Source organism: Rhinopithecus roxellana, chromosome 14, assembly GCF_007565055.1.
Source record: "Rhinopithecus roxellana isolate Shanxi Qingling chromosome 14, ASM756505v1, whole genome shotgun sequence".
NCBI classification, from domain to species: domain Eukaryota; kingdom Metazoa; phylum Chordata; class Mammalia; order Primates; family Cercopithecidae; genus Rhinopithecus; species Rhinopithecus roxellana.
The window spans coordinates 60,225,012-60,286,482 of NC_044562.1; the positions used below are offsets into that span (position 1 = coordinate 60,225,012).

The following is a 61,471-nucleotide window of genomic DNA, read 5'->3' on the forward strand; positions in this document are numbered from 1 at the left end:
TTTTGTCCTTAAGACACATTCCTCGATATGCACCAAATTTGGCAGCATGTCTTTGCATATAATGTCTTTTCAAATTATAGTCTTTGAAAACTGGCACAAATTCCTTACAAATTGAGCAGAGTGCCTTACTATTTGCCTTGACAAAAAAGTCATCATCTGTCCACTTTTCGTTGAACAATCTTCCTTCATTTGTATTTTTTATTGGGGGGGGGTTGTTTTCTTTTGAGATATTGTAGAAGCCATGCTGGAATTTTAAAAAATAATAATAGATAAGCAATTCTACTTACTTTTATTATGAAAATTAATAGACAGGAAAATAGAAAGCAAGGTTTAATAACCAAATAAAATACTAATACTTACAGGTCTTCTAACTAATATGAAACACCTACCATTTACAAAGGTAGGTTGAAATATTATCAAAAATCATTGCTCAAGTCGCCAGAAGCACATACAACGCCTGATGGTGTCAATTCAACTGTCCGCGCTTGGAAGATAACACACTGGAAGCCACACATCGCCGTAAAACTGAAGCCACACTTGCATACAGATCGTGAGAGCGTACGGGACACGTGGCCTATGCCTAGTACAGAATACACACTTGAGTTCTCAGTCACAATTCATTTTACACGACATCGCAACAGAGTCCACTTGTTCTTTATTAGTTAATTTTAATGTTGTTTTTTGTTTGTTTTTTCTGACCAAAGTGTTTGCAATTATCATGTGCATTAGGGATAACACTCCAATATTTGTGGACGTGACCTACTCTGATTATTCCATTCTGTTCCGTTGTCATCTACAAAGTTCATGCTTGAGAACTGTGCAATAGGGTTAAAAAAAATCGCAAAAAAATCTCATCATGCTTTAAGGAAGTTTACAAATTTGTGTTGGGACGCATTCAAAGCCATCCTGAGCCACGTGCGGCCCATGTGCAGCAGGTTGGCCATGCTTGCTGTAAAGGAATACCTGAGGCTGGGTAATGTATAAAGAAAAGAGGTTTAATTGGCTCACAGTTCTGCAGGCTGCACAGGCATGGCCCCAGCATCTGCCTGGCTTCTGGGGAGGCCTCAGGAAGCTTTCACTCACAGTGGAAGATGAAGTGGGAGCAGGCAGGTGGCATGGTGAGAGCAGGAGCAAGAGAAAGAGGGAGACATGCCATGCCTTTTAAACAGCCAGATCTCACAAGAACTCACTCACTATCTCAAGAACGCACCAAGGGGATGGTGCGAACCCATTCATGGAAAATCCACCCCATGATGCAATCACGTCCCGCCGCGCGCCACCTCCGACACTGAGGATTACAATTCAGCGTGAGATTAGAGGGTACAACAGCCCCACTGCATCACTGCCCGATGCGCTAGACGCCAATACTATGACATGGGATTTTGAGAAAAGAAAAGCTTTTGATTGCAAGTCAACTAACAAGGAGATAGGAGTCGAGCTCAAATCTGTCCCTCTGTGCTAGCTTTAAGACAGTACTTTTCTTAGAAAAAATTTCTAATCAACCTTTACTGGTTTATTGAATTCTAGGATTATCAGAGACTGACAGAGGAAAGGGGAGTGCTGGACAGTCCCCGGGCACGCACAGTCATCTCTTCGTGCCTCCTCGTGGGTCTCATGTGCAAACTCTGCGGCGGATGCCAGCAAGCTGCTTCTGTTCAACCCTAGCTGTCATATTGCTTCCAGGTGATTTCGGCCAGTTTTGTTATCTTACAAGCAGAGAGAGTTTCCGCGTTTCAGCAAGTTGTCTCTTCTTATCTGCCATTCTGCAAACTCAAGAATTTCTGTTAGTCATTAGTTTAACTCTTTGGGGCACGGTCTCAACAAGAAGTAATTTATGGAAATATATATTAAGGCAGACACTACTTTTTTTTTCCTTTTTTTTTTTTTTGAGACAGAGTCTTGCTCTGTTGCCCAGGCTGGAGTGCAGTGGCATGATCTTGGCTCACTGCAACCTCTACCTCCTGGGTTCAAATGATTCTTGTGCCTCAGCCTCCCACGTAGCTGGTATTACAGGTGCCCACCACCATGCCCAGCTAATTTTTATATTTTTAGTAGAGACGGGGTTTCATCATGTTGGCCAGGCTGGTCTCGAACTCCTGACCTCAGGTGATCCACCCGCCTTGGCCTACCAAAGTACTGGAATTACAGGCGTGAGCCACCGCGCCCGGCCAGACATTACTATTTAAAAGGACATAAAGCACTGAGGAGAAAGAGACCTGAGGAGCTTGGAAAGAATTCAGAACATGGCACACCCTAACTCCAGGATGCTGAGGCGGGAGGAGGTATGACCGGCTTCTCAATAGCGCTGGGAACAGCCTGGAAGTGTGGCTCCTGGGTGTGCACCTGCAAGAAATACCAAGGAGCTTCCTGGCTCCCTGCCAGGGCCCCAAGTTATCACATGAGGACTGTGAAGAGAGAGTGTCTGAGAAACAACACTGGCCTGGTCCCTCTCACAGTTTCCCTCTCAGGGCATCCTTCATGGCCTCGGCACCACATGCTGAGGGGCTGAAGGAGGTCTCCCAGGAGTTAACACACAGACTCTAGGAAGCCCAGAGCTGAGGGGACCCAAGGCAAGGAATGGCAACCAGGGGACCCAGTGCCGCCTGTCCTGAGTGTCCCATACTCAGCGAATGCACTAATGCAGCAAATGTGAAAGATGGTGGAGGGAGACTGGGTTCCATCAGGCGGTCACCGGGTGCCAGCCATCCACCTACACTGGGAGCCAGCTGTCCACCCATTCAACTTCCTTCCCTGTCAGTTAGCATTTCTCCCGGGAAAAGTGGAGCAAATGGTATTCTGCTGGTGAAATTGGTCTGTAAATTGTCAACGCCAGCCAAGGAAAGTCCACAATTCACCCCTATGTTGCCCCTGGCATTTGAAGAGCGTTCCTGACACAACAAACCAGTGCAGGGCACCTCCATGGCCCCTGAACCTCTGGTCAATGCAGGCGGGCTGGCATCTGCAGCTCGGCTTCTCAGCACCGCTGCTTGAAGGAGGTGGTGATGGTCCAGTTTGCTGAACATGGAGTAGGTTTATTTGCTGCTGGAATTTCCCAGGCACTTAGAGTTAAAAGAATTGCATTCACATGGTATTTGTTTACAGAGAATTCCACTCATGTTTCATTGAGTGCCTTCCTTTTAACCCAGTGGCTGAACCACCACCCACCAGGCTCCTCTTCTTCAGTTAATGTTGTTTCCTCTTCCCTGAGTACAGTTTGGGTCCCATAAGATGGCATCAGGTACAGTGCAAGGGAATTTCAGTGTAGGGTAAGGGTCAAGAAGGTAGTCTACCATGTATTAGCTATGCAAACTCTGCCAACCACTTAACCCATCTGAACCTCAGGGTCCCCATCTGTAAAGTGGGGATAATAACTCTGCTAACTACCTCACAGGCTATTATGATAGTCACACTTTAAAATCATTGACAATACTCTAAGGCAAACCACTACTAAAACAAGTGGTCTGGAATTATTTCATCAATCTGCTTCTGGTATGACAGAGTCACTTTTATCAGATCAAACTCCCTGCCCAAAATAAGAAGAAACACTGGATAAAAGGCAAAGGTCCCCAGAAGAAGGAAACTGCCCTGAAGTGAGCCTGACATTATGTGCTGCTTTCACCTTCCAGGTACTTGAAAATTCCTAAACAGCATGGAGTTGAGAGGATTAGAACCCAAGCAGAAACCGGCTACTATAAGTGAGAGAAGTTAGGCAGTTGCATTAGTCTCACAGGACTGAGGAATAAGAATGGAGTTCAAGGTTATCAAGTCAGCGAAGAGCTGAGAAACTTAAGCAACAAGGGAGGGAAATGCAGGAAAGTAAGCCCAACCCTCTGCATCACTTATCTCCTCAAAATCATTGCTGATTTGCAAACAGTAGCCCAAAGGCTGAGAGAAAGTAAAAGTCAAGTGCCTGAAAAGCCAAGCAGAGCTTTGAGCACTCTCACTACGCTGTGGCAAAATTGGAGTTGGAGCATCGCATGTGAATAACAATGATCCAGAAATAGACTTGGCCTTACAAAGACTGAAAATCACCTCAAGGCAGCCCACTACCTGCCCCTAATCCAACTGCCTGTCATAAGCAAAAGTAAACCTTCTCTAGAGGAACACAACATCATTCAGGACTGCACAATTCATGATCACAGTGTCCAGCATTCAGTTGAAAGTTACCAGACACACTGGACACAGCACCAAGATAAAAAATCCACAAGAGAAAACGATTGTAGAAACAATTCAAATGTCCATCAACAACAGAATGAATAAATAAAATGTGGTATATTCATATAATGGGTTGATAGATAGCAATAAAAAACTGCTGCAGAGAACAGCATGGATAAATCTCAGGCATGATGCTGAGTTAACAAAGTCAGACACAAAGAGTTAATAGTATGGGATATATTTATAGAAAATCCAAATACACACAAAACTAATCCATGGTGACAGAGGTAAAAAAAATTGCTTATCTTTGAAGGAAATATCAGATACAATGGACATGATGCAGACTTTGGGGTGCTAGAAACTTAAAACATCTTCATCTGTGTGATAATTATTTGGATATGGAGATACAATAGATATGGATACAGATATGCATGTGTGTGTGTGTAACAATTCATCAGGCTAAATACTTAGGATTACTGTATACGTTATACCTCATTTTAAAAAAGTGAGAACTAGTCATTCTAAATAAATAAATAGGTCCAATACATGACTTTCAAAGCAGATTTGACATAATTGAAGAGAGAATTAGAGAACTAGAAGATAAGTCCATAGAAAATTAAATACAGAAAGAGAAATACAAATAAAAATACAGAAAATCATGTTAAGAGAAATTTGGAGCAAGAAATATTTAACATGTGAGCAAAGAAAAAATAAAGTAACTACAATAAATATAAATTTATCAAATATATCAATTAAAAGAGATGGATAAAAAGACAAAGTCCAACTCTATTATATTTATAAGAGACAGATCTTAAATATAAGGATACAGAGAATGTGAAAGTAAAAGGATTAAAAAAAGAAAAGATATACTATGCAATCACTAACCAATGGAAACACAGCAGAGCTACAATAATATCAAATTAGACTTAAGAGAAAGAAACATCATGACCAGCCTGGCCAACATAGGAAACCATGTCTCTACTAAAAGTACAAAACAATTAGCTGGGCATGGTGGTGGGTGCCTGTAATCCCAGCTACTCAGGAGGCTGAGGCACAAGAATCACTTGAACCCAGGAGGCAGAGGTTGCAGTAAGCCGGGATCACGCCACTGCACTCCAGCCTGGGAAACTGAACAAGACTCTGTCAAAAAAAAAAAAACAAAAGAAAGAAAGAAACATGAATAGAGATAACGAGGGATATTTCATAATAATAAAAGAGTCAACCCACCAGAAAGCTATGGCAATTTCTAATTTATATGCACCTAATAATATAGGCCTAAAATATGCAAATCAAATATTTACACAAAAAGATGAATATACAACTAAAATGGGACATTTTAACAAATATCTCCCCAAAATGGACCGAATAAGCAGACAAAAATATCAGTAAACACATAGAAGATCTGAGCAACATGTTGAAATCTCAACAATTTCAAAGAATCTTCAATTTCAAAGAACAGAGATTATGTTCTCTATTTTCTGACTACAGTGGAATTAAGCTACAATTGTGGGAAAATTAAAATTCCCAAATACTCTTTTAAACAACCTGTGATTCAAAAAAGAAACGATAATGGAAATCAGAAATATTTTGAAATGAATGGACATGAAAATACATCAAAACATATAAACATATGAAATTAAAGCTGAAGCCATGCTTAGAGGGAAATTTTTATCAATTTAAATACACCTAAGAGAAAAGAAGAAAGGCTTAAAACCAATTATCAAAGTCTCCATTTTAAGAAAATAGACAAAAACAGCAAACTAGACACAAAGAAAAAAAAACAAAGCTTAAGGGCTTATCCAGAAGACATTTGTGAATGTAACTTCTGTCTATTTTTTTGTATTACCTTTCCTATGGTGCTTAAGCTTCTGTCTAATGGGGTACACCTGCAATGAAATTCACTGCAACCCACAATGTTTTGGAGAGATTTATTTCAGTAAAAAATACTGCCAGCTTAAACTGAAAAGGATAGAGATAGAACTAAATGAAAGAGGCAATTTGACCCCAAAACATACACTGACAAGAAGGCTGTGAAAACTACTCCGCTCCAAACACACACTACATTTCACCAAAAAAAGAAAAGAAAAGTTGACTCGGGGTAGAACCAAGAGCTCAGAGAGCAGAATGAAGTGCTAGGAAGAGTCATTTCTGGGCCTCGAGACCTAATCAAGGAACTTCTAACATTTCCCCAGCTGGATTTCAGAATTGTTATGGACCAATGACTACTTTTTATCTCTCGTGTTTCCCTTTTACAAAAGGAACATCTATAATGGCAATATTATGCCTGTCCCACTGTGGTATATTAGGCAGTGGGCAGACAATTTGTCTCTTTAGTTTCACAGGCCTGAAGATGGAGAAGCACTGTACAGCAGAACTGTACTCGAAGAGCTTCATCCCAAAGACAGCAAACTTGGAGGCGTTTGAACCATGCATGGGAGGAGAGAGAAGGTGAATATAGCTACAGGGGTGTTTTAGACTGTTAGGGCTTCTATAACAAAATACCATAAACTGGATAGCTTAAAAACAGAAATTTACTTCTTGCAGTTCTGGAGGCTAGGAAGTCTGAGATCAAGGTACCAGCAGATTTAGTGTCTGATGAGCGCTCACTTTCTGGTTCATAGACAGTACCTTCTTTCTGTGTCCTCACATGATGGAAGCAGTGAGCTAGCTATCTGGGGCCTCTTTTATAAGGGCGCTAGTCTTCATGACCTAATCTCCTCCCAAAAGCCTGCCTTCTAATACCATCGCCTTGTGGGTTATGATTTCAACATATGAATTTTGGAGTGACACAAACATTCAGACCATAGCAAAAGGGATTTGGGGTCAGGAAGATTTGGGGTTCTTTTTATGGAAGATAGTTGAACCTACAGTCAAAGAAGAAGAAAGTTCACTCTGCCTCTCAAGGGAGGAACTGAAAAGCTATTATGGCCGGGCACAGTGGCTCGAGCCTGTAATCCCAGCAGTTTGGGAGGCTAAAGCAGGCAGATTACTTGAGGCCAGCAGTTTGAGACCTGCCTGGCCAACATGGTGAAATCCCATCTCTACTAAAAATACAAAAATTAGCCAGGCGTGGTGGTGCATGCCTGTAATCCCAGCTACTTGGGAGGCTGAGACAGGAGAATCGCTTGAACCCAGGAGGCAGAGGTTGCAGTGAGCCAAGATCACACCACTGCACTCCAGCCTGGGCAACAGAGTGAGACTCTGTCTCAAAAAGAAAAAAGAAAAGAAAAGCTATTATGGCAGCTGGTATGGATACAGGAAAGATGAAAAAATGAGGCCAGACCTCATCTCTGAACTCCAAAATGGTACATCCTACTAACGTAGTCCATATTTTTCACTGAATGCCTCAAAGGTACCTCAAATTCAGCATGTCCAAGACCAGGCCTCCAATGGTAACTTGCATCTCAGTGAACAACGAAACTCTATCCGGCGTATGAGGCAGAAATCTAGACCTCATCCCGACAGCTTCCTTTTCCCCACTACACATTATCCATCCAGTCAGTCACCAAATTCAGGGGCTCTTTTTTTTTTTTTGAGACAGAGTCTTGCTCTGTCGCCCAGACTGGAGTGCAGTGGCGCCATCTCTCCTTACTGCAAGCTCCGCCTTCCGGGTTCACGCCATTCTCCCGCCTCAACCTCCTGAGTAGCTGGGACTACAGGCGCCCGCCATCATGTCTGGCTAATATTTTTGTATTTTTAGTAGATACGGGGTTTCACCGTGTTAGCCAGGATGGTCTCGATCTCCAGACCTTGTGATCTGCCCACCTCGGCCTCCCAAAGTGCTGGATTACAGGCGGGAGCCACTGCACCCGGCCCACAGGCTCTTAATTCTTAATTTCTTCTACTCCTTCCCCTCTACCATTCACCACCACCACAGTCCAAGCTGCCAGTATCAAGGCTGAACTCCAGCAATGGCCAGATTTTTAGCCTCCCTCAGACATCAAGGCCAGTTCCTGCAGTCAGAAGGCTCTTTCCAAAATGCAAGTCCCATGTGACTTTCCCTGCTTAAACCTGACCCAGCAATGCTGCATGGTCTCTATCTTCTAGCCTCTCCAGCCTCATTTTGCTCCTCTCTCCAGCCCTCTGCCCTCTAGCCTCGCTGGCCTGTCTCCTCTCAGCCCCTGGAGTGGGTTGGGTGACTTCCCACCACAGGTCTCTGTACAAGCTACCCCTCTTTCTCCACTCTCCAACTTGCCCCTCTCCTATAGCAAACTCTCCCTGACATCAGATTTTGGCTAAATGCAGCTTCCCACAAGGAGCCCTCCCACTCTCACTTTGATGCTTGCCTTATTAAACAGCATCCTTTGCTTGGGGTGCCCCTTCATAAGCCTCAGGAAAGCAGGAGCCAGCTCCTAGCACAGGGGCAGGTACACAGAAACAATAAATGCTTGTTGAATGACAATGAATCTCACTTAACCCTTGAAATAAACTTAAGCAGTGGACATTCTTGATCTCCCTCTGTAGATAAAGAGACAGGCCCAAAAGAGTAAAGAGAAATGGCCAAAATCACAGAGCTGGGGACAGGTTCCTCTCACTGAAAAGGAACAGAAAGTCCAATTCACTTCTGATTAACAAAGAGAAAAAAAAACTATTGGGAAAGTACATCTTACTTCAAAACTTATGATACAAAGAACAAATGGAGAAATAAAATGCTGTGACTGGGTTCCTTCTTGTTTAATTCCTTTCCCCTTATATTTTCTCTTTCTCTCTTCTACCTAATTTTTCCCCTCTCCCTGCATTCAGTAGCTGACTTGTATCCCTTTAAATACTTCCCAAGGAAGCAGCCTGAACAGCCTTTCCCACAGATTTGGAAATGCTCTGCAATAAAAATGTCAAGGGTGAAATAAGACAATGCATTTTCTCAGCCCTACATCAGGCCAAATTACATAATAAAGGACCAACATCTGAACAATAAAACTCAGGATGAGAGTCACCTCTAACTTGCTGGAACCCTGGTTAAGGTCTGGATTAAATGGAGTGGGGGCTGGAGCTTAAAGTTGTGATTCTCCAAGGACTTTCATACATGGGGCAAAAATCTGCTGGGCCCCTTCCCAATCTCCTCACTTACCCAGTCCCCACTCCGGCCAGAATGATACAAACCTTGCAGAGGCTCTAATGAACTTCCATCAGTTCTCAGTTGATTATTGAGAAATTGGCCTCTTGTGCTAGAATTAAAAGCCTACATTGTTCCTGCTCAGAGTTCCTCCATCAGAAGACAGATGCCCTTAGGCCCCAATATCCCTAGGGCTGTAGAAGCAATCCCCTTCCTGGCTTTCCTGTAGGTACCATGTACCTGCTAGACTAAACAGAGGTTTGTAACCACACACACCCCAAACAGGCCAGCTCAGGCCAGCAGCACAGCCAAATCCTGGGAGGCCAGGCAGCACTGGGCCAGTCCCCATTTGACAGTGTCAGGCCAGGCAGAGCCTGCAGGTCTAGATATCTCACACCCAGGGACAAAGTTGGTGTCCAGGGCTTTTCTCATCGCTGTGTCCCTCATCAGAGCAGGACCGACTTATGCTTCTGGTTGGTAGCTTTTTAAAGAATTTTCTTACTTAGGTGAAAGGACTCAAAGACTTCTCTCCCAAAATACCTGAAAATCTCCCTTCTCTTCAAACACCAATTTGCACTTTGTTGCTCCCTCAATGACCAGCACACTTTTTCCCCTGGACTTTTATGATGTTAGAAGATAGTGCAAGTATCAGACATCAGCAGGATGGCCAGCTAGTGTTTCCTGGCACTTTCCCGCACGCTCCTAGAAAGGGAACAAAACAACAGATACCTATATTTCCATTCCAGTGACTGAGGAGGTACACTAGAGAGCACCAGGGGAGTGGTGAAATCCCTGTGGGGCACAGAACCCCAGGATAGCACCATAGAGAGGTGAGTGAGGTATCCTGCCTCTGCCATACTGTCTCCCCCACCAGGATCTGCTCAGAACCAAAGCCAATGTGCCATTCCCAACCAACACCCTAGAACCCATCTACAAGGATGGGTTCCTACAAAAGCTGCCTTATAAAATTCAAAAAAGCAACTGTTCCATTAGATGTGCAGGTACGAATGAAGGGACGTGAGAAACATGAAACATGAAAAAACAAGGAAACATGATATCCCCAAAGAAACACAGTAAGTATACAGTAACAGACCGCAAAGAAAAAGATATTTACAACGCACCTAAAAATAAATTCAAAATAATGGCCTTAAGGAAACTCAGTAACATACAAGAGAGTACAGACAAACAATTCAGTAAGATGAGGAAAACAATTCACAATCTGAAAAAAAAATTCAACTAACAAATAGATGTCATAAAAAATAACCAAAAAAAATCTTGGAACTCAAAAATTCAATTAATGTAATACAAAATACAGTTGAGAGCTTCGACAACAGACTAGATCAAGCAGAAAAGAATTTCTGAACTTAAAGACAGGTCTTTCGAAATAATCCAACCAGAGGGGAAAAAAGAAACAATATTAAAAGATGAAGAAACTTACAAGACTTATGAGACACCATTAAATAAACAAATATTCACATGATAGGAATGCTACGGGGAGAAGAAATGGAGAAAAAAAGCACAGAACACCTATTTAACAAAATTACAGCTGAAAACCTTCCAAGTCTTGGGAGAGACATAGATATCCAGATCTGAGAAGCTCAAAGATGCCCAATAAAACTCAACTAAAAATTATCCTCTTTGAGGCATATTACAGTCAAAGACAAAGAGGGAATTCTAAAAGCTGCAAGAGAGAAATATCAATTCACAAATAAGGAAATTTCCATTAGACCGTCAGCAGACTTCTCAGCAGAAATCTCTCAAGCTAGGAGAGAATGGGATAATATATTCAAAGTGTTAAAAGAAAAAAAAAACTGTCAGCCAAGAAGACTATATCTATAAAAGCTGTCTTTCAGTAATGAAGGAGAAATAAAAAACTTCCCAGACAAGCAAAAACTGAGGGAATTCTTCACCACCCGACTGACCTTACAAAGAATGCTTAAGGGAATGCTATACCTAAAAACAAAGAGACAATAATTACTATCATTAAAACACATGAAATTATAAAACTCACCAGTATAGGTAAATCTATCATACTTAGAATACCCCAGTGCTGTAATGGTGCTATGTAAATCTATCAATCCTCTAGTTTGATATTTAAAAATAAAAAAGGTCAAAAATATCAACTACAAAAGATAAAGATGTAGATTAAGGCAACTAAAATACAAATTGTAGGAGTATGGGGGAAAGTCTAGAGTACTTTTATATCACCAAACTTAAGTTGTTAGCAGCTTAAAATAGTGTATTATATCACGAAGCACAGTGGCTCATGCCTGTAATCGCAGCACTTTGGGAGGCTGAGGCAGGAGGATCACTTGGGCCCAGGAGTTCAAGAACAGCCTGGGCAACAAAGTGAGACTATGTCTTTACAAAAAAATGATCCAGGCATGGTGGCATGGGCCCACAGTCCCAGCTACTCAGGAGGCTGAAGCAGGAGGATCTCTTGAGCCCTGGGAGATCAACCTGGGCAAGAGAGCAAGACCTTGTCTCAAAAAAAAAAAAAAAAAAGTGTACTGTAACTACAAGACTCTTTATGTTAGACCCATGATAACTACAAAGAAAAAAATTACAGCAGATACACAGATGAGAAAGAGAAAGAAAACAAACCTTAACACCAAAAAACTCACCAAACTACAGATGTAAACAAAAAGAGAAGAAGAACAAAGGTCTACAAAACAACCAGGAAACAATTAATAAAATGGTGGGAGTAAGTCTTTTCCTACCAATAATAACCTTGAATATAAACAGATTGATTCTACAGTTAAAAGATATAAAGTGGCTGAATTGATTTTTTTAAAACAGACCCATCTATATGCTGCCTACAAGAGACTCCCCTCACTACTAAAGACAAACAGACTAAAAGTGAAGACATGGAAAAAGATATTCCATGCAAACATAAACCAAAAACAAACAGAACAGCCATATTGATATCAGACAAAATAGACTTTAAGTCAAAAACTGTAAAAAGAGCAAAAGAAGGTCACTATAAAATAATAAAGGAAACAATTCATTAAGAGGATATAACAACTATAAATATATATGCACCAAATATCACAGCATCCAAATACATAAGCAACGATTATTAGATCTACAGGGAGAGATAGCCTACCACAAAAAATAGTATGGAACTTCAGGGTTCCACTTTCAGCAGTGAATGCAGATCATCTAGACAGAAAATCAACAACAACAAAAACTTGAACTTATACCACAGACCAAATAACCTAACAGACATTTACAAAACATTCCGTCCGACATCCGACAAAATACACCTTCTTTTCAACTGTACGTGGGATGTTCTTCAGGATAGATCATATGGTAGGCTACAAAACAAATCTTAAACTTAACAAAATAGAGATCATATCAAGTAGTTCTTCAGACAATAATAGAAGTCAATGACAAGGAAAACTAGAAGTCAACAAGAAGAAAAATTTCAGAAGTCTTACAAGTACATGGAAATTTAACAACATGCTCCTAAATAACCAATGGGTTAATAAATAAATGAAAAAGGAAATTTTTAAACTCCCTGAGATCCAAGGTGGGAGGATCACTTAAGGCCAGGAGTTTCAGACCAGCCTAGGCAACATAGTGAGACATTGTCTCTATAAGCAATTTTTAAAAAATAGCTAGGCATGGTAGCACATGGGAGGCTCATGCAGGAGGATCACTTGAGCCCAGGAGTTCAAGGTTACAGAGAGCTATGATTGTGTCACTGTACTCCAGCCTGGGCAACAGAGCAAAACTCTATCTGTAAAAAACAAAAACAAATTATAATAATTAAAATTCCTTAAGACAAATGAGAACAGAAACACACCATTCCAAAACCTATGGCACACAGCAAAGCAGTTCTAAGAGGGAAGTTCATAGCGATAAACCTGTATATCAAAAAAGAAGAAATAGTTCTAATAAATGACCTGCCATGAACATCTAGGAACTAGAGAAGAACAAACTAAACCCAAGGTGGGTAGAAGGAAGGAAATAATAAAGCTTAGAACAGAAATAAAATAGTGTAAAAAAAGGACCAATTCAAAAGATCAATGAAACAAAAAGTTAGTTTCTTTGAAAAGATAAACCACATCAACAAACCTTTAGCTAGGCTAAGAATAAAAGAGGGTAGACACAAATATATAAAATCAGAAATAAAAAAGGAGACATTACAATTAATATCACAGAAATATAAAGGATCATAAGAGACTATTATGAACACACATACAATAAAAAATTTGTAAACAAAAAAGAAATGAATACATTCCTGGATATAACCTATCAAGATTAAATTATGAAGAATAGGAAATTTTAACAGACCAATAACAGGTAAGAAAATTGAATCAGTAATAAAAAGTCTTCCATGAAAAAAATAAGTAAGTTTTTTAAAAAGCCCAGGACCTGATGGCTTCACTGCTGAATTCTACCAAATATTTAAGGAAGAACTAATACCAATTCTGCTCAAAATATTCCAGAAAATTGAATGGGGGGAAAACTTGCAAACTAATTATATGAGGCCAGCATTACTCTGATTCCAAAACCAGATAAGAACACAACAAAAAAGAAAACCATAGGCCAATATCTCTGAGGAACATAAATGCAAAAATTCTCAAAAAGATACTAGCAAACTAAATTGAAAGGCACATTTAAAAGATCATTATGATCAAGTGGGATTCATTCCAGGAACTTGAGGATGGTTCAACATATGCAAATCAATACATGTGATATACTACATTAACCAAAAAAGGCAACAAAATGATCATTTCAATAAACACAGAGCATTTGAAAATCCAACATTCCTTTATGATAAACACTCTTAGCAAATTAGGTATAGAAGATATATATATATACCTTGAAACAGTAAATACCATATATGACAAATCTACAGTTAACATCACACCGAAAGGGGAAAAGATAAAATCTTTGCCTCTAAGATCAGGAAAAATAAGGATGCCCATTTTCACCACTCCTATTCCACACAGGACTGTAAGTCCTAGGCAAAGCAATTAGGCAAGAGAAAGAAATAAAAGACAATCTCTATGGAGTCTAAAAGATACTGCTTGAAATCTAAGGTCCTTTTTAGTATCAGTGACAAGGCAACATTGGATGTAGGGCTTCCCCTGAGATGACCATCTCCCAAACTAAGATCAAGAAAAGCAATGCCTCCAACTCCCCAGAGCGTCAGAGAAGGCCATGTGAGTAGGTCAAATCTTCATCCCCACCTGGCAGTAAAAGGTGGCCCTTCCCCTCCCCACTGGGTTTGTGTCAAAGGAAGCACAGTAAAGCCTAAGTGTCTACCACTCCCCATACCCAGGAGTAGTAAAACATCTTTCTTCATCCTTTTGGGTGTCAACAGAGGCTGATAGGGGAATTTGGACTTCCACTCCTCCTGACACCTTCTTAAGTGACAAAGTGTCAGAGGAAGCTTGTAAAGACAGATTTAAATAAGATCCTGAATACCCAAAATGTCCAGGATACAACTGAAATTCACTTGTCATACCAAGAACCAGGAAAATAATCAACTTGAATGAAAAAAAAAAACAGCAAATAGACACCAATATCAAGATGACACACACACATGGGAACTACAGGATAAAGGTTTTTTAATTTGTTAATTAATTTTATTTATGTATTTATTTATTTTTTGAGACAGAGTCTCACTCTGTCGCCAGGCTGGAGTGCAGTGGCATGACCTCAGCTCACTGCAACCTCTGCCTCCTGGGTTCAAGCGATTCTCCTGCCTCCACCTCCTGAGTAGCTAGGACTACAGGCATCTGCCACCACCACACTCAGCTTTTTTTTTTTTTTTTTGTATTTTTAGAAGAGACAGGGTTTCACCATGTTAGCCAGGATGCTGTTGATCTCCTGACCTCATCATCTGCCTGCCTCAGCCTCCCTAAGTGTTGAGATTACAGGCGTGAGCCACTGCGCCCAGCCAATTAATTTCATTTTTAATTGACAAATAATTACACATAGTCATGGGGTACATAGTGATGTTTCAATACATATAATGTGATCAGATTAGAGTAAATAACATACCCATCAAATGTTTATCTTTTTTTGTGTTAATAATATTCAATATCTTGATGAATATTTTAAAGCAGTCATCATAAAAATGCTTCAACAAGGAACTGGAAACACACTGGACATAATTTTTTTTAAAAAATAGAAAGCCTTGGCAAAGAAATAGAAATACGAAAAAGAAACAAATGGAAATATTAGAACTAAAGAATACAATAACCAAAACAAAGACAAAAACTCGCTGAATAGGTTCCACAACAGAACAGGGAAGACAGAGGAAGGAATCCGTGAACTGAAAGAGAGAACAATACAATCAATCTAAACAACAGAGAAAAAAAAAAACTGACTGAAAAACAAATGAACAGAGCCTCAGGGACCTGTGGGATTATAACAAAAGATGTAACATTTATGTCATGAGAGTCCTGGGAAAAGAAGAGAAAAAGGGAGAGACTGAAAAAGTACTCAAAGAAATAATGGCTGAAATTTCTCAAATTTGGCAAAAAACACAAACTTATAGATACAAGAAGCTGAGCAAATGCTAAATAGGATAACTTCAAAGACATTCACATCAAAGACAATCACAATGAAACTCTTGAGAACTATGAACAAAGAAAAATCTTGAAAGCATTAAGAGATAATTGGCCAGGCGCAGTGGCTCATGCCTGTAATCCCAGCATTTTGGGAGGTGGATCACCTGAGGTCGGGAGTTCGAGACCAGCCTGACCAACATGAAGCAACCCCATCTCTACTAAAAATACAAAATTACCTGGGCATGGTGGCGCATGCCTGTAATCCCAGTTACTTGGGAGGCTAAGGCAGGAGAATCGCTCGAGGTGGAGGCTGCGGTGAGCCGAGATCATGCCGTTGTACTCCAGCCTGGGCAAGAAGAGCAAAACTCTGTCTCAATTAAAAAAAAAAAAAAAAAAAAAAAAGGATAATCAACATCTTACCTGTGTGAAAGCAGCAATTCAAATGACACTAGATTGTTCATGAGAAACCATGGAAGCCAGAAGGAAATGGCACAAAACTTTTCAAATTCTGAAAGAAAAGAGCTGTCAGTGAAGATATCCTTCAGAAATGAAGGGGGTGATCAAGACCTTCTTGGATTCAAAAAAACTAAGAAAATTTAGCACCAGAAGACCTGGCCTAAAAGAACACCTAAGGAGGCTCTTGAAATGGAAAGGAAATGATAAAAGAAGAAACCTTGAAACATCAGGAATGAAAACAGAACAATAAGAAAATTAAAAACAAAATAGGCAAATACAAGAAATCAGGCTTTAGGAAAACATTTTACAAAACATGTATGTTTTTTCAGGCCATTGCAATGGTTACTATCAACAGATGCATGGATAATGAGTACTTGGGAAATCACTAATTCTTTTTAGGTTGTCTGAAAAAGCTAATTTAGAAGGGGTTTATTTACGTTTTGTAAAGAAAAAAAATGTCTTCCTGATTACTTTGTTTGCTTTTCAAAATATCATCATCCTTATTTATGAGTCAGATTTCCCACAGAGAGCATTACATACTCATAAAAACTCGAATTTTATTTCTGAGCTTATTCCAAATACAGTTTCCAGATTTAGCAAATAAAAAATACAGGAGGCCCAGTTAAATTTAAATATTGCATGGGACATAATTATAATAAAACGTATGGTTTATCTGAAAGTCAAATTTAAGTGGGCACCATTTAATCCTACGGATTTCCTATAGGATTTAAATCATCAGCATCTATAGAACAGAAGCTCTTCCTGATTAGACAGAACAACTCTTCTGGAACCTCCTCCTCTCCCAACAAGCCCTGCCAAGGGACCGTCCATCCTACTATCATCAGTGTTGGACAATAAATAAAAGTCTATCTTCAGAAATGCCTCATTGCCATGATCCTGTGGTTTGAATGTATGTGCCTCCCTACCAAGAATTCATATATTGGAACCTAAGACCCAAAGTGATGATATTAAGAGGTGGGGTCTTTAGAAGGTGATTCAGTCATGAGGTCTCCCTCCCTCCCTTATAAAAGGGCTCCAGGGCTGAGCACAGTGGCTCATGCCTGTAATCTCAGCCAAGAGGCTGGGAGGCTGAGACAGGAGGATTGCTTGAGCCCAGGAGTTTGAGACCAGCCTTGGCAACATAGTGAGACCCCATATCCACACACACAAAAAATTATTTTTAATTATCCTGGTGTGGAGGCACATGCCGGTAGTCCCAGCTCCTCAGCAGGGCGGAGGTGGCAGGGATCACTTCAGCCTGGGAAGTCAAGGCTGCAGTGAGCTGTGACTGCACCACTGCACTCCAGCCTGCGTGACAGAGTGAGATTCTGTCTCCAGAAGAAAAAATAGGGGGGGTGGCTCCAGCAAACTAGTTAAACCCTTTGCCCTTCCTCCCCCTCTGCCATGTGAGGACACAGAAACGAGGTGCCACCGCAGCAGCAGAGGCCAGGCCCTCACCAGCCACTGAACCTGTCAGTGCCTTGATCTTGAACTCCCCAGCCTCCAGGACTATGAAAAATAGCTTTCTATGATTTTTAATTACCCAGTCTCAGGGACTGTGTTACAGCAGCAGGAATGGACCAAGACACATAGATGAGGATATTGTGGGGCTTTTTTAAAGTTTTAACTCAGAAAGGAAAAACTTATCTGCTCCTAGTGACCTTCAGAAATAGAAGGCTTCAGGCAGAGCTCAGCTATGGGTCTCTGCACAAGAAGGACCCGCCAACCCCACCCCAGCACACCTCCCTACCCTGGCTGTTGACCTACACTTGTTCACTGATCACCTCTGCTGGCCCCTCCAGGCATGAAGATGACAAACCTGTACTCAGACACTTCCCACAAATGTTTGTTGCTAGGCATGTCTAAGATGACAGGCCTCTGGTGAGTGATTGGGGTGGGATCACCACTCAGCTGGGAGGGGAGGGAAAGGCTTCCCGACAGAAGCGGCATCTTAAGTGGGGCATCCAAGAGAGAGGAAGGGCCCGGCACAGCTGTGCAACGAGCAGGCTGTGTGGTCAGGGGAAGTGCACAGCTCCCTATGGCTGGGGCCAGCTGAGAGGGCACAGGGCTGGGTGGCCACAGCAATGGGTTGGGAAGGTGAGGGCCAGTGGATTGGCAACTCTTCTCAGGAAGCTTCCCTAGTCTCTCCCCAAGTCCTCCATCCTGTTGTTACCTGGTTACTGGGACATCAAATGTGGTTTGCACACCTGGAATTCCGATTGGGTTTTACGAGCCGTGAAATGTGAGCTCTCAGTGCAGCACAACCTCTCCCGCCCAGGCCCCTTGGTCCTCTAGAGCGGCCCTGGAGCCCAGAGCTCACCACAGCTTGGCTCAGAGCCCAACTGCGCCTTCTGACACAGTGTGGATATCCCATTTGGGATTTCAAATCCATAAATGCACATTTTCTAAAAACCCCTTCCCAGGGATGCTGGATGGCCAGACTCCCAGATACAAGACCTGAAGGGAAAGCAGCCTGGGAGAGCCACAGGCAGCCTGGGGCACGCGGATGGCTGGGTCTCTGCAATGGGCTCCTCTCAGCCTGGGGCACGCGGATGGCTGGGTCTCTGCAATGGGCTCCCCAGAGGCTATTTTAGTCTACAACATAAATTCATTTTTGCTGAAAAACATCATTTACTCATTCCTTCACTGACTGGCACTGATAAAACACCCACAATGGGAAGGTTCTGAGAGCGATAAGGATGCACAGCAACAAACAGGCTGCCTCATTCCAAACCCAGGCCACTTGCTTCTGTAGAAAGCATCCGTTACTCTTCTAATCCATCCTATCTTAGTTCCTCAACCAACAGGCTCCTCTTCCGCTCAGAAGGCACAGGGCACGGCATGAGAAAGGCCCTGGGCTTGGTCCTGGCACCGCCAGGGCAGGGGGGCCATCACAGCCAGCTGTGTCTCCTCACCTCCCCGAGCCTCAGTGTCTACAGTGAAAGCCAAGGCTGAGCTAGACTCCACTGGCCGCTCAGGGTCTGAAGGTCAAAGCCGGAATACATTGGAACTCAAGTTTCCAACTGATAATCTAATCTTCAGGGGACCCACCTTGTGTATAAAGTTCTCTTTCCTGTAGGAAACAGTTAAAGAATAGCTTAAATACCCGAGGCCTTGATTCAGTTAGGCCTGAAACATCTCCCGACCTCCATCAACAGAAGTTGGAGTACCTCAAGGTCACAGAGTGCTTCTCTCCTAATTTTTTAAATGTACATGAAAGTGAGTCACATGAAAAAAGCCTGCTGGGACTGTCCAGGCCATGCACTATGTGGAAGAGGCAACTGTGTGATAGAAATCTTGCATTTCTGCAATGCCGAGAGACACACGGGTCCGCATTTTACCACCTCTGATGCCGGGCGCGTCACACCAGCAATGGCGGTGTTAGCTTTGATTGGCATAGTCAGTGATGTCATTTATCAACACTGGTATCCTGGATGCAGTGAAGCGTGGGCCAGACATGATGCTCCGCGTCTGAGCTGCATCGTGTCATTTATCCCTCACAACATCCCACAAAGGACATTGCATTGGCAGCCCCACTTTGCAGATGAGGAAACAAGCTCAGTCAGCTACACTCAGCTACACAACACTCCTAAGGCCCCTCAACTAGGGCATATTAGTGCCATAATCTTAGCCCCGCTGGCTCCAAAGCCTCAAGCTCTAACTAGGGTGCCATAGCACCACCCTCATTCAGGGTCCTTGGTGGGGTGGGGAGCGGGGAGAGAGGAGGAGGAAAAGCCACGACGACCAGTGCTCACTGAGTGTCTCTTAAGACACAGGCATCGTAAGGCGCCTGCCTGCTGGCCCATCCAGCTGTCCTAACAACCCTACCAGGCAGGCACTGTTATGCTCCCCATATTGAAATGAAATTAAGGAAACAATCCCATTTACAATAGCATTAAAAGGAATAAAATACTTAGAAATAAATTTAACAAAAAAGAGCAAGACATGCATCCCCAAAACTATAAAACATTACTGAAAGAAATTAAAGAAGACCTAAATAAACTGGAAGATACCTTGGGATAATGAATTATTAGACTTAATATTGTTAAGATGGAAATATTCCCCCTAACAATCAATGGATTCAACACAATTACTATAAAAACCCAAGAAATTGACAAGCTGATTCTAAAATTCATATGGTAATGTAAGAAACCCAAAATAGCCAAAATGATCTTGAAAAACAACAAACTTGTAGTACTCATGCTTCATGGTTTCAAAACTTACTACAAAACAACAGTAATCAAGACAGTGTTGCATTGCCGTAAGGTTGGAAATATATCAATAGAATTGAGAGTCCAAAATAAACTCTTATATTAATGGTCAATTGATGTTTTTTGTTTTGTTTTGTTTTTAAATGGAGTGTCCCTCTGTCGCCCAGGCTGGAGTGCAGTAGTGCACTCTTGGCTCACTACAACCTCCACCTCCTGGGTTCAAGCAATTCTCCTGCCTCAGTCTCCCAAGTAGCTGGGATTACAGGCACCCATCACCACCCTCGGCTAATTTTTGTATTTTCAGTAGAGACGGGGTTTCACCATGTTGGCCAGGCTGGTCTCAAACTCCTGACCTCAGGTGATCCCCCACTCCCAAAGTGCTGGGATTACAGGCTTGAGCCACCACACCCAGCCATGGTCAACTGATTTTTGACAAGGGTGCCAAGACAACTCAATGGGGGAAAGAATAGACTATTCAACAAAAATAGTTGCTGGGACAAATGGATATCTGCATACAAAAGAATGAAGTTAGGCCCCCCACCTTATACCATATATACACATTAACTCAGAGCGGATCAAAGACATAAAAAGTAACAACTAAGATACTAAAAGACTTGGAAGAAAGCATGGGAGTAAACCTTCATGATCTTGGATCAAGCAGTGGATTCTCAGATCTGACACCAAAAGCACAAGTAAAAGAGAAAAATAGACAAATTGGACTTCTTCAAAATTAAATGCTTTTGTGCTTCAAAGAACATCATGAAGAAAGTTAAAAGAAAACCTACAAAATGGGAGAAAATATTTGCAAATCAAATATCTGATAAGAGAATCGTATCCAAAATATATAAAGACCTCTTCTAAGTCAAGAATAAAAAGACAACTCAATTTTAAAATGTGCAAAGGATCTAAACATACAGTTCTCAAAAAACATATGTAAACAGCCAAAGAGTACATGAAAAGATGTGTGGTAGTATCACTCACTAGGGAAATGCAAATCAAAACCACAGTGAGATACCAATTCATCCCCACTAGGGTGACTAAAATAGAAAAGACAGACAATAACAAGTGTTAGCAAGAATGTAGGGCAATCAAAACCCTTGTGCATTGACAGTGGGAATATAAAACAGTTCAGCCACTAAGAAAACCAGTTCAGCAGTTCCACAAAAATTAAACATTGAGTTAATGTATGACTCAGCAATTCCATTCCCAGGTATATACTGAAGAATGCATCTACAGAAAACTGTACCCATCACAGCAGCCTTATTCACAATAACCAAAAAATAGAAACAACCCAAATGTCCATGGAGGGATAAATGGACAAACAAAATGTAGTGTTTCCACACAGTAGAGCATTATTTGGCCATGAAAAGGAAGGAAATTCTGACACATGCTACAACATAGGCAGACCTTAAAAACATCATGCTAAGTGAAAGAAGCCACTCACAAAAGGCCACGTATTATATGATTCCATTTACATGAGTATAAACGGGATAGGTAAATCCATAAACACTGAAAGCAAATTAGTTGTTGCCAGGGCCTGCCAGGGACAGAACTGGGGAGTGAGTGCAAATAGGTATGAAGTTTTTTGTTGGAGGTGAAGGAAATGTTCTGGAATTAAGACAGTGGTGATCCACGCACAACTTTGTGGATATGCTAAAAATTGTTACACTTTTAAATAGCACACTTTAAAATGGTGAACTTTATGGTATGTGATTAGATCTCCACAAAGGCATGTAATTCTCTGCCACCGATGGCATGGCCTTGCTCAAGAACTCTGGAGGAGGTCCAGGCATGGTGGCTCACACCTGTAATCCCAGCGCTTTGGGAGGCCAAGGCAGGAAGATCACTTGAGGCCAGGAGTTTGAGATGAACCTGAGCAACACAGTAAGATCCTATCTCTGCTAAAGACAAAAAATTTAAAAATTAGCCAGATGTGGTGGTGAGCAACTATAGTCTTAGTTTCCTGGGAAGCTGAAGCAGGAGGATTGCTTAAGCCCAGAAGTTCAAGGCTGCAGTGAGCTATGATCGTGCCACTGCATTCTAGCCTGGGTGGTAGAGTAAGACCCTGACTCAAAAAAAAAAAAAAAACTCTGGGGATGGGAGGTGCTGTACTGTGTGTCTTGTACTGTGGCTTCATCTTGTCCAAAATTCCTCAAAATATTTGTGTATCTCCTTTACCCCAGTGCAGTACTCACTTAGTGGACATTGATCCTTCTGAGGAATGGCTGGCAAAACCAAGACTGTCCCCAACAGCTGTCACTTGTCCACTGACTCAAGTCCCATCACAATCCTCCCTCCCCCACCAGCCCACCCCTGACAGTGTAACTGGAGCAGTATTTCTGAAATACAGATTGGGCCGCATTACTCCCTTTCTTGAAGCCCTCCATTTGTTCCCCATAACCAGTCCTAGTTAAATGGCCTCATATTAGAATCCACTGGGAAGGTTTCTACAACTATTGAGGCTCAAGTTCAACTCCCAGAAATTCTAATTTGATGGCTGTGGTCAGCAGATAAGAGGCTCCCGGGGATGTCCACAGCCTAACTCACAGAAGCTGTGATTATGTTGTGCTAACTGGGGTTGCTGATGGAATTAGTGTGGCTATTCAGCTGCCCTTAAGAGAGGGAGATCATCCTGGATGATCTGGTTGGCCTAGTGTCATCACAGGGTCCTGAAAAGTATAGGAGGGTGGCAGAGTGGAGGTCAGAGTGATGTGCTGTGAGGAGGACCCCCAGCCAGGACTTTGTTGCTGGCTGTGAAGATGCAGGAGGGGGCTACAAGGCAAAACATGTGGGCAGACTCCAGAAGCTGGAGAAGGCAAAGAAATGGAGTCTCCCCTGGCGTTTCCAGAAAACACACAGCTCTGCCCACATCTTGATTTTGGCCCAGTGAGGCTCGTGTGGGGCTTCTGACCTACAGAACTATAAGATAACAAACCTGTGTTGTTTTAAGCCACAAAGCTTGTGTCATCTGTTAGTAACAATAGGAAACTAACACACAGTTGATCCAGACAATGCCCGGACATCAGTAGTTTTTTAATACACCTCAGTCACTGTGCAGCCAGAATTAAGAACCACTGACCAAGGGCAATATTCCTCAGCTTTCAGCATCCACAAACACAGACTTCTCATTTTAAATAGACATTTTTAATGATCACTAATTTTTATAAATAAAGCATTTTTTCATTATTGTCAACCACCTCACTTTCATGTCTGAGAGGGATGAAGGGATGACCTTTTTGCACTCTTCACCAAAGCATCTGTGTCTGGTTCAGTGATGGCTAAGTCCAGCTAAAGCACAGGTCTCACTGCCAGGCAGTTTCTTTCCTTATCCTTTTTTATTCCTTTCTTTAAACTAAATCACAAAATTTTAGCCTACAATTACAGGTTTTCAGAAATAACACCCAACTGTGAGACGTTCTGAACATTTGGATCAAACGTGAATGCTAAACCTTTGGAGCTATCCCTGAGGAAGACTTACAGCGCCATCAGACACCACACCGGCCCCCCTGGCAGCCTGGGAGACTGGGACACAGCGGATCAGGGGAATGGCAGCAGATGGATTCCTTGTTCACTCTTTGTAGCATTTCACTCTAGAAAATATTTTCTTCATGTTCTGCAGCCGCATTTGGACATGATTTTAAAAATATGCCAGTAACATCAATTTCTCCAACAAAAGGCAGGCAGTGAGTTGGAAAAAAACCTTGTAAGAAATCCTGGTACTAGCCAGGCATGGTGGCTCACACCTGTAATCCTACCACTTTGGGAGGCTGAGGCAGGTGGATCACTTGAGGCCAGGAGTTTGCCACCAGCCTGGTCAACGTTGCGAAACCCCATCTCTACTAAAAACACAAAAATTGGCCGGGCGTGGTGGCTCACATCTGTCATCCCAGTTAGGAGGCTAAGTATCACTTGAACCTGGGAGGCAGACGCTGCAGTGAACTGAGACTGCGCCACTGCACTCCAACCTGGGTGACAGAGTGAGACCTGTCTCAAAAAAAAGATCCCGTTACCTGACATCACCACCAACTGTGGTCTCTCGCCTTGTAACAGAAGGTTCAAGCCACTCCAGGTACTGGATCCATCAATGAGGCACACTGGGGAACGGACGTGCAAGCTGGAGGAGGAGGCGTGTCATGTGCTTGAAGCAGTGTTGCAGGCTTCTTCCTCAGGGGACCCAGCCTTCCTTTCAAGAATCTTGGCCTGTGAATTGAGCTAGGTCTGGGAACTGGGACAGAGGCTGTTGCTATCCACAGTTGTGACTCCAGTCAGGTTTTTGGCTCCCAGACCTAAAGTTTTGTTCTTTTCTCCATCAGTCAGTCCTCTTGTATTCCTAGGGACACCATGTTCCATTAGCCACTGGCAAAGAGCCCTGTGGACCAAGGTGTTTTGATCCCCAGCGTGTGTCTGCTCCCTCCCTTGGCAGACGTAGCCTCTGGTCTTTGCTGGTCAAGTACTGGCATTTGGTCTCTGCTCCTCTGGAACCCTATCACTCCCATTGAAATCACAGAGCCCAGCTCAGTGGCAGCGTCCCCACCATTGCACCTGCCTGCCAAGGAGAGCAGTTGCAAAGCTTCTCAGGGATACAGGTGCTCCCAGGCATTGCTCAGTGCCCAAGTGAAAGCAGGAGTGCTTTGGGGCCTTCTTGCAGTGTGTAGTTGAGAGATAGGTGTGCGGGTCACACATGTTAAACCCAGTCCAACATTCCCATCTCCCTACGCCTCTGGAATCCCTCCTCCACACTAGGAAAACTCTAGCTTGTTAAGTTAAAACTCTAGCTTGTTAAGCTTGTTAACTCAACCTTGTTAAGTGTAGATCATTTCTGACTTCAAGTTTCAGTCAAACAATCAAATAAGCAGTAAGAGCCATGTGGCTTGTTCCGGGAGCACACCTTCCTTGCCAGCTGGCACAGGGCTGATGAACCTGTCAGTGGGCGGCTCTGGAGGGACACTGGTAAGAGGAAGGGGTTTCTCTTCTTAGTTCCACTGTGCTTTCCTTCCTTCCGACTCCCTTCGCACTCGCAGGTATGCGGGACACCAGTGGGGCTTACCTCCAGCAAGTTTCAGCAGCACTCAACAGGGAGCATCCTGGCTGAGTTCTGTGGCTGTCCCAGCTGGCTTCCCAAAAAGTTCAGCTGCCCCACAGGCAGCCACCCAGCATTCCCCAGAAGCCCAGCCTCCTCCAGCTTCCCAGCAAGTCCAAAAGCATCCCCTGCAAGCAGCTATCCTGCAAACGTCTTTGGCATCCCAGCAAGTAACTTCCTGCCCACAGCTTTACCCTACCAAACATGAAGCCCTGGCCCAGGGCAACCCAGTGAACTTCTCCACCCTGGACTAGGCTGCTTTTGATTATTCACTCTGCCCTTGAGAGTGGCTGAGGGACACAGGTCTGGAGGTCCTGAGCATTTCTGTGCACTGTCATCCCACAGAGCAGCTACTGAACATGCGTGAATGCCTGGTTAGAAGGGGCACCTCCCCTAGGTTTGCTGCAGTCTCCCCAACTCCCAACGATTCAGACCTAGTATTTCTGCACTATAACTCCTACATGGCCCCAGCAGGTCTTACCATCAATGGCACCGCCCACCAGTTTCCGTGCTTCAGGGCACGTGGTTCCTGGCAGTCCCAGGGAAAAGCTTCCCCACACGGAACTGGAACGTGTGAGACATCCCCGGATACAAGGGACCAAGCTCAGGATGCCCCAAGACATGCTGGGACTGTCCTGCCAACCACTCTCTCCTCAGGGTGGCGTGGGCCCAGAAACAATCCTGACATCCAACCAGGCCACGGCACTGAGCTGCACACAGAGCCCTTCAGTCATTCCAAGGTCTTGCACAGCAAAACTACAGCCAAATGGACTGAGAGCTCTTCCCTGTATCCTATTGCCTCCACACCCCATCCCTACCTCCAACGATGGCCGATCCCATTTCTGTTCTCAGCCACTCCACATAATAAACAAAAACCCCCAAGTTAAAGGTGGCCTAATGAGGCAGGCATTTCCCTTGGAAGTTTGAGTTGGAAGCCAGACAAATCCACCCAGAGTCACATGAGGCCAGTAACATCCATGAAAAAAGGTAAACCTTTCGTGAGCCACAAAAAGGCCCTGGCTAAGTTCCCCTAATGGAAGCTAGGTCATGTCCATGCCCTATCCATCCAATCAGGGAGAAGGGAATGAGGGCTCAGGCTATGTGGGTTTCCCTCAAGGGACTGGAAAGAGCACAGTGGGGTGGCTCAGGAGTCCCTGGCAGCTGGTAGAGGAGGTGGCTTCTACCACAGGCACTGACAGTGACATGACTCTGGCAAGGGCTCTGGGCAGCCTGGAATATGCCACGTAGCTCCTGCAAGCTTCCCAGACCCAGAACCATGCATGAGCAGCACCCAATGTGGACGTCTGAACAGAAGTTCAACTTCTGACTAAGGCCATCTCCACAAAGGCTGCTCTCAGATCTCCTCTCTGGCATGCACTGTTAAGTCAACAAGGACAGTGCACATTCCCTGCACACCTAAGGTCCTCCTCCAGCCAGAACTTTCTAGTGCAGAGTGAGGTGGGGCCCTTGGCTGAAGGTTTCCTCACACTGGCTGCACTTGTAAGGACTGGTTCTCTGGTGCACATTCCGGTGCTGAATGAGGAGGTCTCTGTGGTAGAAGGCCTTCCCCTATATCTGCATTCATGAGGTCTTCCTTGGGTGGGAGTTTGCCGAGGGTGAGAGGCTGGACCTGCAACTTAAAGCTCTTTCAAACAGGCTGTACTGAATGGCTTTTATGCAGCACAAGCCTGGGATTTGGGAACGGAAGGAACGGAGGTTCCTTCCGTTCACTGAACTCCGAGCAACGTTCTGGGTGATGCACATTCCAGGGCTAAATCACCAAGCATTTTGAAAATTCCATTCCATTCCCTCCTGCCAAAACCCCCCAAGTTAAAGGTGGTTAGGGTTAGGGTATGGTTCTCCGTTGAGAATTCTGCTGTGAGATGAAACAGAACTCCATTAATTTATGTTATTTATGTTATTTGCTGCTTTTAGGATCCTCTTTTTGTCCTTGACCTTTGAGAGTTTGAGTAAGTGTATGCCTTGGGGTAGTCTTATTTGGGTGGAATCTGTTTGGTGTTCTAGACCTTCCCGTGCCTGGATGTTTAATTTCTTCTCAAGCTTTGGGAAATTCTCTGTTATTATTTCTTTGAATCTACTTTCTACCCCTTGCCCTTGCTCAGCTCCCTCCTGAACACCCGTGATTCTCAGATTTGGTCTTTTGGGGTAATTTTCTATCTCTTGTAGGCGATCTCCATTCCTTCTCATTCTTTTTTCTCCTCTGTGTATTTTCAGAGACAGTCTTCAGGCTTACTGATTCTTTCCTCTGCTTGGGCCATTCTGCTGTTGAGAGCTTCTGAGTTCCTCAGTTCAGCAAATGCATTTCTCAGTTCCAAGATTTCTGTTTATTTCCATGTTTAGTTAAATTTCTCTGATAAATTTCAGAAGTGATTTTCTGTGTTCTTGGTGATCCCTGAGTCTCCGTAAAACTGCTATTTTGAATTCTTGGTCAGAGCGCTCACAAACTGTCTTCTCGTTAGGATCACTAGATTTTTGCTTCGTCCTTTTTGAAGAGGTCACAGTTCCCTGTTTGCTGTTGTTTCTTGTGGGTACACATCTGTCTTTGCATTGAAGGATTATTTATTCCCGTTTTCTCTGTCTGGCCTGTTTTGGTTTTTATTGGATATTTTTGCTTAGCAAGTCTTTACTACTAGGTCACTGCCTCCTTTTCAACTCCACATGGCACATTAAGCCCAGGCTCACCTCAACTCCAGTACATGATGGAAGCTTTGCCTGTCCTCAACTGGCAAAAAATTATCCCAGCAGTGTGAGAAGGCTGGTGAGGGGTTTGTGCCCAAGGGACCTGGGAAACATACCCCCTCCAGCGTGCTGCTGCTGAACAGCCGCTCTGATTTGGCGTCTCCTGTGGCTGTTACAGAGCAGTCTCTCCAGGGCTGGGGATGGTAGTTCCCCCTCCTCCATTTGTCACTGCGTGTCCTCAGAGATTTCTCTCTTCAGGCAGTCATGCTGCTGCCTGTGGGTTAATGCAAGGACAGGTCTCCCGCCAGGGATTCTAGCATGGTGGGAAAGCTGATTGACCACCTCAGTCTCACTTTTCCCAGTGTAAAAACCGGTGAGTCAGTGATATGGTTTGGCTCTGTGTCCCCAGCCAAATCTCATCTTGAACTGTAATCCCCATAATCCCCGGGAGTCAAGGGAGGGACCAGGTGGGAGGTGATTGGATCATGGGGGTGGTTTCCCCATGCTGTCCTCGTGACAGTGAGTTCTCACGAGATCTGATGGTTTTATAAGTGTGTGTCAGTTCCTCCTTCACACACACTCTCTCTCTCCTGCCACCTTGTGAAGAAGGCACCTGCGCTTCCCCTTCCATCATGGTTGTAAGTCTCCTGAGGCCTCCCCAACCATGCAGAACTGTGAGTCAATCAAAGCTCTTTTCTTTATAAATTACCCAGTCTCAAGCAGTTCTTCATAGCAGTGTACTAGTACAGTCAGGGAAAGATTCTCCACTCAATTGTTGCTAGGCAGAGTCCGGGGAAGGAGCATCATGGATGCAGAAATCTGGTTCTCCTACCACTTGCCTGGAGTTTTTTCACTTCTCTGTGGCCCCAGAATCTGTCTCATTCTCTTATTTGAGTCCTGGGTTGTTGCTGGTGAAAATCTCACACTGTACATTTATTTTGGTTTTCTGTTGGGGGTGTGAAGCCAGCTTGATTCTATACCACCATTTTAAAGCTGAAAATCCTCCAGGGCTAAATCAGAGCAGATCTTTGGCAGAACACTTTCTGTGCATTTGTAAGGACTTTCTACAGTGTGAACTCTCTGATGCTGAATGAACTTAGTGATATGGCTACAGGTTTTCCAACCTTTCCTGCATTAATGAGGCCTTTCTGTTGTGAACCTTCTGGCACCAAAGAAAGGTGAGTCCTTTGCTGAATGCTTTCCCACATCAGCTGCACTCACAAGGCTCAGGACTACAGTGGACTCCCGTGTTCAATGCAGCTGGAGTTGCAGCTAAGAAACTTCCCACACTCACTGCACTCATGAGACCTTTCTCCAGCACTGGGTTGCCCGTCCTCGGGTTCTCTGGTGCTGAACTGTGCATTTGCAGCTCACGGCCCCCTCACCTGCCATACTTTCCAGGTGAAAGGTTCCCCCAGCTTCGGTGCTCCTGCGTGGCTCCGCTCACCGTGATGGCCTCTGCTGCTGCTGAAGAGGCCAGTGCTGGGTCCCATCCTTGCCTCACACTAAGGGCTTCCACAATGTGTGGACTCCACAGCTTTCCACGAGGCCCTGCCCTCGGCCCTACTGCAGTGTTTCTCTCCGCTGTGCTGCTTCTGGGCTGGTTTAAACTGAAGCCAAAGCCTCTCCCACAGGCGTCTCACGGGTATGCTTTCTGCCCGGGCTGTGCTCTCCGGCACTCAATCAGCGGCAAAATGCTTTTCAAGACTGGGTATTTTCTCTTCACCTCTCCCCATGGAAATGACGATTATTCAGCTTTTGCTCGCACACACTTCCCATCAGCCCTCCTCCTGCCCTCCATTCTCCTAATAGGGTACTATCATAATATGGTTACTGTTTAGTGCCTATATTTTAGGACTATATAAATACTATTCATAACTAAATTATATAGTAGTATTACTGTGGTAACTTTTTCCTACCTAACTTGTTTTCCTTGGAGTTATGTCCCTTGGTTTCCTAGGTACTTGTCAATAATTCAATCTTAGCTCCTATGTAAACCCTCAATATGTTCAGAAGCAACAGGTGTTCTAACAGTTAAGCCATCTTCTCTGGAGTCGACACCAAACCCAGCCTGGCTGACTTCGATGCTGAGTGCAAGGCTGCCATCCTGGAATCTCCTTTTGCTGTGTTCCTGGGGAGACAGCTTGCTGTTTGCGTTGGATCTCCCATTGCCTTTAAGCCATGCTTTCTCCTTTTGGAGTACATTATCTAGTCCTTTTATTTAAAAAGCTGTGTAAAGGCCGGGCGCAGTGGCTCACACCTGCAATCCCAGCAATTCTGGAGGCCAAGGCGGGCAGATGGCTTGAGTTCAGGAGTTCAACACCAGCCTGGCCAACATGGCAAAACCCTGTCTCGACAAAAAAATCAGCCAGGCATGGTGGCACATGCCTGTGGTCCCAGCTACTTGGGAGGCTCAGGCAGGAGAATCACTTGAGCCTGGGAGGTCAAGGCTGCAGTGAGCAGTGTTTGTGCCACTGCACTCTAGCCTAGGTGACAGAGAGACCTTGTCTCAAAATAAATAAATAAATAAATAAATAAAAGGGTGTGTGGAATATACATTTTTCAAGAGCCTACAAGTCTTTTGGCATGACTTTTAATCTATCTGGAAATAATCTTCCTTCAGAATTCAAGAAGGCCCACATTCCGTTTCCTATGTGGCATCTCAGGCTTGCAAAGCTATTGATTCCTAATACTCTGCATGTGTACTGTTCATTCCCTCCAGCAGTTCCCCGGTGTTCTGAAATCTCACACTCACGTGCCTGGATGTGCACACTGATACGGAATGGAAGAAGGCAAGGAGCTTTCCCCTTCCATTGTGTTGGCACTAGGTTCGCTGAGCCCTTGTAATCTGCAAACTTACAGCCTTCATTCTCAGAATTCTTTTATTCGCTGGGATGCATTGAAAGATGTGTGAGGGCATGTCCTAGGCCACGTTATGTATGGGTAACTTTAGGTCTTTCCTTTTAGGCTGGTGAGATTCCTCAAAGAAGTATATTTCTGCTTTATTTCTTGCTAAAGGATATGACTGAGCTATGGATTTGAGATACTGAAGGCGGAAAGCGGCACACCTCCTCTGGTCTTTCACTGGTTTGAAGTAGGCACAGTTGCCCAATTGTGTGGAATGGGGAGTTTAATAGCTTCTTAAACAGGCCTCAGCTTCTAGTTTTACCTTATCTCACAACTACTTCCAGAGGTACCTAGAAGTGCCAATTCCAGAGCCTCTGGGAGCTCCGCAAGACAACTCGGACGCTCAGATGTTCCCATTTATTTCTTACAATGTAGATTTCTCAGGTGTTTCTAAGTCAACTACCATTCACCTATTTTCTGGAGAGCTTCCCAATTTCATTGCTATTTTTAATCATCCTAGTGGGTTTATGCTTTAAAAAAAAAAAATTCCCTGTCATATCAATGGGATTTCAGGAAGGAGCAATGGTAAACAGTTACATCTAGCTGTACAGGAGGCTGGGAAATGACGCCTTTATTCTGGGAATCCAAGTGTCCAGCTAAAAACTGTGAGTTGTATTATCACAGATGGAGACAGTGCATGGTGAATGGAAACTAGCAATCTCTGCCACATAAATCCAGCTAGTTTCGAGGCAAAGAGAGACTGAGACTGCTCGTGATAAAAAGCCTTCTTTGCAGGAGAGTAGGAGAGATGGCAGAGGCTCCGGGACAAGGAATGAAGAGGCAGAACACACAAGGAACCGCTGACAGACGGATGCATGTCTTTATTTAGTTCGCTCATTCCAGGTTCATCCCGAATCTTCACATCTCACCCTCCCACCGTCAAAACAGGTCCCATGTAACAACAGGAAGGCCAAAAGCAACAGGCTTGCCCACAGTCCCCATCACCCCCCGCCCCACGGAACACTATGGGGACAATGGCACCTTACTTGAAAGCCACGGGTTTCAAACACTTTTAGGGGCACAACTCTCTTCAAACTGGAAACCATGAGCCACTAAATAAAACAGGCTGTCAGGGAGTTTCAAACTGGGCAACATTTGGGGTACGTCCCTGGAGCCCCAAGCTCCCTCAGAGCAGGTGAAAATTCCTGCTTCAGAGTCCTTCTTTCTATCCAATCACTTGAAACGTTCCATAGAAAGAAGAAAGAAAAAAAACTCCCTTCTTCTTGAAATGTGTACACCAAGATTTCACACGACCAACACTTCCACCTGTTGAAATAAACAGTCCACAACATTAAGGCATTTGAGGGCAATTAGAGGGAAATACAGCATTTATTAAAGTTACAATAGCATATCAAAAATGTCCATTATGCTTTTGAAGGCTCTTAACTAGGCACAAGGGCAGAAACAGTCATGATCCCGGCCACTGCAGGCAAACACGTGTTGATTACCAAAGCAGAAAGGGAGACAGAGGGCTGGTGGTGAGCATTCTCTTCAGCAGGTCCCCAGGCACCAGGCCCCCTCCAAGTCATGCCTCACATGTCCAACAGCAAAGAGAAGCAGTGGGAGCTGTGCAGACACCACAAGGCAGGGCAGGGCACTGCCGGCTAAATTACAGCAGCAACTGTATGCACGAAACAGCTTCTTCATAAACACCATTCTCAAACTGGATTTATGCACATTCATACACTACCTAGTATATCTAAGAGATCTTGAAATCAAAGCAACATAAAAAAGAGAGCCCCGCCTGCATTCCAGGCACTGAGCAGTGACATGTCAAGGCAACAGAGGCCCCTCTCCTGCCCCCATTCACTCCTCCATCCCACTGTCTGCTGAGAATTTCTAGTATTTATTCCACACATCACTGTGTACTTCAAAATCCGCACATTCCTCTCCGTGGGATTCTCCTGGAATGTGAATCCCACCACCGTGCATCATGTACGCATCTAAACTACTTCATTCCACACTGAGAGACTCGGGTTTGGAGCGGGAGGAGGCAAGTGAGGCATAAATGAGAAAGGAGGTCATATGGCCTAAACAGATACTTCCAGGAGTCCAATCCCAGCTGGCAGGGATCCAAGCCCCTGGAGGCCAGGCCTGCTTGCCGAGTAGAGACAGCCAGGTGAGGAGGCAGAAGCTGTAGCCCCAGAGCCAGAAGACCCACACTAGTGTCATCACCAACATACAGGGGAGCCACAGGCTCCCAGAGTCCAGGTCAAGGGGCAGTCCTCACCGAGAAGGCACACCAGCTTCCTGTGAGTGTGTCCCATGGAGCCAGGGGTGGCTAGAGGCCCATCACCATGGGTGTTTGCACTTCCTAAAACTGCACACAGCGATCTCCAAACTCGTTCTTCATCGGCAGCAGTGGAAATGCTGCAGTGCTGTCCGCCAGTGTACAGGCTGTTCAAGGACCCAAGAGGAATTTCTCACCAATACGTAAACATGCACCACAGCTAGACTGCGGTTCCCTGACTTTGGGATTTCAGAGACAGGTGAACTGAAGAAGAAATTCTGGGGCTGACAAACAGCAACCAACATTTTGTTTTGCAACCAAGAGCATTTCAAAAAGCAAAAATATTGCCCTCTACTTTTACCTTCATTACATAAAAGGACATTTTATCATCCAAATAAGGAAGAAAATAACCTCAAAACAAAAAACAATCCTTTAAGTTGAACAAATGTGACTTCATCAATTATTTACCATGCTGTTCTCATACATCTCACCTGCATAGAGCACTCTGTCCCCTGTGCTATGCTGTGGGCCACAAGGACTCTGGCCCATTGGGGCCCACAGTCCAGCCCGGATCTCCTAGGTCGCAGGCGCATCCAGCCCTGTCATCACCTCAAATGTGTTTCCACTAAGAAGAGGGACAAATCACCAGGACAGCGGTTTACATGCACATGGGGATTGCTTGCGTAACACACTGCTTCCCATGTGACCCCATAAAACCCTGCCAGAAAGGCACAGCAGGAAGCCTTGTCCCTGTCTAAAGTGGAGCCGCCTCTGTTAACAGGGACTTGGCCAAGGCCACAGGGATGGCAGCGAAGCACAGGCCAAGCGTCTCTCAGACAGACTCTCCCTTAGCTCAGTTCTGTGTCTGCTGTATCTTCCTCTCTTTCTCTCAAGAGCTTTTCATTTGAAAAATCAATTCATGGAAAAAGGAAAAAGAAAACTTACTTAAAACAATTGTTCCTTCTCTTTAAAATTACCTGTTTAACAAGTACATTTTAACTAAGTTTTCAAATGCCAAAAGAAAACACAAAAAACAAGCATTGTGGCCTTAAACACTTTTCTGGAACAAGGCAGAATATAAATAAATAAATAAATATATAAATAATGCGAGTGATACAAAGAGTCACAGAATGTGGGTGATATTGATGGGTTTATCTAAAACCCCTCACCCGAGACTCCAAAGCTGAATTCTCAGAGGTATCAACGTTGTCCCCACTCCACCACGGCCCAGCCCAGCCCATCGGTTGACAGCAGCCAAGGTCCAGGGCCCAGGACTCTGTTCCACGGCCAGCAGCTGCCCTGGCAGTGGTGATGGTCAGATGCTCCTGGGATGCAACCTGGGGAAACCTTCAGACTCCTTTCCCCTGGTCTGTCGAGCCCCTCTCCTGGGGAGGACTCTGGGCCAGTCAGGCAGCAGCCTCACTGAGATGGGACTTGGGTGCCCCAGGGCTCAGGAAGGTGATTTCCTAAAGTGTTTAGGTGGAAAGTGCTACTCTTTCCTATTCTGTATCCTGTCCTTGCCAACAGAAGAAAAAGGGAGCTTTAGTGAAGGGAGTGTCACTAAAACCAGGACGAATGACCTTAGCTACCCACCCTGTTTTCAGATTCATATTTGGCAGCTTTGAAACAAGACACCGAACCTCCGATTATCTGGATTCTGAAAAAATTGGCAAAGTCCGGCTTGAACAACGAGGAAGTTGAACATGTCCTCTGCAAATGAAAAGCTGAGACCCTAGACACCTGCAGGCCAGCCAGGCCAGGCCACAGGCCAGGGAAGGGCTGCGAGAGGCCCCCTCCTCCAGCTTTCTCTCCCCAGACACATCATTCCCTGGCCGGGTCTGAGTGAGGTTCCTCTGCAAGGATTCAGTCCATTCCTCCTAGAGAGACCAGGGGCAGTGACCTCGTCCCTCCGAAACAGACACTGGGCTGTGCAAAGGAACGTGACGCCCACGCTACCACACCTGGGTCCTTGCCTCTGTGCAGCCTGAAGGTCACACCAGCGCACTCATGCATGGGACTCCCATGAGGCAGCATTCCCAGGTGCCACTTTCCAAAAGTTCCAAGAACTGAGCCACCTCCTGCACCGGGCAGGGCTGGGGAGGCCTCATCCTTAACAGGCCCCTGCAGGAAGCACTCAGTAGAGCAGACAGAGCATGTCATGTGTCTAAAACACGGCTCACCTCGAGAAAAGTCACCCTCCTCTCCTACCCTGAGCCCAAAGGGTGGCAGGAAAAAGAGACTCGAGGTGGGAGGAGCTAAATACTAAGCCAGTAAAAAGCCAGAGTGCAGGGAGCTAACAAGCCTCCCTGAAAGCCCCTATCAGCCTACCAGGGTGATGAGCCACTGCCTATGCCCTCCAGTGACAAGGCCCAGTCCACTGTGGTGGCTCCAACTTCCATATCATCATCCTTAACTCCCTACAGCTCCTGCCCCGGCCACAGCCCAATTTCTGTCCTAGTCCCACTTTGGGTGCCACAGAGAACATGCCCACTCCCTCTCCCAGGCTGAAGCCCCCGCAGCACCTGGCCCCGGCTGTCCTGGCCCTCCCCTGCCACTCACCTGCGGATCCTCTCCTATCTGGGGAAGACCCTCCTGGCTTCAGCAGGACCCAATCCCACGCTCCCCTCGGGAACAGCACACAGCCCACATTTACACAACCATCGCAGCTTCTAACAGTGTCACCGCAGCTGAGGAAACACCTCCATTTACCCCTCTGAATCCCCTGAGGACTGTTCTTCCCTTCGGAACTGCATCTGCACACACACGGGTCAGCGGGGGTGACCCACAGAGCCCATTTGTGACACAGGGGGCCGGGGTCTAGAATTCTATCCTCAGGCTGTAGAACGCAGTATTGGCCAGACACTGCCTGCCTGCGAAAAGACGCAGCGATGCTACTAAGTAAATAAAACAATATCGTTGTTCAATTTTTACAAATTGGAATTCTCTTATTATAGAAAATCTAAACACAGATTTGAAATCTGCTCCTTCCTAAATATATCTGAAGTCTAGAATCATCATGGATCCATACAATGGTCCTCATGGGCTTCAAATGATGAAATGTGATTCACTGGAAACAGCAGCAACCTGGGAGGGCTCTGAGGCTGCAGCCACCAGCCTACCTGCCAGTGACCCTCACACCTGGCTGTGCAGCCCTGGGTGAGGGGAAGCCCCACCCACGCAGCCAAAGCTATCAGCAATGATAACCCAGGCCATCTCTCTCCGGGGAAAGACCTCTGACCTCACTGCTATCCCCTTGCATGGATTCTAGAAGCAGCTACCAAGACAAAAGAGCAATCAACCAACCGCCAGATGTTTTGTCCACTGGACAGCATGCACCTGGAGGCTCAGAACCACCCAGAGGACTTGCTGCATTTTTCACTTTCTGGTATGTGTGGGGGATAGAAGACAGCGCCTCGGGCATTTCCTCGCCTGTTAGAACTGGCAGTGAATGCTGTTGGAACGGTCCTTGGTCCCAAGGAAGGCAGTCATTACCTGGGGAGTTTGGGGTGGGCCTCCTAAAATCAATCACTGGAAGCTCCCTAAGGTGAAGTGGCAGAAAAATCATGACACCTGATGAGAGGCACAGAAGGTATCGGAACAGGTGCTGTGCAGCCAGGAAACCACCCTTGAATGAAGACAATCGCTAGGAGACCTCCACCACAAAGACAGAATACTGAAGTGGCAAGGAAGGGGCGTGTATGACAAGAGCATGTGTTACCCCAGGAGCGGGGAAAAAAACCAGCAAGTTCATGTCTGCATTTCTGTCCTCTATTTTGCTTACAAAACTCCCTTTTCATTGAGATACTAGAAGGCTTTAATCGAACAATCAAATTGAGAAGTAGAAAAATAAAGAGAAGCACAGTTCCAGAAGTGCTAGGAGTCCTCCCTACAGGGAAATTTGTAGGCCTCCAACCTCAGTCCCTACATGTACACATTCCATGGCCCGTTACATTAATATGCAACTGAAAATCCAGAAAAGAGAATTTGGGAAAAACAATAATAACTTTTGTATGAGCCTCTCAGCTGACAATGACCCAAGGACTGTTCGGCGGCCCAGGCACCTGAGGAGCAATGACAGTCCACGACGACATCTTCAGTAGCCACAGCCATCAGGATACCACCAGCAGCACAGCACTCAGGGCTCGGTGTCCACCTCCTCTGCAGATCACCTTCTCCCTTGCTGGAATCAACCGCAGCACTCGAAGTCTACTCATGAAGTAGAAACTTCTTTATGGGGTCTGGCAGAGGCAGCGAAGGAATCAGATGAAGCCGGTTTTTGCCAAGAGCTCTTCTCACAGCCACACGGCACAGACACAGCAAGGTTCTGGGAACACCTGGAGGCCGTGGGAAGAAAGAGAGGGATAAAGGAAGGTTCATTCTATCCTAGCTCTAGAGAGCAAAGGCAGCCAGAACTGGTAGCCAGAAGTGCACAAATGCTCACTACCAACTTCAAAATGCTCAGCGAAACACACAGTGATGGCTTTTCCTGATGGATGAGGAGAGCAGGCCCCAGGGAGGAAGGTCTCATTATCTGCTCCTTCTGTTGGTGGAAGGAGCCAAACCTCTCCAGCCTCATTAACTCGGGGCATCTGCTCCCTGGGTCACAACTCAACCATGTTTAATGCACTAGAGAAAGAAATCAGAGTGGACCACTGAAGGAAGGCCCCAGCAGGTGCAGGCCGCTGACGCTCAGCCTCTGTCAGCCTCTGTCAGCCTCTTCCCTTACTCAATCCCTGAGGCTCCACCAGAGCCTGGGGAACACAGGCCAAGCAGTGCTTGAGGGGCACAGGCTGACGACTTTGCCCCCAACGAAAAGAGCACAACCAAGTTCTGTCTCAATTAGCGAGGAAGCTGAGGAGTGGAATGGTCATAAATGCAAGCTGCTTTTTCTATCAGTATAGTTCCCAGCTGACCACTGATTAACTATTTGCAGGAAGGCTACACAGGAGCATGCTTTAATGAACTGGTTTAGGGAAATCCAGTAACAAAAACACAATGAATTTCAAGTCCTTTGAGAGGCACGGAGAAGGAAGAGGTTATCAACTTGGATGTCTCAAGACCCAGACTGGGAGCGGTGGGAGGGGCTGACACGCGGGCAGGAGGTCAAAGACGACACATGAGGTCAATGTCTGAATCCCAGAGAGAGCCTCGGACAACAAGACCTAGCTACGGATCGATTCCAATCTCTCGTGTGATTAATGCACTAATCTCTAACAAAATCTTTGTTCATAAATACGCAGACTAGGAACTTCATTGTAACAAAACTTAGGCTTATCACACAGTCCTAAGTAGCGAAACTTCAGTGGAACTGAAAGGAGAGTGATGAACCCTAGAAAGCCCCGCTTGCAATTTGTTTTAAGGGCTCACTTAAAAACCAGCATAAAAGAAGTCACTGTCTATAAGAATCTGGGGCCACAAATCAGAGCAAAAGGATAAAGAGAATATAATTTTAGACTAGGGCAGTGGCTCATGCCTGTAATCCCAGCACTTTGGGAGGCTGAGGTAGGCAGATTACTTGAGCCCAGGAGTTCAACACAAGCCTGGGCAACACAGCAAAACATCATCTCTACGAAAAATACAAATACTAGCTGGGCATGGTGTGCACCTACAGTCCCAGCTACTTGGGAGGCTGAGGTGGGAGGATCGCGTGAGCCCAGGAGGTCATGGTTACATGATTGTGATTGCGCCACTGTACTCCAGCCTGGGTGACAGAGCAAGACCCTGTCTCAAAAAAAAAAAAAAAAAAAAGAGCGAGAGAGAGCAGCATAATTCAAGGAGTTCTGACAATACACATGTACTTTTAGAGATTCCCTGATACCAGTTCTTGGTATTCAGGAATTTAAAAAGAGAAGATCAATCTGAACAACCATCTGGAAAACTGCGAGTGCTAACTGAAGATTCTGGCCAAGTGCTCAGTTGGAGGTTTTTGTTTTTTGTTTATTGCTACATCTTGATTCATTCAATCAACCCAGCCCACAAGTCAGAGCTGAACTCAAGCCACTTACTTCTGGCCTCTTTAAAGACCTGTAAGGCCTCAGGGTCCACCTTTCTTCTTCCTCTCGACTCTGGGCCCAACGATTCCCACTTCACTAGATTCAGGTTGGCTCCAAACTCCACCAGCAGGCTCACGAAGGCTGCCTCACAGCCGTGACGCAGAACAGCATCCATGACGCACCCAGGGGAGCCCCTGTAGAATCCCTGCGTGTTGACAGGACCATTGCAGTTGAAGTCGGGGTTCGCTCCTGCCAGGAGGAGCAGTCGGAAGCACTGGAGGTTGTGGTAGGCTGCGCTGATGTACAAGGGGCAGACCACCAAGGAAGTGAGCCGCCGGGAGAATCGGGGCTGGACGTCAGGAGTCAGGTGGTGGTTGACGTCAACATCAGCCCCATACCTGCAGGGAAGAAAGGGAAAGTCAGACCGTGCAGGGGACTGACCACAGCCCACAGATCCCACAGATCCCACAGCCACCCTGAGCAGAAGGCCTTGATTCAGCGACACCAGCTGCTACAGGAGACTCCACAGATCAGAGAGCTTCATTACATCCTGCAAGGTGAGGCAGCAGGAAAGAACTTGGAATCCCCAGACATACAAAAATTCCTAAGGGAAGTCCTTCAAACCTTTAAAGGTCCAATAATCCCAAGGCTATTTAAACTATTTCAGAGCAAAGAAAAAGAAGAGAAAGTTACAAATTCATGTGATGAAATTGGCACAAAAACCCCAAAACCGGACAATGGCCAAAGCATAAGAAAAACTCCCAGCTAATTTCATTTATGAGTGTCAACTTTTAAATCTTCCATAAAATTTTAGCCGAAAAGCATTCTTAAGAATATTAAGAAAGAAACATACCTTGACCTCATGGGAATTATCCCAAGAATGCACAGGTAGCTCCAATATTAGAAACTGTATTAATATAATCCATTGTAAAATGAGGCTAAGGGGAAAATCTTCTGATTATCTCTGCAGATGCAGAAGAAAAAAAAAAAAAGAAGGTGGGCATATGACAAAACTCAAGAGCTATGCATGTTTAAAAATGCTCAATAAAACAGAAAGTGATGGCTTTTCTTTAACATGATAAAACATACTCCCTCAGGCCAGAAGTCAGCACCTCATTTAACAGGGAAAGGCTTGAAGCACTCTGGCTAAAGCTGGAGCAAGACAGTATCCTGCTTTCCAGCCTCCTATGGAACACTGGTGTTAAAGGTACCCCGTGCAATCAGGCAAGAGAAAGAAATTAAATGCATAAAACTGGAAAATAAGAGGTAAAAATTTCCTATTTTCAGAAGATACCATGTGTCTGAAAAGCCCTAAATAATATGAAAAACAATTAACAAGCAATGAGAGAAATGACTGAAGTAGCAGGTTATCAAACCAACAGCCTTCATATAAAAAGTAGAAGGGAAAATTCCATTTATGATAGCAAAATAAATTTTACAATGACATATCTAAGCATAAACTTAACAATCAATGTCCAAAATCTGCATAAGGAAAATGATAGACTACTACTTAAAGTCAACAAAACCAGACCTAAGAGAACGGAAAGACGTAGCACAGCACTGATTCAGACTCAACATTAAGAAGATAATTCTTCCTAAATTTATTTTACAAATGAAAATGTCATTACTAGAACTAAGTAAGTTGATTACAAATGTAAAAAATAAAAGTAGCATCCCTGAAGCTACATTAGTTGATTTATAAAGTTCATCTGTAAGATCAAAGAAGATGAAAAAGTCAAGCAATAAAGGGGTAGGGGTGGGCGGTAGCCACACCATAAGTGAAGTTTATTATAAAGGCTAAAAATAAAACTGTGGTATTGGTACGTGTTGTGGAAAGTCAGGGACCCCAAACGGAGAGACCAGCTGAAGCCGCAGCAGAAGAACATAAATTGTGAAGATTTCATGGACATTTATGAGTTCCCCAAATTAATACTTTTATAATTTCTTACGCCTGCCTTTACTGCAATCTCTGAATATAAATTGTGAAGATTTCATGGACACTTATCACTTCCCCAATCAATACCCTTGTGATCTCCTATGCCTGTCTTTAATCTCTTAATCCCGTCATCTTCTGAGGAGGATGAATGTCACCTCAGGACCGTGTGATGATTGCGTTAACTGTACAAATTGTTTGTAGAGCATGTGTGTTTGAACAATATGAAATCTGGGCACCCTGAAAAAAGGAACAGGATAACAGCAATGTTCAGGGAATAAGGGAGATGGCCTTGGACTCCGACTGCCTGTGAGCCGGAGGGAACAGTGCCATATTTCTCTTCTTTCAGAAGCAAATAGGAGAAATATCACTGAATTCTTTTTCTCAGCAAGGAACATCCCTGAGAAAGAGAATGCACCCTGAGGGTAGGTCTATGAACAGCCCCCTTGGAGGCATCCGCCTTTTACGGTTGAAGCCGAAGGGATGAAATAAGCCCCGGTCTCCTGTAGCGCTCCCAGGCTTATTAGGAGGAGGAAATTCCCGCCTAATAAATTGTGGTCAGACAGGTTGTCTGCTCTCAAACCCCGTCTCATAATAAGATGTTATCAATGACAATGCCTGCCAAAACTTCATTAGCAATTTTAATTTCGCCCCATCCTGTGGTCTTGTGATCTCGCCCTGCCTTCATTTGCTTTGTGATATTTTATTACCTTGTGAAGTGTGTGATCTCTGTGACCCACACCCCATTCATGCACTCCCTCCCCTTTTGAAAATCGCTCATAAAAACTTGCTGGTTTTACGGCTCGGGGAGCATCACGGAACCTGCTGACATGTGATGTCTCCCCCAGACACCCAGCTTTAAAATTTCTTTCTCGTTCTCTCTCCCTTTACTTCTCAAACCAGTCGAGATGCTTAGGAAATAGAAAAGAACCCACGTTAACCATCAGGGGCAGGCTCCCCTGATAAGTATGTGAACAAAATGGCAGAATGATGGAACTTTAAGAAAATCTCAAAACGGGCCAAATTGCATATAGAAATTTGATATATGATAAAGGCAGCATCTCAAATGAGGGAGAGTGTAGATGTTTTACTGTTTTTTGGGGTAACTGGACATCCATATGGAAAAAGGTAAAAATATATCCATTCACCATAGCATATACCAGAATAAATTCCAAACTGACCATAACTTAAAATGTAAAATATGAAACCATGTAAAAACTAGAAAAAAAAACTCCAAGTAAAATTTGCGTAATTCTGACACAAAATCCACAAAGAAAATGCTTTTAACATGAAAATTTTTAAAAGAAAAACTCTTGCATAGCATAAGAATGACAAAACAACATAAGCAAAAGTAAACCAAGCAATGAAAAACTGGGGTAAAACGTTACAAAGGGGTTAAAACCCTTAACATATAAAGAGCTTCTAAAAGAAAAAGATCAATAGCCCTATAGAAAAATTAGAGATGGGGTTGGGCGTGGTGGCTCACACCTGTAATCACAGCACTTTGGGAGGCCAAGGCAGGCGGATCATCTGAGGTCAAGAGTTCAAGACCAGCCTGGCCAACATGACGAAACCCCATCTCTACTAAAAATACAAAAATTAGCCAGGCATGGGTGTGCCTGTAATCCCAGCCACTTAGGAGGCTGAGGCAGGAGAATTGCTTCAACCCGGGAGGCAGAGATTGCAGTGAGTTGAGATGGTGCCATTGCACTCCAGCCTGGGCCACAGAGCAAGACTTCATCTCAAAAATAAATAAATAAAAATAAAAATAAAAAAAATTAGAGAGATGGACAGCTACAAATGGCTCTTAGCCACATGAAAAGACATTCAGCCTCACTAGGAACAGAAATGCAAACTAAAACTATTCTGAGATATCACTTCTCACCTATCAGATTGGGAAAAATCCAAAAATTTATTGACCAGGCTTTTAGGAAACAGGAAATCTCATTCATTGTTTGAGCAACGGAAAGTGAACGTTCCTCCCGTGGGGGGGGGGGGGGGGGAATCTGTCAATCGCTAGTAAAATTACATATGCATTTACCCTTTGACCCATCAATCACACTTCTTGGGATCTACTTCCAAAATACATCTGCAAAACTATGAAAAGATGTATGCACAAGGCAATTCATTAAAGCACTATCCATAACAGCTGGAGACAGTATACCATCCATGTGTCCACTAACGGGACTGGCTGAATGAACCTGCAGCTCATCTGCACTATGCACCCCTGTACAGCTCTGAAAAGGAGGAGGGTCGCTGTACACTGCTCCGGAATGGCCTCCGAGCACAGGAAGAGGGAAAGGAAGCAGCACAGTGAAAGTGTACAGTCCACTACTGTTTCTATGGGGGAGGAGGTTGCAGTGTGCTTATGGTAAACCATGGAACTTTTTAAATGCCTATCTACTAGGGAGGGAGAGAACAGGATCACGGAGACAAGGATACAAGCTAGATTTCCAAAAATTTATACCATGGCCAAGCGTGGTATCTCATGCCTGCAATTCCAACACTTTGGGAGGCCAAGGTAGACAGATCACTTGAGGCCAGGAGTTCGAGACCAGCTTGGTCAACATGGCAAAACCCAGTCTCTACTAAAAATACAAAAAAGAAAAAAGAGAAAGAGCTGAGCGTCATACATACACCTGTAGTCCCAGCTACTTGGGAGGCTAAGGCATGAGAATCACTTGAACCCAGGAGGCAGAGGCTGCAGAGAGCCAAGATTGTGCCACTGCACTACAGCCTGGGAAACAGAGCGAGACTGTCTCAAAAAAAAAAATTATACCTTGTTTTACAATTTGACTTTGGAACCACGTAAATTTTTTATGTTGTAAAACAAAATTAAGTAAAAAGTAATCCTTAAAAACTGAAAGCAGTAGGATGTGGTGGCTCATGTCTGTAATCCCAGCACTTTGGGAGGCCGAAGCAGGCAGATCACTGGAGATCAGGAGTTCGAGACCAGCCTGACCAACATGGCAAAACCCTGTCTCTACTAAAAATACAAAAATTAGCTGAGCATGGTGGCGGGCACCTGTAATCTCAGCTACTCAGGAGGCTGAGGCAGGAGAATCACTTGAACCTGGGGGGTAAAGGTTGCAGTGAGCCGAGATCATGCCACTACTCTAGCCTGGGTGACAGAGCAAGACTCTGTCTCAAAAAAAAAAAAAAAAAAAAAAAAAAAAAAAAAAAAACTGAAAGCAAAAAGAAACACATGAACTCAATCAGGTATCCAGCTGGCGCCATGATGTGCTGCCCACTAGGACATCTTTCTTTTCAGGTACATTAAACATCCAGACTCCCATAATTAGCACAGACCACTCCCAGCATCAGGTTCACCTGGAAGGCCCCAGGCCAGGATGCACAGCTTGCTGGCAGGGCAGCGTCACACAGCTCTTCACATGGGCATGCACACAGCCATGAGTGAGGTGACCCCTAGGCTGCCCCTCCTGATCCCCACTGACAGCCCGATGGGAGGAAACAAAATTCACATAGGGCAGGTGCAGGAGCCGTCTGACGTAGAAGCCTCACTCTCCACCAAAGCCAATCTCTAAACGACTCCATCTACTTTACTTGCCCTTGTCACTGTACTCAGAGATGACCAAATATATGGCTCTCTATCAGACATTTAGGGTTCTTCCAGGCCAAGTGCAAACTCCCATTTTTACTCTAAACAGGGATCAGTCAATGAGGGGGCCCTGGCTCAGAGTCAGAGTTCTGACAAGGTAAGAAGGCCACCTGGCATGAGAGGTGAGAGTCCAAACAGGTCAGGAGCCATGTATGGGAAGGGGCAGCAAAACGAGGCTGGCTGGTGCCACACACGGACAACAAAGGCAATATGTGGAGGGCAGGGGAACCGGGTTTCTCACTGGTGAAAGGAGAATAATCAATGCGGAAAGGAAGAAAACTAGGATGAATCTTGTGGTGTGAGCCTGGATTAAGGTAGCCAGGTGAACTCCCATCAGTGTATAATAAAGATATATAAACAGAAATGTGGAATGTACATACAACCTTAGCTTGGTCCAACAGGAGGGCGTGAAAACAGTGATACCCCAAAAGCAACAGGCACTTCCAGTGTCCAAAGGCAGGTTCCACACACCATTCTTCACTAAAAGAAACCAGGACTCCTTGGAGAAATAACTTATTCCAGGACTGCGGCAGTCAAAGCGCAAGATGAGCCAAGAACATCTTTTACAGGAGAAAGCAAGGAGCTGCTCACAGAACGATTCAAGACATGTCAAAAGGACAGAGATGGCTTGAAACAGCTGTCAGTAGCCAAACTGAGACAATATGAGTATCAAAATAAGTAACAATAATAACTCATTGGACAAATCAGAAAACTATGGTCTACACTAACAAATAAATAAATGAACAAATTAAAAATCTGAGATGAACAAGACACATACATGGTTGTAAGCGCCCCTCCACAAAATACTACTTACAGAGGAAAAGGAATAGCTTTACGGTAGCAAAACACAGCAGGCACCACCTTAATCAAATAACGGAAGTGAGTATCGGCAGTAATGGGCACACGGAGATCATACGCAGCCTGATAGGATGGGAATGTGAATCTCACTTCGAGATTCCTGACCAAAACGCACGACGTGACTCTAATCTGAATCAACGTTAGAGTCGGCACCTGTTTTCTTGAGCTTTCATCAGCCCACACGGTCCCGCAATGTCTCACAAGATTTGTCACCACCAAAGTATATCATTTGTAATAGGAAAGGGCAATATGTGGGGAGCAGCGATGACGGGGCCAGAACACACAGGGTGCAGGGAGGACAGAACAGCGTCACCTTCCGTGCTGCAATCACAGCGCTCGCCAACAGGTAAGGCCAGCAACCACACTTTCTAACCATCTCACACCATCCTAAGTGTCCAGAGAAACGTTCCCCTGGAACCAAAACTGCTGCTTTCAGGCAGCACAGGCCTGAGGACGAGCACATGGACCAACACACTCACATGACAATGAACTTCCTCTACAAACACAAACACCACCCACTCGCCAAGACATTCTAGGAGTGACAGGGGAAGCATTCTAAAGCACACAGAGCCAATGAGAAATTGATACTTTACTTCATACACGCAACCAATTAAGCAAAGGAAAACTAGATCTCAAGCAGTGATGGTTTTTTCCTCCTTATTCTTCGGGAAAATCTTCCAAAACGTTTGTAGTTTTGGGCAATATGACAATCTGGTATTAGCTGAGCTATGGGAAAGATAGCCCTTCATCCACTCATAAAAATATCCTGGATGAGATCCAGTTAATTTTAATCCTGAATATTTTCCAAATTCCTCTATTGCTTTTAATATCACTGGCAAGGAACCACTGGAAGAACTCAATAAATCAATATAACTTTTGCACATACAGAAATACCACTCTGTACCTTTTTTCTAAAATATGAGCAATACATATCAAGGGAATTTACAAATAACAGAATGGAGGTGACTTACAGAAGGACAGAAAATTACAACAGTGAAAGATGAGAGCCCTAAGGGGACTGGCACAGGGAAGGCAGAAGCTAAGTTATTTCCAGATAACATCACTGTTGAGTAACTTAACCACATCACTCTACTTTCCAAGTCAATTATCTTGGAATTTAGAACATAGAAAACTTTTTAATAGAATAATACATGTTCTTGGTACCACCTTGTAAAAGTAATGTCCTGTGCTCCGGTGAGGGAGTAAGATGTCTCAGTAACATTTTCGCAAGAAGGGCATCTGGGGCCAGGCGCGGTGGCTCACGCCTGGAATCCCAGCACTTTGAAGAGGCCGAGGTAGGGGGATCACGAGGTCAGGAGATCGAGACCATCCTGGCTAACATGGTGAAACCCCGTCTCTACTAAAAATACAAAAAAGTAGCCGGGCGTGGTGGCAGGTGCCTGTAGTCCCAGCTACTGGGGAGGCAGAGGCAGGAGAATGGCATGAACCCAGGAGGCGGAGCTTGCAGTGAGCCAAGATCGTGCCACGGCACTCCAGCCTGGGCAACAGAGCAAAACTCCATCTCAAACAAAGAAAAAAAAAAGAAGGGCATCTGTATATGTACTTCTCGGGTAGCCTGCAGGTAACTCAAAGCAGTTGTGCATCATGAATTGACTGAAATACCCAAAGGGATTTCTGGAACCAACATGGAATTTCACTGATTGATCCTACTCAAAAACATTTCCAAACTAATAGCTTGCATTCTCCAAGGTGCAAAGACATGGGACTGAGGTAACTTAGATAATCAGGTTAGAAATCCTTAAAAAGAGGGAAAAAGCCTCACAGCTTTATCACCCTCTAACATAACAACCTTACCACTCTCATTTCTTTATCCTCCCAAAAGCCAATTGTGTAGCTATTTAATTTATAAAACCCTTCAACAGGAAAAACACATTCTCAGTACCTAATTTAAAGACCATGTTCTGTGCTGGGTAAAGGGAATCCCAGGTCCCTGCATCAGAGCCACCCTGGCTGCAGCGTGTAACAACAGAACCCTTACCTAATCCTTTTCAATATGGAAAAATTTCCCTGAGAACCAGCTACCTAAACTGCACCCTGTCCAAACACAAAGCAATTTGGTCTCCAGAGTAAGACAGGGAAAAAAGCATCTTTGCTGGAAAGAAGTCACTAGAAACATGAAAAATAAAAACAATCTGGTTCAAACAGAAAAAAAAAAAGGTAACCATTAGTATGATTAAAATAAGACCGTAGGCCAGGTGCGGTGGCTCACGCCTGTAATCCCAGCACTTTGGAAGGCCGAGGCGGGTGGATCACGAGGTCAGAAGATCGAGACCATCCTGGCTAACACAGTGAAACCCCATCTCTACCAAAAATACAAAAACTAGCTGGCAATGGTGGCGGGCACCTATAGTCCCAGCTACTCAGGAGGCTGAGGCAGGAGAACTGCTTGAACCCAGGAGGCAGAGGTATGCAGTGAGCCAAGATCGGGCCACTGCACTCCAGACTGGGCAAAAGAGCAAGACTGTCTCAAAAAAATAAAATAAATTAAGACTGTAAACCAAATACAATGGAAGGGGAAAGCAAAAAAAAACACATATGAAGAAAAGATATCAAATGGAAATAGTTACAAAACAGAAAGATAACAGAAACAAACCCGAACATCAGCTATAGCAATAATGTGAACTGTATTAAAAAACAAAACTTGGCCGGGTGCAGTGGCTCACGCCTGTAATCCCACCACTTTGGGAGGCCGAGGCGGGCTGATCACGAGGTCAGGAGATAGAGGCCATCCTGGCTAACACAATGAAACCACATCTCTACTAGAAATACAAAAAAAGAAATTAGCCGGGTGTGGTGGCGGCACCTGTAGTCCCAGCTACTGGGAAGGCTGAGGAAGGAGAATGGCGGGAACCCGGGAGGCAGAGCTTGCCATGAACTGAGATCGCGCCACTGCACTCCAGCCTGGGCGACAGAGAGAGACTCTGTCTCAACAACAACAACAAAAAAAAACTCCTGGACAAATAGTTCCACACAAGCACAAATAGAACTTCTGACACTCCCTAGGATTAAAACTAAATATTACATAATGCCATGTAAATGGGCCTTCAATAAAATTAATAGTACTCTTGTTTCGATAGAGCATAATACCTAAGCAGGAACTTTTATGAGCTCAATTAGCATCAAAATTTTCAAAGCAAAACCTATTCAAAGTACAAGGGGAAAAAATGGCAAAATCACAAATGTGATGAGAGACTAACAGACTTCTTTAAATTTCTGGCAGATCCAATGACAAAAATGTTAAAAAAAAAAAAAAAAAAAGAGAGCGAGCAAGCTAACCTAACAAAGTGTAATATGTAAATAAAACACCCATGGTCATGTACCCGTTTCAAGCATTCACAACAATGTAGTCTGACATTAAAAAATAATAATGTCAGCACTGTGGTGCACAGCTGTAGTGTCAGCTACTAAGGAGGCTAAGGAAGGAGGATCACTTGAGCCCAGGAGTTTGAGGCTGCAGTGAGCTATGATCACCCCACAGCACTCAAGCCTAGGCAACAGAGTAAGACCCCATCTCAAAAACTAAACAATAATAATAATAATCTTTTTAATTCAAAGAATCCCCAACATGAAAACTATCTTAGCATAATACAATAAAAAGTGTTATTAAAACCTTATCTTCCATAACTCTAAGAACAAAGAGGAAATCAACTTCAATTAGAGCTATTTAAATAATAAGGAAAAAGCTCAGACAGGATGGTCAAAACGATAGTAAAAGGTAAAACGTTGCAAGTTTGCATTCTTAATCAAGAAAAAATGAATAAGCAATCAACTCAAAAGGGAAAAAAACAAAAAATCAGAAAAAGATAAAAGTAGATATAAAGGAACAGGTAAGCAGAGAGACAAAGAGAACTGATAAAGTCAAGAGGCAGCTCTTCAGAAGGCCAGCAAAACAGGCGAGTCATCTAAAGAGCCGAATTCTAAAGACAGAAAAACTGCAAATACAGAGAAGAAAAATGAAGTGGCTGCAGGAGCCAGGCAAGCTCCGCAGTACTGACCTGATAAGGGCCTTCAGGATGTCGGCCCGGCCCACGCGAGAGGCGTGGTAGACGGGGGTGCTGCGATGGTGCCGGCTTCCGTTGGGGTCCGCGCCAGCTTCAAGAAGGATCTGGGTACTCTCTAGGTGCCCGTTCACCACAGCCACATACAGGGCCGTCTGTCCTTTTACGTCCACCAGATCCACCTCGGCCCCCTTCCGGATGAGGAAGTCCACACAGTTCCCATGGCCTGCAGTGGCCGCGATTCGCAACGGTGTGCAGGGGAGCCAGCCACAGCACCAGACAGACTTCTCATTGATGCGGCTGCAGGAGGAACACAAGGGGGCTCATGAGAGGCAGCCGCAGGACAGGGACGGGCTGCACTGCCCCCCTCACCCTGGCAGCATGGACACAGTCCCCCTCTGGTTAATAATACCTCCACCGGGGCTCTGCCTTCTGAAACGCTCTCACACATTTCCCCTATGGGACCTGGGCATGGCAGGGCAGGCATTACGAGCCCCATTCCAGGGACAGGAAACTCAAGGCACCAGCAGAATGATCAGCACCAAAACTAAGATCTCTAGTTCTTTATTTCCCGACTGCCGTCCGAAGTGCCTTCCTCTACAAAGGTGGGAAGGGTCTGCCTGGGAGGCAGTGCCGAATGAACAGGAGTCTGGGTAAGAGCCCCTAGGCTGCTCTTCCCCAGTTACCATTTGTGAAGGCTTGAGACTGGGCCTCTCTCTGGGCCTCAGCTTCCTCACCAGGACTAGCTGACTATGTAGGCCCCCAAACTCTAACACTGCACAAATCATGGCCTGAAGGAATCACTAAGGTGGCACGGGGGCTACACCCCTGGCCAAGAGCAGCAGAGGAACCTGTCCACACTCAGCTCTCGGCAGATGTCACAATTAGACTGCAAATGCCTGCCCCACCCACCGACCCAGCAAGGCAGCGACCGCAACAGGTTCACAGCGAGCTCCCAGTGTCACTGAGAACAAAGCTCAGGGGCCCAGAGCACCAAACCAGGGCCCAGGAACATGCAGCGGAAGCAGCTCCCAAGCCAGCCCTCAGGGCTCCTCCGCCAGCTGTGTGTAGGCTCTGACTGCCCAGGAAGTTGAGGAACACTCCAGTAACTCATCACCGAAGAAAACAGCAATGGGAAAATGTAAAGAACCAGAGATGCCCTGAGCCTCAGTAAAAGGAGGCGAAACAGTGCTGGGAAATGCAGTGTGGAAAGACTTGGACTGAGACCTCACCGAACTCTATTTCATTCTGCTACATCTGCAAGTTGAATTAAGGTTTTCTTTGGGCGTGAGTTATCCACTTTACATATCTGTGCGTAATCCATCTGTCTTCCTATGACAGTCCTTTCTGGAATTTTTCTTTTAAATACTGATATCTGTTCTGATTAAATACTGCTAAGGCACTAGAAGGAAATGAAGAAATACATTCCTGTACTGTTAGAAATCCTTTTCTTGGGAACTATGCAAAGAAAAGTTGTGGCGTTAGTCTCGGCACAAACATGCAGGCACTGCTTCCATCACTGCACTGGCATGTGGGTCCTGAAGGGAAAGCGGAAACACAACAGCAGCATGGCTAGTTCCTGGCTGCCACTGAGTTTAAGCTGTAGCTGGGACTCCCGACCTTAGACCCGCAGAACAATCAGAGAACACTCCAGAGAGCAGGCAGACTCTGCTCTCCCAGGCAGCCTGAGCAGGGAGAGGGAGGGGCAGGCGTCACCTGCCGCGAAGGAAGGGCTGGAGACGTTTTGTGGGGACAGGCAGAGTTTGGCAAGGCCAGGGAAGGGAACCACTGATGAGGGGAACAGTAAGGAGAAGGCTGATGAGGTAAAGGGCCTAAGGCTGAGGCCCAGGTCCCGGGGGCAAATGACTGAGGGCCTGAGAAGCTGGAGGAAAGGGCACCAGGAAAGCTGGTGAAGCAGGGTGATCGCACAGAAGCGCCTGCAATCGAGAGCCACAAGAGACCCAAGATGGGGCAGGGCCACCACTGAAGAGGGAAACAGTGGTACCTTCAGGAGTGACATCAGGAGGCTGAGGCCCACAGAAGGCCAGAAGTTGCCAGAAGACACTAAGGTCAATGACAGAGCAGGACCTGAACTCATGGCTCCCTGCCCACTGTCTGGCTGTCTCCTACAACTCTGCCCATGCTGCCTGATTCTCCTTTATCCCCGTCCTCTAAAACTGGAACACATCCCTCCCAACATCAGGGTCTGCATCTGCACAGGGACTATGGGGCCCAGCTTCATGCAGACCTGCAGGGCCCAAGTACCCGGACCAGCCCCGGGGCAGGCCACTCACCTCCGGTAGCTCTCCTCTTGCAACAGGCTCCTGAGCGTCTGGAGGTCCCCGACGTAGGCTGCATCATGGAGCCTCGTGTCCTCACAGTGCTCCAGTGGGTGATCACAAAACTGCTCCCTCAGCCACTCCTTCAGATTACGACCTGCACTGAAGAGAGGGGCTCCTGTTAGCTCGGGGAGGCCCTGCCAAGATGAACCAAAAGCAGGTGCCATCTGCAGCAAGCCTTCCCTCTCCCAGCTGCAGGGCACCTTCAAATGCTCAAGAAATAAATGACAAGCTGGGCATGGTGGCATGTCTATAATCCCAGCTACTCAGGAGGCTGAGGCAGGAGGATCACTTGAGGCCAGGAGTTCAAGACCAGCCTGGGCAACACAGCAAGACCCTGTCTGTAAAAACAAAATAAATAAACCACAGAAAATGGTAGAAACTTTCCCTTATTAAACTAGCACACTCCTGACACCAACCCTGACAAAAATATTTTTAAAAGTTGATGGGGCCCAGGAACTATAACCCAAACCTACTGAAGAATAAAGAAGCAAGATCCTAAAGAAAATATCAGCAGACTGAATCAATATTGTGTCAAAGAATCTACTGATAAGCCAAACCTGAAGAATGCAGATGCAAGATTCTAAAGAAAATATCAGCAGATTGAGCCAGGCAAGGTGGCTCATGCCTGTAATCCCAGAACTTTGAGAGGCCAAGGCAGGCAGATCACGAGGTCAAAAGATCAAGACCATCCTGGCCAACATGGTAAAACCCCGTCTCTACTAAAAATACAAAAAATTAGCTGGGTGTGGTGCCGCACGCCTGTAGTCCCAGCTACTCGGAAGGCTGAGGCAGGAGAATTCCTTGAACCCAGAGTCAGACGTTGCAGTGAGCCAAGATCGCGCCACTGCACTCCAGAGCCTAGTGACAGAGCAAGAGTCCATCTCAAAAAAAAAAGAAAGAGAATATTAGCAGATTGAATCAATATTGTATCAAAGAATCTACTGAATAAGCCAAACCTACTGAAGAATACAGAAGCAAGATCCTAAATATCAGCAGACTAAATCAATATTGTATCAAAGAATCTAGCAAATATCTTAATACTGGGAAACTATGAAGGAGAACCATAGTCATCTCCTTCACTACAAAAAAGACATACGGCAAAATCCAAGAGCTGAGCAAATGCTGCTATCTGCTACAAGGGTGACTCCCTACCATGCTGCCCTGGGCAACGGCCACAGCGAGGCCTGCCTAAGAAACTCCTCAGACAGGTACACTTGACCATAGAGAAATCCCACCTCAATAAAAACAAAGGTTAAAAATACATGTACGTAAATACAAATCCAGCCCATTTAACGAAGACTATAAAACTCAAAGACAGCACAAAAGAACAGAATAAGCAGAAAAAAACAGCAAGTACTTGGATTAAAAGATTCAGTATTTAAGGAATTTTAAATAAAGTGTAACCCATTTCTTTGGTGTTTTGTTATCAGATGTCGCAAAAAAATTCCAAAGTTTATTTGAATATATAAGGGAGAAGAACTTTTTTGGTGTAGTAAGTGTACAGAGAAAAGACCTACCCTACCAGTTAACAGAACGCTCACCAGAATAAAAAAGATAAATCAAACCATCAGCTGCCCAGAAAGACCTCAGTATAAACAACTTAATACCGGCAGCCTTCATTTCACTGCATTTCACTTTATCAAGCTTCACAGGTAATTGTGTTTTACTAACTGAAGGTTTGTGGAAACCCTGTGCTGAGCAAGTCTTTTGGTGCCATTTGTCCAACAGGCTGTGTCCATTTTGTATCTTCTGGGTCACAATCTGGTAATTCTTGCAATAGTTCAAACGTTTTCATGATTATTTTATCTGTTTATGGTGATGAGTGATTTGTGATGTTACTATTGTAATTGTTTTGGGGTGCCACAAACTGTGCCATATGAGGCAATTAACTTAATCCATCAACGTGGTCTGTGTTCTGACTGCTCCACCAACCAGCTGCTCCCTCTCTCCCCTCAGGCCTCCCTGTTCCCCAGACACAATATTGAAATTAGGCTAATTAATAACCCTACAACGGCTTCTGAGTGTTCAAGTTAAAGAAACAGTCACACATCTCTCACTTTAAAATTAAAAGTTGGAAATGTTTAATCTTAATGAGAAAGGCATGTGGAAAGCTGAGAAAGGTTCAAAGACAGGCTTCTTGTGCCAAACAATCAAGTTGTGAATGCAAAGGAAAAAGAGCTTGAGGGAAATTAAAAGTGCTACCCCTGTGAAGACACAATTGATAAGAAAGCAAAACAGCCATATTGCTGATATAGAGGAAGTCTGAGTGGTCTGGAGATACAATCAAACCAGCCACAACATTCCCTTAGACCAAAGCCTAATCCAGAGCAAGGCCCTAACTCTCTCCAATTCTATGAAGCCTGAGAGAACTGAGGAAGGTGCAGAAGCAAAGTCTGAAGGTAGCAGAGGTTGGTTCACGAGGTTTAAAGAAGCCATCTCCACCACACAAAAGTTCAAAGTGAAGCAGCAAGTGCTGATGTGGATGCTTCAGCAAGTTATCCAGAAGACATGGCTAAGATAATTGATGAAGGTGGCTACTTGGTGTTTTTTCTGCTTATTCTGTTCTTTTGTGTTGTCTGAGTTTTACAGTCTTCAAAAACAACAGATTTTCAATGTAAAAGATGCCATCTAGGACTTTCATAGCTAGAGAGGAGAAGTCAATGCCTAGCATCAAACCTTTAAAGGACAAGCTGACTCTCGTTAGGGGCTAATGCAGCTGGTGACTTTAAGTGGAAGCCAATGCTCATTCACCATTCCAAAACTCCTTCTGCCTGTGCACTATAAATGGATCAACAAAGCCCAGGTGGCAGCACATCTGTTCACAGCATGATTTAGTGAATATTTTCAGCCCACTGTTGAGACCTACTGCTCAGAAGATTCCTTTCAAAATAGTACTGCTTGCTGACAATACGCCTGGTCACCCAAGAGCTCTCATTGAGATGTACAAGACTCATGCTGTTTTCATGCCTGCGAACACAGCCATTCCGCGGCCAAAGGATCAAGGAGTCATTCTGACCTTCATGTGTTATCATCATTTAATACATTTTGTCAGGCTATTGCTGCCATAGGTAGTGGTTCCTTGGATGGATCTGGGCAAAAATGAACTGAAAGCCTTCTGGAAAGGATTCACCAATCCAGATGTCATTTAGAACATTTGTGATTCATGGGAGGTCAAAATATCAACAGGAGTTTGAATAGATTCCAACCCACATGGATGACTTTGAAAGGCTCAAGACTTCAGTGGAGGAAGTAACTGCAGATGTGGTGGAAATCACAAGAGAACTAGAATTACAGCCTGAAGATGTGACTGAACTGCTGCAATCTCATGATCAAACTTGAACGGATGAGCAAGGAAAGCAGTTTCTTGAGATGAAATCCACTCCTGGTAAAGATGCTGTGAACACTGTCATAATGACAACAAAGGATTTAGAAGGCCACATACACTTCGTTGATAAAGCAGCAGCGGGGTTAGAGAAGACTGACTCCAATTTTGAAAGAAGCGCTACTGTGGGTAAAATGCCATCAAACAACATCTCATGCTACAAAGAAATTTCATGAAAGGAAGAGTCAGTCAACATGGCAAACTTCATTGTCATCTAAGAACCACCACAGCCCCCGGTAAGTCAGGAGCCATCAATACTGGAGAAAAACCCTCCACCAGCAAAAAGATTGTGTCTCACTGAGAGCTCAGATGATGGTTAGCATTTTTCAGCAATATTTTTAAATTAAAATGTGTACATTTTCAGACATAATGGTATTATTGCACTTTTTTTGTTTTGTTTTTTTGAGATAGAGTCTCACTCTGTGGCCCAGGCTGGAGTACAGCAGCAGATCTCAGGTCACTGCAAGCTCCGCCTCCCGGGTTCATGCCATTCTCCTGCCTCAGCCTCCTGAGTAGCTGGGACTACAGGCGCCCGCCACCACACCCGGGTAATTTTTTTTGTGTGTATTTTTAGTAGAGACGCGGTTTCACCGTGTTAGCCAGGATGGTCTCGATCTCCTGACCTTGTGATCTGCCCACCTCAGCCTCACAAAGTGCTGGGATTACAGCGTGAGCCACCGTGCACAGTCTATTACACTCTTAATAGACCATATTATCACCATGTAAACATAACTTATATATGCACCGGGAAACCAAAAATTTCATGTGATTTGGTTTATTGCAGTGTTCACTTTATTACAGTGTTCTGGAACTGAACACACACTATCTCCAAGGTATGCCTGAATGTGATAAACTGGCATCACAATCAGCGAGAATGGAAGAGTATCCAACAAATGGCATCTGTACAATTAGATACTTATTAGGAAATAATTGAGTTATTCAACTCACATCATAACCCAAAATAAATTCCTGAAGATTCAAGAGTTTTGTAAAAATAGTTATATAGATTCGTGTGTAAGTAAAGAGCAAAAACTCAGACTGCTTGGATTCAAGTCCCTGCTCTGCCATGCAGTCCTAGTGTGAGACCAGACAGGCAGGTATAAAGCACCCCCTCCATAAGGGGGCTCTTTCCAGATGCTGACATTGTTTTTTATATTAAAATTAAATCTCTTTTGAGTACTACTGTACATGAGACTCAACCACAGGTACAATGGGGGTGATGAGTAAGTGTCCGTGCTCTCCAGGGTTTGACAGTCCATTGAGTTGCTCATGCTGATCCCCTACCAAGACCAGCCGCAGATCAACAAGCAGGCATGAACAGCTCTTTAAGCCACCATCCCAATCTTCCTTCAGTAATTATCCTCCCCTGTAATTACTCCACAGTTGCAGTTACTATAGGGTGAAAAAGTTCAAAGTCGGAGTGGGAAAGATTCCGGTGTAGGACAACACCCAACAGGTAAATGGCGGCCACAGGACTTTTGCTGAGCCCTCTTCTGGGCCCCCTCTCCTGGCCTCTGTGCTATCCATTCCTGGCCCTGCTCAAAGTAGACTCAATCTTTCCCCAGCTCCAGATTCAAAAGCAACTTCAAGTTTGTGTTTTGCTGATCAGCTACTCCAAGGACAACATAACTGCCCCAGGATAGCACTTAAGCTTCAACTGAAAATCGGTTGCCCCTCTACCCCAGCCCTGAAACACACTGCATAACAAAACAGCAGTGCATGAGGATATAAAAAGGAGCCCTCAGCCGAGTGTGGTGGCTGCCGCCTATAATCCCAGCACTTTGGGAGGCAGAGGAGGGCGGATCACCTGAGGTCTAGAGTTCGAGATCAGCCCAGCCAACATGGTGAAACCCTGTCTCTACTAAAATACAAAAATTAGCCAGGCATGATGGCCAGCACCTGTAATCCCAGCTACTAGGGAGGCTGAGCAGGAGAATCGCTTGAACCCGGGAGGCGGAGGCTGCAGTGAGCTGAGATCACCCCACTGCACTCCAGCCTGGGCAACAAGAGCGAAACTCCATCTTAAAAAAAAGGAGCCCTGTGCAGCTGACAAAGCCCGTGTTTCTTCCCCAGGACCCCTCTTTATACTGGGAAGTAGCTGTTAGTCCTCTTTTTCCCACGAACACCTATCATTCCGTCTTTCACTCTCACAAGAGATGACATCCTAGACCCTAAGGTCCTGGCTGTCTCTGAAGTCAAAGTCAATGCCAACCAAAGCCCAGGATGGTAGATGCTATGTCTGGCTTGTTCTGGTCACTGCAGTATTCTCCGCTGGGTCTAGCCAACAGCAGGTCTTCAATACAAGTCTGTTAAATGATTGGAAGGAGGTGGGGAGGGAAGGATGGATGGAAAAGCCTATCTGCACCAGTCTCCAAGTCAATCTTTTGAGATTTTTAAGAAATTTATTGGTTTATCACTAAGAAGCAGCGGGACCCCTCCAAAGACAAATATAGGTATGTAAAAAAAGCCCAGAGCACATGAAACTATTGGCGCGAATGGCAAGCTCAGAAAACCTGCAAGAAGGAACTCCCACCACACCACCGGGAAAGGGGAACCTGTCCTGACCGCTTCCTTCACATCTGCATGGTAGGGACACTTCAAGGTGGAGACTCTTAAGTAGGACAGTTATTTCGGAAGGTGGGTGTGAGCCTTTCTGTCTGCCTCCTTTGCTGGTGGGCCAAAGGCCCCTGGACATGCTGTGTCACTGACGAGCTCGCTGGAGACGGCATCCCCGTCGTCCCTGGTCTGTGCCTGTGGGAGGTGGGAAGGCTGCTCCGCTGTACCACCAGACACGCCGTGGGCGACAGAATGGTGAAAAGGTGCCTGCCCTCCCTACGGCTACCCTCTGGCTGGCTTTCCTGATCCGTGCGCTCAGAGATGGAAGGTGGCCCACTCCTACTCTTGCGGTTGGGTCATGTCAAATCCGTATCGGCTAACGGGAGGGAAGTTACGAGCAAGTTCCACCGGAAAGAAAATCTAGCGCGGGGACGGCACTCGAGGCCGAGGAGCGGGCAGCGCGTCCGTGGTGGGGTCGCCCAGCACTGCGAGCCGCGCTTACCGTGACCCCCGGCCCGCGGGGCGCGGCTCCCTGGCTCCCCCGTGGACCCGGCCAGGACGGGACCAGGACGCAGGGCCTCGGTAGGTACGCCGGAGCCAGCCCTCCGCCATCCCCACAAGCCCCGCGGCCCAGCGGCCGCGCGCACGTTACCTGCGGAGCCCGGCCCTGCCCGCCCGTCTGGGCTGCCGCCCTCCGCCATGGGTGCTTCGGCCTCCGCGGCCGCCCCGGGCCCGCGCGCGCCCCGCGGGCAGGAAGGAGAGCGGCCCGCGACCACTTCCGGCGCCGAGAGCGAGGGGGCCACGTCGGAGTCGCGGCTTCCGGCGGGCGCGCGCCGGCCTCACTAGTTTCCGGGACCGCGCAGGGGCCGCACCTCCGTTTCCGGCCTCGCTGCCGAGCCGGGTGCTGGCTGGTCTCGATGTCTGGCTAGGACTTCGCCAGTAACCGACTCTCAGGATGCCGGCCACGCTGTGGCTTCCCGGCATAAGAAGCCAAGGAGTCGGAATGCGCGTTGCCTGGGGCAGCACCCTGGAAATTTCGGTCGGGCGGGCAGTCCCCATCCCACGGACGGGGCGTGGCTTCTCCAGATGTGGGCGGGGCCCCGAGGGCCGTGGTTGGCGGGACCCGGGCCTCGGCCGGGCTGGCTGGGTCCCCTCAGGTGGGCCCTAGCCACCAGCAGCCCCCGGGAGGGGGGACTCGGAGGCGCGGGGACTGGTGACGGACCACTGTAGGGCTGAGCGTCACGGAGTGCTGTGGTTTTAGATGAATGCTCCCCCAAACCCTGTCTCAGGCCTTGGAGCCCACTGCGGAGAGTCAGGGTGTTTGCCCCAAGCTAGGGAGCCAGATCCACATCCTTCCAGCTGAGTCATCGGGGCAGGGTGACTCCTCTGAGCACCAGCTGCCTCCCTGTCAAATGGGGCTGATAATACCCACCTGGCAGGCTTTGTAAAGACACAAAATCCCATCGAATGTGCCACAGGCTTCCTGGGGCAGAGAGAGCTTCAGTACGCAGTGGGCGTCAGTGTCACGGCTGCTAATGCTCACTATGGCATGGCTTTGCTGAGTGGAGCCAGGCCTGCTTCCAGCCTCCCACCCTACCCCACCCTGTCCTAAATTGAGCCCACCTTCTCTGCCCAGCTAGGAACAGAGCAAGGCTCAGGGGCAGAGGCAGTGTCCAAGCAGGCCCTCAGCTTGGGGCTGGCGGGGCTGGGCAGGGCCCAGGCAGTGAAGTTCCTTGCAGCCCTCGAAGCCTCCCTGTTCCAGCCAGGTTGGCCTCTGGACATGGTTTAGCCTGGCAGGGGAGGACCGGGGAGCCCAGCCCTGGGGACGGCAGAGGACAGTGTGGGCCCTGGGAGCCCTGCCAAGGGGGTGCCCTCTCTCAGTCCCCCTCACAGGTGCCATGCTGCCTCCCTTGGTGTGACCGAGAACTCCACTAGTGTCAGGAGGTCACGGCGTTCAGTGAGACCATGCATTCTCGGCCGGGGCCTGCGTCTCTCCAGGCAGCACCCATGGAAGGACCTACTATGTGCTGGTCACTGCCACAGTGGGAGGAGGCAGAGGTGAGGAAATCTCGGTTCCAGAGCAAGGACTGGCAGCAGAGACAAGAGATTCTTAGAGACTCTTCGGCCGCAGGGGGACCAACAGCCCAGCTTGCCCAGCACTGAGTGGGCCCCAGAACTCAGGGCTGCCAGTTTTCAAAGCAGGGTGAGTGGAGACCCTATCCCAGCCCGCTCCCGGCCTGTCCTGCTGCAGTGCTGGAGTCTTTGAGCTGGCCCCACCATGCCTTCCTTACCGCCAGGTGAACTTTTCCTGCCATACCAGTTGGTCTCTGTCACTCGGGCTCACAGATTCCTTCATGGTACCCTGAATGCCCGTCTATAGGCTCTTCGAGAAGCCTGGCATCTGAGGCCCTTCCCAACAGGAGCCCCAACCTCCCTCCCCTTCTCCAGCTCCCAAGCTCCCTACCTAGAACCTGACCCTCTAGGGCCAGCACGCTCTCCCTGGGGTCTGCACACACGGCTCCCTCCCTCCCACACCCCTGTCCTGGGGACCTCTCCCTCCTCACCAGATGCCCCCCACTCCCCCCACCCCCGCTTCCCACACCGCAACTGGGGCCTTGGCTCCAGGCCCTCCCGGCCACATTTATCTCTCCTCACCTAACTGCAGCTGCCAGAGGTGCTGGCCTATCTCTCCTGGCAGACACTTAGGTTCCACGAAAGTGGCTTCTGGTGGGACGGGTATTTTGATACTCTCGCAAGAGCTGGCCCAGGCCTTGTTCCTGAACCAATGGATAAAGTCATTCGTGCTCTGAAATTGACAAACTGCCACACCAGGGCACTGGGGTCCTAGGGTTCAGGTTAAGCAAAGCTGGACACCATCCCAAGGAACCTATAGACCAGCATGGGGGCATTGAATAGCAGCCCCCAAAACAGAGACATCCATGGCCTAAGCTCTGGAAACTGTGAATGGGACCTTATTTGGAAAAAGGGTCTTTGCAGATGCAATTAAGGATCTTGAGATGAGATCGTCCTGGACTTAGGGCAGGCCCTAATCCAATGGTGGCTGCCTTTACAAGAGAAAGGCAAAGGCAGATTGGCGAGAGAGAAGACAGTGTGGAGACAGGGGTGGAGAGTGCAGTGATGCGGCCACAAGCCAAGGAACACCTGGGGCCCCCAGATGCTGGCAGAGGCAGAAAGGACCCTCCCCTAGAACATGGGGGTTGGGGGAGCACAGCTCTGCCCACACCTGGGCTAAAGACGGGTCTATGGTGAAGTGTTTCCGCAACTTCAGGGCTCACACATCCAGTAAAGAAACTGGAATTATAGTTGCTCCTTGAGGCGAGGACCCAGCAGGAGAGCCCGGGGCTGGGAGCCCCGCCGAGGGTAGGAAGACCTAACTCCCCTTAGTCCTGTTACTCAGAAGCACGGCTTTGCTAACAGTTTCTTTTT

The 61,471-nt window shown here is 45.8% G+C and overlaps 1 protein-coding gene across 2 annotated transcripts; it reads right to left on the reverse strand.

The window, feature by feature from the left end:
• Positions 1-31,890: 31,890 nt before the first annotated feature.
• On the reverse strand, positions 31,891-59,149 carry ASB1 (ankyrin repeat and SOCS box containing 1). 2 transcript variants are annotated; one of them, XM_030916483.1, is made up of 5 exons: positions 58,677-59,149; positions 52,039-52,185; positions 49,742-50,044; positions 39,328-39,713; positions 31,891-37,656 (listed from the first exon to the last, which is right to left on the reverse strand). In XM_030916483.1, exons 1-5 carry the CDS (start codon positions 59,081-59,083, stop codon positions 37,529-37,531), a joined length of 1,371 nt encoding a protein of 456 aa, XP_030772343.1. In that variant the 5' UTR covers positions 59,084-59,149; the 3' UTR covers positions 31,891-37,528. The 2 variants fall into 2 exon arrangements, with proteins under 2 accessions (XP_030772343.1, XP_010356282.2); XM_010357980.2 differs by having other exon boundaries at positions 52,039-52,180; positions 58,677-58,971.
• Positions 59,150-61,471: the final 2,322 nt, after the last annotated feature.

Excerpts from the sequence above, each read along its gene's own strand:
- ASB1 (XM_030916483.1), bottom strand. The coding sequence starts at position 59,083 with ATGGGGACTGCCCGCCCGACCGAAATTTCCAGGGTGCTGCCCCAGGCA. Across the intron at positions 52,186-58,676 it reads GGCAGGGCCGGGCTCCGCAG|TGCAGGTCGTAATCTGAAGG; the intron begins GTAACGTGCGCG and ends CCCTCTCTTCAG. Across the intron at positions 50,045-52,038 it reads CAAGAGGAGAGCTACCGGAG|CCGCATCAATGAGAAGTCTG; the intron begins GTGAGTGGCCTG and ends TTCCTCCTGCAG.